The following is a 72,089-nucleotide window of genomic DNA, read 5'->3' on the forward strand; positions in this document are numbered from 1 at the left end:
GTTAGGGAAAATGTCTGGTTTAAAAAATAATATAAATGGCTGCCTTTTTAGTGATATTTTTGCTGCATCAGCGGTTGGAAACTAGAAACAAACCCAAAGCACGGTGAATTCACGGGAAATATGTAGCCTTTTGGAAAACTGCATTCGCTCAGACATGGATCAATCTGATGTTTAGGGTTATAAAATAACAAAGGCATCTGCGGCTCTTCCACTCCTGGGGCGACCAGGACAATCTAAGTGAATGGGACACTTCATTCACATGAGTAACATTAAGCACGTGCAAAGTGTGTCTGGAATCTGGGTCTGATTTAGAATATAATCCCCCTTGAGCCACCCTTTCTCTATGTTCTGCGGGGCAGGGAGTAGGGTAACCAGATGTCCTGATTTTATAGGGATAGTCCCGATATTTGGGGCTTTTTCTTATATAGGCTCCTATTACCCCCCAACCTCTGTCCCGATTTTTCACACTTGCTGTCCGGTCACCCTAGCAGGGAGAAACGATGATGTTGGTCAGGTGTCTAAAGAAGCTGGGGAAGGTATGTTTTCAATAAAAATTCTGATAGGTTTTTCCAGATCGATTGGGTTCAAATGAAGGAGTGACTGAGCAATATTGATTAAGGAAATTAGGCTGTGTGTGACAGTAGAGGGGAAAGGAACAAACTGGAAACATAGCCCTGAGTCTTCTCTCACTCCTGTCCCTGCAAAGCCAGAGACCTCGGTGGAATCGCTCCTGATTAAGACGCTAATTCAGGAAAGCATTTGGGCCTGTGCTTAACTTTAAGCACACACTGAAGGTGAAATCGGGTCCCACTGAAGTCAAAATTCACCCTTGAAGTTAAGCATCTCTGCAGTGCCTTAGCTGGTGTCAGGGAGAGGAGAACCAAGGCCTGTCGTTCACAGAAAATATGAAGGGGTGAGCCTGGGAATCAGGAGTTCTGGGTTGTAGACGTGACTCCACCTCTGACATGCTGCGTGAGCTTGGCAGTGGTGCAAGTCTGGTGGTACGGTACGGTACGGTATGCCGTACCAGGAAGAAATGTATAGCTGATACGGCATACCGGAAAGACAGAGGAGGGGCCTGCCCCCCAGCCGCACCCCCTGCCCTTTCACGGAGCTGCGTCTCCTCCATCGGTACAGCAGCCCTGCCGGAGGGCAGGGCTGCGGGTGTGGGGCTGGGGATGGTACAGCCGCCAGAGTTGCTGCCGCCGTTCTGCTCCTTTCCCCCCCTGCGGTTCCTGGGAGCAGAACATGGGGCCGCTGGGCAGCCCTACACGGGCAGCTCCTCCGGTGCAACTGTACCACCCCTAGCCCGGCCCCGGTCCCAGCCCTCCCATGCAGCTGCATCTCCTGAATCCTCCTGCCTGGGGTCTGTACAGCAGAAGTCTCCCGAGTAGTGGGAGGAGGACAGAGCTCCCCCCAACCCCCGCCATGAAATGTAGGACGTATGTGGATCATGGGGAGGGGACGGGGAAAGCACCGGGGCCCCAGGCTGGGGGCAGGGTGGGGAGGAGTCACATGGGGGGGTCACGTGTGGAGGTCACGCGCCCCCCCTCTTTGTGTCCCTCCCATGAGTGCAGCATACCGGCAAGAAATGATTTCTACTTGCACCACTGGAGCTTGGCTAAATCTTACTCAGTCACTCCGTGCTTCACTTGCCCCCTCTCTAAAATGGGAATAATTGTAGTGTATGGGAAGAGGGCAGCAGCCCTTTACATACTTTGAGAGTCCTCTAGCGGCGCTGGGTTTGAGAAAGCCCCCAGAAACCAGTTGGAGCAGCAGTATTTATGTAGCTACGCCTGGCATGTCCGTGCATATCTAGTACTGTAAATACAGTTATTTGAGACCTAACTCTACCTATGTGCTTTGTTCATATTGTTTTTGTTATGTAAAGCGCAAAAGACACAGGAATGTTACAAAATACTTTGAAGTGGTCAGTTGGAAGGTGCCAAAAGGGGATTACTGTATTCTACAAATATTGCCCGAGTGATTTTTTTTCTCTATCAAATTCTATGCACCTTTTTTGGTTGCACAAAGAAAAGTAATGCTACATTTGCAAAAGAAATTGGTCCTTTGTCCCAATTCATCCCTTATTTTCTCCTTTCATATATACTTTAGCAAGCCTGACATTACCCGGCAATTTAACGTCTCTTTGTTTAGCAAGTGATCTGCATTGATGAATATTCATGATGTGTGAGTTAAACAGGAAAAGTGCACTGTGCCCGTATTTTTTTGTACATTTCATGAAGGTAGGAGGGACACAGGACATGGCCTCTTTTCACCCTTCAACCTTCATTTGCATATATGTGGGTTAGTCTTCACCAGTGGAGCCGGTTTGCTAGCATTTGTTTTGCTCTCACAAAGCACAGGGATCGCAAAGAACTGAGAAGGCAAATGGAGTGGAAAGATTCTAGTTAGAGCACCACCTGGCCCTAAGCATTCCAAAAATCATAAGCCAGTTCCTCAGAAATCTTGAGATTGGCTTAAAAATCACAAAAAAAGTTAAAGATAATAAATGTTGGGTTCCTTTTACATGTCTTCTGGCTTTCGAGTAGAGCGGGCTGGAAAAATTTCATCAGAACATGCCAGTTCTTCGAAACTGAAAAGTTTCATGGGGACGTGTCGATTTTGAAGAAGTTTTGACGGAAAGCAGATTCCTTGGCAGCTTCTCCAGCCTTGGCCATCTGCACTCTGTGCTTCCACTGCGGGTGGCCCTGGGTTAGCCCGGCTATACAGAAGGCTAATTAATAAAACATCTAAACCAAAAGTGTGGGAAACACACATTAGCAGCCGTGATGCTTCCTGGGGTTGAGGCACATTGCTACCACCTGCCCTTAGCGCAGGGGTTCTCAAACTGGGGGTCGGGACCCCTTGGGGGGTCGCGAGGTTATTACATGTGGGTCGCGAGCTGTCAGCCTCCACCCCAAACCCTGCATTGCCTCCAGCATTTATAGTGGTGTTAAATATATAAAAAAGTGTTTTTAATTCATAAGAGGGGTCACACTCAGAAGCTTACTATGTGAAAGGGGTCACCAGTACAAAAGTTTGAGACCCACTGCCTTAGCGTGAGGAAATCTTTTCTCTGCCTCTTGTTGGTCAGTTCCCCAACACCTCCAGTCTCTGGCAACACAAGCACTCCACAGCCCCTGATCTTTCATTACAGGTTAACAATAGGCACACTGTAACCCCCAAGTCCTCCACACATCTCCCTGGAGTGCCCAGCCCCTGATCCACTAGACACTCACAAAATTCCCAGATTGTCCATTCCTGAAGGACCAGAACACCACAACTTACCCATTACACCATAAAACACAGCTCCATACAAAACACCACACTTAGATTTGTTTATAGAGAAAACACTTGTATACATTTATTGAACAAAGGACAGAGATTCAAATGATAGCAAGCAGAAATAGTGGAAACAAAGGATTATATATAAAATAATATCATAACACGCATACTAGAGCCTAAACTCAACTGATAGGACATTATTATGTCATAAGAGCAAAAGATCGCCGCAAAGGCTTCTAGCATATTATAGCCAGACTTGGCTGTGATCTTCTGATCATGTACCAAGCTCACTGTCAGCTCCTGGGTGTTCCTTTGCAACCCTGGACATATCAGAACAGTCCTTTGATCTTTATTCTTAAATCAGGCACCCTCCACTTGTGCGTTCCTTCCTGTAGGTTTTGTGATCTCTTGTTAACTTCTTCATCTTGATTAGCTGGTGATTTAGTATGCAAATAGGTATCCATTGTAGCATATACAATAGTCCGTTTGCATGAAACCAGACAGATAGATCAGTGTCTCCCGCCTGTCTGAAAGGAACAGGTCTCATACCCTGAGACCAACATGGCTACAACAACACTGCAAAGGAATAGTTTTGTCACCTCCTAGTGACCTGCTTTAACTCCGAGACCTTAAGAAGATAATTTCTACTATAGGTACCCAGCTCCTTGAATATTACCCGCCTGTATATTTGGCAATGACTTTGATGACCAGTGTGGTACTGGCTCTCAGTAGAGACCTCACATTCCATCCTTTAGTGAGTTATTATGCATATAAGTGATCCCTGTAAAACTACGCACTTCATGGGCTCTCTGCCAGTCGGCAGCAAGAGGTTCTTGGAGAAAATGTCCAATAAGATTCAGCTGAAAAGGCTGGAAAACTCATGATCAACCAACGTTTGTAGTTGGTTTCTGTTCTTTGGGACCTGAAGATTTTTTTTTCTCCTCTGTCATTGATGGGAAAGCAAAAAAACTTGACAACGGTTGGGCAGATGGTGCGCTGTGACCATCACCCATTGGGCAGGGATGGTGTCCCTAGCCTCTGTTTGCCAGAAGCTGCAAATGGGCAACAGGGGACGGATCACTTGATGATTACCTGTTCTGTTCATTTTCTCTGGGGCACCTGGCATTGGCCACTGTCGGAAGACAGGATACTGGGCTAGATGGACCTTTGGTCTGACCCAGTATGGCTGTTCTTATGTTCTTATCATGCTGATCAGTATTGTCTCCTTGTGCTCCCCCATCTGTCTGTCTCCACCTGTCGTCTCTTAGACTGCAAACTCCCTAGATTGCGGTCCTGGTCCATCATTGAACTCCTATGTGCTACTGCAACACAAATGGTATAATAATAATAATGTCTGGCTGGAGTTTTTTCTAAATGTTGTGTTTAGAGTTGGTCAAAAATGCAAAATTTCTATTTGAAAGTTTTTCAGTGCAAATTTGAAACAGCTCTAATTATGTCATTAGTGTTGTTGATGGCAATAAACATGTATCCTGAAGGCAATTTCAAAGTCCAGTGGGTCAAAGTATTCCAAAATTCATTTGTTCAATTAATTCATTATGTTCAATTTTGATGGGGAAAAGAGGGGTGGAATTTTATGAACGTTTTGTTTAAAATGCAACCTGGTTTTTAATCAGATCTAGTGCTGGTCAAAGTATTTTGATGAAAGAATTTGGATGGGGAAAAAAAGGGAGGAGTTTTTCATGAAAAATGTTCCAGTTTTTTATCCGCCAGAGCATTCGCGTGAGCAGCCGATTGACTGCTCAGCTGTGTAAGGGAGTACTCTGACGGGAGTAAGGATATGCAAATACGGGACCTACAAAAAGGCAACACAGCACCAATAGAGAGAGCTGGTGTAATGGACAGAGGTAAACCAAATGGGTGTGGTTTTGTCTTGACTCCCGAATTTCCATATTCTGGGAGTTCATAGCCAGCCCTGTTCTCCCTTTAAGAAGAGATGTTTGAGGCTGGTAGAGATGATAATCAGACCCAGCTGGGAAAGGACCAGAGCTCAAAGGTATTTAGGCACCCAACTCCCATTCAAATCAATGGGGAGGACTGATCTGGGCCCTGGTGATTTGAGGATCAGGACTCAGTGATTGCCTGATGAGCACCTGATTCCTATAAAGGCTGAGAGTGCTCAGATTGAGAATGTGAAAGTTACTAGTGACCCCCCCTTAACAGAGCAGCCTTTATGTCAACCAGGGCCATTAGGGGGAAGCAGACACTTCAAGTACACAGTAGCCTGAACTTTTCAACTGTCTTCCCTTCAAGGCCTTACGGTAGTTGGAGCTGGTCCCAAGCCGGTTTTCACTGACCAGATAGCAAAAGCATGGGTCTGACAACCACCAATCAAGTGTTAACACTGCAAGGACCTTTGTCTGAATGTGTATAAAGGATCTGTAAAATGTGTGTAAGACAGAGTTTTTGTACTAAGGTGCAAAGCTCTCCTTTCTTCTGCAGAATAAAGCAACTCTTCCTTATCCCTGTCTGGCTGTTATTGGCTCTCAGCTAGGTGGACCCGATATTTCGGTAACAGTTTCTGGCGACTCCGCCGGGACTATCCTAGCTCGGACATTGGACTCCGGACGGCTGCGGCGAATTGGGAACGGCGCCAACGGGGTGTTTCGCCCCCTTTCTCTGCTTCACCGCAGCCCCTGGGGTTCGTGCTCCGATAAGGTGAGTCCTAATAGGATAAGGAGACACTATCTGGTTCTGGTCTGGTTAACCGGTTAATGCAATTTTCTTATACATTTAGGTGTTAGGTGTGTGGACGGAACTGAACCTCTCATTTGTAATTCCTCAGAGTGGAAGCGATCACGTGCAATGAAGCTCTGAGGTTGAATTGGGATCCTTCTGTCCCGTCCCCTGTAGCGGTCAGTATTAGTAGAAATTCCTGTAATAGGATCCTATTAGGCCATAATTCCCTCTGTTCTCTGTGTAATTCTCTGTTAGAGTGTCAGCAGGCAGGTGGGTGGGTCTCTGGTAATTAGGCCATAATTCCCTCTGTTCTCTGTGTAATTCTCTGTTAGAGTGTCAGCAGGCAGATGGGTGGGTCTCTGGTAATTAGGCCATAATTCCCTCTGTTCTCTGTGTAATTCTCTGTTAGAGTGTCAGCAGGCAGATGGGTGGGTCTCTGGTCTCTGGTAAAACCCTCTGAGGATAGCCCTTTAGATTATATGTTAAGTAAATGGTCTTTACCCGGTGTTTAAAAAGAAATAGTTACAACTTGTGTAGAAATTGATGTGGCTAGTGTTGTAGAAATTGAATTGTGGATAGGATGTGCATTTTCCCCAGAACATGTGCAGTGTATATTGTAGCAGAGGTAAAAGAAATGCAAACCTACCAATATAGGTTGTGTTGTCTTTTTCAGATCACTGGGTGTTTGAAAGCAGGAGTTAGAAGTAAAAGGCAATCAAAAGTCTGGGAAAGTTAATTGTGTCCTTTTTTTTTTTTAAGTAAGAATCTTTAAGCTGTGGGTAGCTTTGGATCTGGAAGCAAGCCAGAAAGCATCTGTATTAATGCAATTTTCTAACTAATAAGGTAGAAGCCACTGAAACCTGGGCTGCCTATGAAACAAATAAAGGAAATATGGGGTAATTCCTCTGTTTTGCCTAAAATCAACAAGAGTACGTGTATATAAAAGAAATATTTTAAGCAATGACTGACTGCCCAGAAGGGGTGGACCTCTGTTCTTTTGTCTTTCAGATCATCAGAGAAAACGGATGCCAGCTGAATAGCATTCAACATACCATGCATTCACTGGCACAATAGGAATTATTTTTATGTTCTATGGCCAAAATTGTTGTTAAAATTTGCATACCAACAGTCTTTGGAAGCAAGGACATGGAAGGTTAACCCATTCCCCATATTGCCCATGGGATCCTTCTGGCTACTTCAGATTTCTAGCCAGAGGGCTGGGGAGGGAGGAAAGCTATTGGACACCAGAGGTTGTACCGAGTGGACTCCTCAAAGGTGGGTGTGCTTGTCCTGGTTTGTTGCTCCAAAGCTCTGTAATAAAGTTATTTTACTGGAAGGGTGTACATGGCATACATTGAGTAATAAGACTAATGTACTGTATAATGGCAATTGTGTATGTGTTCATTTTTGGGAGAAGGTGTATGAGTGAAGAGTGGAAGTTTCCTTTGTAGGTTAAAAGAAGCCAAGAAGGGAAGCAGGAAAAAGAACAGAACGAGTTAACTGGAAAAAAAAATAGCCAGCAAGCTCAGTCCAAAGATAAGATGCTGGCCCATCCAAGGACACTGCCCACAGCTAAGACTTGGCTGATAGCCAAGAAAAGGGGGGGCTGAATGTGCCCAAGCAACTATGAGATCTGCAAAACACTGCCAGGCATTAATGAAATGTGTTAGGTTTCTTTTCTCACAGATAAAAGAAGTGCTACCCAAAGACCCTAGCAGCCCTGCCATTGATTGAAACAAGGAGACTGAGTCTATGTAAAGTTCATCAACGAAAGACTGCTTTGGCTCCCCACTGGAAAGGCCCTTTCCAAGTGCTGTTAACCACCAACACCGCTGTGAAGTGCCAAGGACTACCTGCCTGGACCCATGCTTCTCACTGTAAAAAGACCCCTCCACCTCGGGAGGGCTCTCCGACTGATAAGCCTATTTCTCCTTCTAGCTCTGCTGTGCCTTCTGGACAGCAGGAAAAAGGAAAAAAGACAAGGTGAAGTGCTAGTAACCTCTCCCTTGTCCACTGACAGACCTACTGTGCCTCTGGATTTTTCTAGAAGAAGCAAAACCATTACAGGGTGATGTGCTAGTAACCTCTCCCCTGTATGATGCTAAACCACACTGTTTCAGGAAAAGAGAAGAAGGAACACTTGCTTCATTGGAACCACCAAAGTCCAGGGATTCCTGACTACAAGAGACATTAAGAACTGACCCTGGTGAAGAAACAAAGAATTATACACTGGCAGGAAGAAACTTGTGGGACCCATGCTTGGGAATGTGGTATAGTACTACACCAAAAAGAAATGTATTAGGATATCAATGAACTGTGATTAACACTACACTAGGGACTGTTAAATTTTCATTACCCTTATTCAGTTTCCAGATCACCTCTACATACCCAAATTGCTCACAGGGGGCTGCCATTAGATTAGCACAACAGAGGGCTTGGGTTATTTCCTCTAGAAAGAAAAGTGACTTGACCGGATCCCTGTGGGATGGGGCCAATAGTGCAGCAGCAGTGTGGAATATTTTTAAGAACCAAGAACATGATGAGAAATTGGGGCACAGCTAACCCAGGTACAGGCTGGAATTGGTGAGTTACATGTTATCTCCGCCCTTAGTTCTATGACCCAGAAGTTGCTGACAGAGATGGTATTGAATATCACTGAGGCTGGGAAGGCATTGCAGTGGGATCTAGCATGTTCAGAAATTCAGGATTTCCTGAATGACCAGCTAATGGCCATTCGAAATGATCTAGAGCATCAGGCTTGGCCCACTGCCCTTACAGACACATCAGGAGTACCATCTGATCTGTGGCATGAAGACATACTTGGAGACTTTCTGGGTGGAAGTGCGGACGTTCTCAATGCTCCTTCCAAGCATATGGACCGGTTGAGGGGGTGTGGGCTCCCACATACCGAATCCTGCCGGGTCCATGGGGAGGATGCATGTGGGATTGGGTAATTCACCGAGACATCTGGGAAATTAGACCTCCTGGTATGCCCAATCGATTTTTAGTCAGTGCTCCTGGGATTACATCTGACATTTGGATGGGGTTAGGGAGTCAATGGACATTTTGGTCATTAGAATCCCCACAGCTTCAGTGTATCCGTAAACTGAAGCCAGGAGAAGTTGTTACTCTTCATGACTACGTTTGCTGGGAGGGTAGGGGACAAAGAACTACCCTGACAGGACACTTACTCTTTTAAGCTAATGATAGCTGTGTGTATGTTAAAGCCTCCACATTGCAAGACATACATTTTAATCTCATTACCACTGCAGGCAACCATATCATTTACTGGCCTGCAGATAGAGTTTTTCAAGTAGCCCTTAAGTTCCAGATACCCTTTAATTGGACTAGTTTAGTATCTGATAGATTTCAGAATTTGTTTTCACTGTTACCAGAGATTCAGAAAATCTCTGAAGTACAAGGGCAAATTCACATGCTTCAAAATATATATCAAGTTGAAAAGTATGCCTTTCATACTGTTTATAGAGTATCTATTTTATGTACTAAGTATGATGTATTGTGCTTTATGATTAAGATTGTACAACAACCCCATTATAGTATTGCTATGGGAATGTTATTGCTTGTATTGTTATTAGTTAGCTTAGGATTATGTTATTGTTGTAAAAGACGTAATAATAGTAATACCTTTCATGTCCATGCTCATCATGCATTGTCATTACATCCAATCAAAACCCTTTAGGTTGAAGCATCTGAAGTAAAATCTGAATTCCAAGACTTAATGCAAATAGAGATTTGAAAATGTTTGTTGTACTAGTATACAAAAGGGGGGGTTGTGGAAGCAGAGAAAGAACTGACAGGAAGGGGATGCAATGCATGACAGTTCGTTAGTAAGAGTTAGGCTAACTGTAACCCTAATAATGCGAGATTTGTAGAAGCGAGGAATGTGTGAGGCGAGTGGGAAAGAACTGTGTGAGAAGTTGTTGCGACCTTGTGTAGATAATATGGAATGTAGACTAAGAGTCTACCTTAGTGAGCAAAACAAGATATCAGAATGACCTATGTATAAACAGAATGCTGCTGTTGTTTTCCATGCTGTATCTCTTGATCACACCTTTAGTTTTGAGGACCTCCTTCCAGACCTTGGGTCATGGTTTACGGGGCTCTTTCAAACAATTGTTAAATGGATTCTTTTCTTTCTATGTGTTATTTGGACAATGATACAATGTGCCAAATGCCTGTGTAATGCTATGATCAAAAGCTCTGCTGTCCATAAGAAAACCCAGTATCTGTCCCTCCAGCTTGATCGCAAATTGCGTAACGGGCCTGACAAATTTGGGGTTTGTCAGGCCCGAAGGGGGGACTGTGAAAGTTACTAGTGACCCCCCCTTAACAGAGCAGCCTTTATGTCAACCAGGGCCATTAGGGGGAAGCAGACACTTCAAGTACACAGTAGCCTGAACTTTTCAACTGTCTTCCCTTCAAGGCCTTACGGTAGTTGGAGCTGGTCCCAAGCCGGTTTTCACTGACCAGATAGCAAAAGCATGGGTCTGACAACCACCAATCAAGTGTTAACACTGCAAGGACCTTTGTCTGAATGTGTATAAAGGATCTGTAAAATGTGTGTAAGACAGAGTTTTTGTACTAAGGTGCAAAGCTCTCCTTTCTTCTGCAGAATAAAGCAACTCTTCCTTATCCCTGTCTGGCTGTTATTGGCTCTCAGCTAGGTGGACCCGATATTTCGGTAACAAGAAGATGAGCTATTTAAAGCAGGTAGACTCATGTGGCGGGGAACAGATGGTGTGTTGGAGGACTGGGGAAAAGCTCAGAGCAGGGGAGGCTGCATCAGGGGACTGTTGGATTTATGTTATTTGGGGATTTTCTAAAGATTGTGCAGCCAGTAAATGCTGCCCTGAAAAAAGGGCCTGAGCAGACTCTGGGTGTGGTGTTTAATCCTTCCAGGACTGAAGAGCCAGGCTAGCAGCCTACGTGGTATTTTTGTTTACTGTAGAGACTGTCCCTATCCCAAATAGAGCCCCCTCATTATGTTTCCCTACCAGGGAGAACCATTTATTCTGAAATGGAATGCCCTAGACAGCTGTTCGCTCAAAAGGTCATTTTGCTGTCTTCTCGGGTAATTGATGTATTAAAAGCTTTCCTAAACTTGCTAATTAAATATGATACATTACCATAATAACTGTTGAAATGTTAATGCAGAGGCCTGAAACTTGAAATGCGGCCTTAATTTCCTGATAACGAAAGCCCTGATCCTGCAACAGGTAGCGTGTGGCTGGACTGCTGTGCCCAAGTGGGACGGTCTTGCCCTTATATGCAGCAGAACTGGGCCCAAAGGTACCGATTGTTCTACTGATGCCCTTTGCAAATCCTCAGATTTGATGGTGGGAACTAACAGTTCTCCAGTGGCAGAACGGAAAGGAGTTTGGTTCTTCCATTGCTCAAGGTGTGTTACTAATATAACCCAGGAAGGGAAAGCAGAGAGAGGAAGCTAAAGCAGCAAGAGATGGGAGGAAGGTAGAGGACGGGGGGGATAAGAGAAGGCAGAAGTTGAAGAGGAAGAGAGCAGGCATGGAGCAAAGAAAGGGAGAAGGATAGAATGGGGAAATGAGTTTGGAATAGCACTGGATGGAAGCCAGATTTTCTGTTTTAAGGGGATGTAAGTGCCTGTGCTCACATTTAGGTCACCCCCTTGTGCCTGCACCTGGTGTTAAAGGGGACTTCTCCTCTCATCCCCCTCCTCCTGGTAGCCACTTCCTTGGCCATGCAATGGCCAGTTCCAGCCAGCATCTTCTCCTGACTCCCTCTCTGGGTCTCAGCTCTCTGGCCAAGTCACAATAGTTCACAAACGATGTCCAAATGTATAGTTCTTCTGACTCTCTTGGGCTCATCTGAAATCCTCTGCTTCCGAGCCCCAGTAGAGATTCTTTTGAACGGCTTCTTCCCCAGCAGGATTCACCTGCTGCTTCCCTTCACCAGCAGCTTACCTCTGGGGATCTCCCTGATCTTTATGGGTGCTGAGGGCTCTGTGGGTGCCTTAGCCTGATATTCCCTTGTTCCACTCTCCAGGATCTTCCTTCCTCTGCTGAGTTCCCATCTTTATTTAAGTAGTTGTCACAAACCCCATGCGTTGGGTGTCCCTAGCTTCTGACTGCCAGAAGCAGGGACTATACGACAGGGGATGGATCACTCGATGATTGCCTGTTCTGTTCATTCCCTCTGAAACATCTGGCATTGGCCACTGTTGGAAGACAGGACACTGGGCTAGATGGACCATTGGCCTGATGCAATAGGGCTGTTCTTCTGAATCTGAGGAAGAAGAGGGCCAGGCGGGAACAAAAAGGAGCAATTCACAGTCAACCCAACAGTTCCTATCTGCAGAGATGCATCAATCTTGCTCAAATGAGCAAACCCCGTTCCGACCTTTTCTGTAAAGTCAACTGATCGTTACACTTCATTTAAGTGAAGACACTAGCCTGCTAATTTCGGAACTAGAGTTTCCCATTCCAGTCTAAACACTGACAATTAATCTTTCAACTACTAGCTGGGTAACGTCGGCTATAATTACCCAGTAGCTTACACAAGATGTAATGATTCTATTTAAAGTAGATGTTTCTTGCCACGTAACTGCCAAGTGTTTAAATACGTACACCTAACCCCATAAGGATGCCTTTCTCTGTGGGATGATATTGCTGTCTTCAAACTATTACAGCGCTTGGGGTGACCAGATCAAGTGTAAAAAGCAACAGAGGGTCCTGTGGCACCTTTAAGACTAACAGAAGTACTGGGAGCATAAGCTTTCGTGGGTAAGAACCTCACTTCTTCAGATGCAAGTAATGGAAATTTCCAGAGGCAGGTATAAATCAGTATGGAGATAATGAGGTTAGTTCAATCAGGGAGGGTGAGGTGCTCTGCTGGCACCATCAGATCAGGATTAAACAAAGACTGTGAATGGCTATCCAACTACAGAAGCAGTTTCTCCTCCCTTGGAGTTCACACCTCTACTGCTAGCAGAGCACCTCACCCTCCCTGATTGAACTAACCTCATTATCTCCATACTGATTTATACCGGCCTCTGGAAATTTCCATTACTTGCATCTGAAGAAGTGAGGTTCTTACCCACGAAAGCTGATGCTCCCAATACTTCTGTTAGTCTTAAAGGTGCCACAGGACCCTCTGTTGCTTTTTACAGATTCAGACTAACACGGCTACCCCTCTGATACAGATCAAGTGTAGTTTCCTTTCAGAGGCATTCTCTAAGGCCTGGTCTACACTGGCGGGGGGGGGGGGGGTCGATCTAAGTTACACAACTTCAGCTACGTGAATAACGTAGCTGAAGTCGACGTACTTAGACCTACTCACCGCGGTGTCTTCACTGTGGTGAGTCGATGGCTGACGCTCTCCCGTCGATTCCACCTGCGCCTCTCGCCCTGGTGGAGTACAGGAGTCAATGGGAGAGCGCTCGGGGGTCGATTTATCGCGTCTAGACTAGACACGCTAAATCGACCCCCGCTGGATCGATCGCTGCCCGTTGACCCAGCAGGTAATGTAGACAAGCCCTCAGGCTAGGCGTACACTAGAGGGCTTGCGGTGGCGCAGCTGTACCGCTGTACGATCTCTCGTGTAGCCGTTCTGTGCTGACGGGAGAGAGCTCTCTTGCTGACATAATCCATCCCCAACAAGCAGCAGTAGCTATCTCGGCGGGAGAAGCTCTTTTGCCAACATAGCACTGTGCACACTAGCACTTACGCTGGAGTAATTTATGTTGCTCAGAGGGGTGGAATATTCACCCCCCTGAGCGACATACATTGTGCCGACATAAGTGGTAGTGTAGACATAGCCTAAGGCTCTGATCCAGCAAAACTCTTCCGGTGGTTTAAGTGTAACAAAGGTAGTGCATAGCCCCTGTGTTTGCCCTCTGCACAAGAGTGAATTTTACCCACACTGGATGATAAACAATAGAGCTTAGAGATCCTAACTACCAGCCTGCTGATCTAACCAGTTGGCCACAGTCCTGTCTGTACATATGTGCACACATGCTGAGCATTCGTTTGTCTGGAAGTCTGGAGAATGCCACCATTCTCAGCACAGGGGGCTGGACTCGATGACTCCTTGAGGTTCCTTCCAGCCCGACGTTTCTCTGATTCCAAGGATGTTTGAGAGATACGGACGCAGTTCTTTCCTTGCAGAGAATCTCTCAAGTTTCTTCTTTTGATCAGTGCAGCTTCCGCATGCTGCAAAAAATAAAATAAATCAGCCAACCCCATGTAGTAATTTGTCAAGCTGCTTGCAAGACTCCAGAAGACATATTGTGAAGCATTGGGCTGAGTTTCAATTAAGGAGCATGAAAGTCTGTTTAACAAACGCTTAGAGGCTTATTAGCTGAGACATAATTAAGCTCAATGTTAACTGGGGACCCAAGGAAACAGATCTGAAAGTGAATCAGAAACTGCTAGACGGTTTCCACCGTTTAGATAATGGGAGAATAAACTCTCTGAAACAGCTGCTATCGTATCCAATCCTGAAGTGAAATGTGCTGTGCTGGAAAGAAATACATTTTTGCATCTTTCAAAAGGTGAAAATTAAAAGGGACAATAAAAGTTTTCCCTATTCCATGAGAGCAGATGGAACCTCTCTCATCTCTAGTGCAGTGTGGGTTTAACCTCTGCAAACACTTCAGGCCTTTGGAGTGTACTTCAGAGGAAGCCTGAAACCAGCCTCTTGGCAGGTCTTTGAGAACGAGTCTATCATTCCTCCCGACATCTCACTTTCAAACTGAGCATCAGGCGCAATGGTACATACTCGCAGCTTTCGTCTTATAGAAATTGAGAGACTATCCGACGAAGGGGTGCTACCAAAGCCACCCCTGGTGATGGCTGGATCCTCCAGAGAAAAGGATGATCTGGAGGTAGCTTCGGTATACCGGGAGGAGATCCATATTCAGGTCTGGACAGCACAGTCCCCTCCAAAGTTCTGAATATACAACCCACCTGTTAAGCAGGGCTCTTCTTTCTTTCTTTCTTTCTTTCTTTCTTTCTTTCTTTCTTTCTTTCTTTCTTTCTTTCCTGAGCATTGAAGGAGCTTTTAAAGGAACCATTTAGTGGTGCGAGTTTGTTAACTCCCCCGGGAAGGTGGATGAAAATGACCTTTCTAAAAATGAAAACCCGGCTACAATGACTGTTACTTTGCAGAAATCAGCAAATAGCCACCTACGTCATTCATCTTCAGCTTGTGTGTGTGCGCGCGCAAATGTTCAGACACAAAGTGTTCATATCAGAACTATTTAAAGGGAGGCAGATGCACATTGAGGTCAGTGGTTGTACCCAAGGATGGCATGATTCCAATCTGGATAGAGTTTGACTTGGGTTTCTGTCTATTTATAGCATTTATATGGCCCCCATTACCATAGTTCCTGAGCGCTTCTAAATCCTTCCATGTATTTCTCCTGACAACCCTCTAATGAGGCAGGGCAGTGCTATTATCCCTATTGTATAGATGGGAAACTGAGGCCCAGAGAGGTTAAGTGACTTGCCCACGGTCATATAGAAAGTCTATGGCAGAGCAGGGACTTGAATCCAAGTCTCCCAAGTTCCAGGCTAGTACATTAAATGCTGCCTCCCACAATCAGGTTTAAGGCTGAAGCAGGGCTAGATTTCAGGCTTGGGTTGGATGATGCAAAAGTTTTGTGAGATTTCAACCCAAAATTGCTGTAAACTCATCAGAACAGTTGATCGTGAAGCCTGCCATCTGGAATAGAGACGATGCTAACCAGTTCAGCTGTTCTCCTAACATTACCTCCATTCAGAGCCAGGATCTCCTGAGAAAAACCTTTGTCAGAAGATTTCATCTGCCTCTGAACTCTAGCACCACAAATGTAAGTGTTAACTTGTATAATTCCATAGGAGTAACACAATGGTGAATAAGGCCCTAGAACTGGAAAGGTTTTGGATCTGACACAGAACTAGAGCTGGTAAAAAAAAAATCAAAATGTGCAACTTCAGTCAAAATTTTAATTGAAATTACAAATGTTGATTAAAAAAGCAGGTGGAGATGTTAGCTAAACTGAATCCAGTTTTCCAAACAGCCAGGTCAGCTTGGACCTAGAGCAGTAGGAATAGATTTGTACCTGGGGATTCAAATCCAACAAGGTTTGAATTTCTTCTTCTATTTGCCTTTCTCTAGTTATAACAGCGCTTCAATGTTACTTGAACATAATTCCAGCATCAGTATTCTTCTGATTCATATAGATTGTTGTTGTCTAGCTATATAGCAATATTTATTCTCATTACTAATACTACTTTCCACTTCTGTCATGCCTCTTATCCAACCATCTCAGAGCATTTTACAACGATTAATCAGAGTTCATAATGTTTAGTTTACTTGCCAGTAAAATAAACCCATAGAAATCATTTGGTAATACAGCATGATAAAGTCTTGATTTTTTTACAGTATAGAAAAATTAAAATTAACAGAATAAATTCAAAGCATCAGAACACCTGGTGTGATAAGCAACAACTATTATTATGCTCATTTAACAGAGTGAGAAACTATGGGACAGTCTGGACAATTCCCAACTCTGCCACAGATTTTCACTGTCACCTTGGGAAACTCACTTAGGACTTGTCTATGCTGCCCCACATTTTGGACTACAGGGGTCTGAATAGCAGTGTGCACCAAAGTGCCACACTGTAACTCCCCCTGTGTGGACACTGTGGGCGTGAACTAAAAGGTTCCTAGATTGCATTAACATAGTCCTCTTCAAACAGGACTACAGTACACTCCCATAGTCCAAACTGCGGGGCAGTGCAGTAGCTCTCTCTCCACTTCATCTCCCCATCTGTAATATAAGGACAGCAGTGCTTTCTTTCTCCTGTATGCGGTGCCTAGCACACTGGAGTCCAGACCTTAGCAGAATCTGCTAGGTGCTCTTATAATACAGATAATTAATAATAAGTAACGCTAGTGGGAATGCTGCATAAGGCAAACAGATAACAGGATGTGAAAGAAAATAATGCAAACACTACCAAGGTCAGACTGACCTAGAGGCAAGCACGACATACGCAGAGAAATGACCGGGCGAGGCTTAGTGGAGAAACAAGCTATAGGCAGGAATGAATGGTGACGCTGCTGGCACCTATGTGTGCAAAGATGCTCGGGGATGAAAAGAAGAGCTGAGTGAAATTTTTTGGCCAAAACACTTTTTTCAGCAAAAATGCAGATTCGGCAACACCAAAACATTTCCTGAAGTTGTGTCTGTTTTGCCAACTTGGGGGAGGGGGGCGCGAAGGGGGGAAATCCACAAATGTTTTTATTTCAAAATTCCCTTCAACTTTATTAAAAATGCTCCAAATCGAAATGAAAGGTTTTCAATTTTTTGATTCGCTGAAAATTTGCAAACCTTTCGTTCTCAGGATGACCCCAAATTATTCTAATTTAGGATGCTGGCCTTACCAGCGAGCTGAAAAATCTCATTGGTCTCACCGCTTTAATAAGAAGGTAGAATAAGACAGTGGGAGACTTGAGAATAAAGCCGAAGAGTTCCAATTCCCAGTCTTCTTCTCTAACGAGCAGGCTTTTTAGCCGATATTTTCTAATGGTTACCTGATTGCTGTGATTGCTAGGGGAGTTATGCACACAATAAGGCATTTGTTTTTCAGTTTCCTTCTCTGCTTTTCAGCTTATGAAGGATAGATTTTTTTCTTATTGGGCAGTGACTGGTACTGTTGAATTAGTCATCATCTTCTTTTATACGGCTTGGGTGGGTAGCAACAACTACAGCTAGATTAGTAAAAACATAAGTCAAGGTAGGGAGGCATTGAAACCTATAATCAATCTACTTATCCACAGCATCCCCAAAACAGCTCCACCACTTACTACCAGCTATGCTTCTGGGTTTCGGTCAAGCCCTAATATCTATAAAACAATCATTTGAGTTTCCCTTTAACTTTTCATCATGGCACATCTGCTTTAGAAAGCAAACAGGGAATCTTTAATAACCTCACAATAGAGCTGCTCGCCATTTGGGGGAATTTTGAAATTTCAAAACTAGAAATGTTGAGATTAATATTTTTTTGGTAAATGTCAGCGCCACACTTTCAGTATTCGCCCCCATTTTACAATCAATGATAGGGCTGCTCAAAGCTATTCCCGTTCCTAAATTTCAGAATAAATAAAGAAAATACAACGGAGGGGGAAAAAATCAGAGGTTTGAATTCTCCCCCCTCCTCCCCCCCCGGAGATCATTTACACTTAAAAGGAAACAGCCCATTTCTTATACATGTCTATTGCGATCAGAATGGATAGTTTATTGAGCCCTGATTTTGTGGCCTGGAAGAGCAAGGCATTACTTATCATAAACTATGCACATGTGGAATGTGCTGGTGGTAGGTGATTGACGTTAATCAATAGCTGCGTTGAGATGAGAGCAGAAACAGGTGAAAGATGAAAAGTGTGCAAACTGTAGAATTCCTCAAAGCTTGGCTTTTTTGTCTCCTTCCCCCCCCCCCCCCATCATTTCTTTTATTTATTTGTTTGTTGATTTATTTATATTTAAGTTTCTTCTGCATATGCATGACAGGGTCAAGTACAGCTTTAAGGTACACAAGTATAAATCCAGAAAAAAGAACAGGAGTACTTGTGGCACCTTAGAGACTAACAAATTTATTAGAGCATAAGCTTTCGTGGACTACAGCCCACTTCTTCGGATGCATCCGAAGAAGTGGGCTGTAGTCCACGAAAGCTTATGCTCTAATAAATTTGTTAGTCTCTAAGGTGCCACAAGTACTCCTGTTCTTCTTTTTGCGGATACAGACTAACACGGCTGCTACTCTGAAACCTATAAATCCAGAGTAACTCCACTGGGCATAATACTGAACTCTTGGTTTATCAGGAGTAAGTCCAATATAGGAGTAAAAATGGAGGGACTGAGACCAGACCCACTGAAGTTCATCTGGATTGACACCTCTATATGAGAGCTAGATTTGCCCTGATATTTTTAGTCTAGATGTAAATAGGGGCTTAATTCAATCAGTTACTTGATTTGGAAGTTTTGCCTGAGTAAGGAGAAATGGAGTTAGAGAAATGCTTTTTTCCCCTCACCTAATCTCACACAGCAAGGTAAATCAGGAATAGCCCCACTGAAGTGATTGTCATTAATTACCCTTATGTAAGACGGATCTTGGCACCAAGTTCTGCTCTCTGCCACTTTGGTGAAAATCCAGAGTAACTACCGATTTCAATGGCGCTACTCTTGATTTGCCTGGGTGCAAACTGAGAGCCGACTATATCCGTACATGATTACCACACACTGAATAGAACACCTACAATCACAGAGCCAAGCTGAAATGTAACTGATAAAAAGGACAGGGGAAAAGATAACAAGAAAGGTGAAAAAAATGGAAAAAGAAATGAAAGGGGGTGCCTACCTACCACCTAAATGCATCATGGAAATGCACGGGATTGCATTTCTTATTGACTACTAAATATTCAGTACTAAGCATAGCGAAAGAAGAGCAAACAAGTCATTAACATTACAATATTAACTACACTGAGAGCGCTTAATCATACATTTCAGAGTTATAAACCCAGTTTTTAAACCTAGCCGAGTTGAGGGCTTCATCAGAAGGAACATTTGGGCGTCTGGCCATCACTCCAGGCATGTAACTGTAACTTGTTGTCTTTATAATTCATGCTAAGCAGAAGCCAACTTCCTCCACAAATACACAGAAGTGGAGAGGCAATAAAATTGTTGGTGGAACAGACCGAATCCATGAAAAGGCTCAGGATTTGTCTGCTCATAAAGGAGATTGGTTCTTGGCTTCGTTGCACTTGACTCTTCATTTGATACTGATCTGAACTGGTCAAGACACCTGTCCCTGAGCTTAGGCATCTGGTGCAGGTAACAAAGCCCTAGTCCTGTAATCCCCAGCTAGCAGTTAGGGGGCTTTCACTATAATATTACTACACTTTACTGGGGCTAAACTGTAACAATACAAGTTGCCCTGCGTAAGGGCCAGCGTGTAATTGCACTGCCCCAGGAATAGATCAGTGAGTGAGTTACGGCTCAGTCTCACAATTCTGTCTCTGCTTCCCTCTTGCTCCGTGGGGAAAGGCAGCTATGACAGCTGCTGGTGGGCTGCTGCTTGCTTCCCTTTCCCGTGCTGGTTCAGCTGTGCTGGTTGCGTGCCCCTATGCTCACTTCCTGATACATCACATGGGGGGAAGTAGTGGCCCCAAAGAGGTTGCTCCCCTCTCTGTGACCCATGATGCAGGTGCATAAGGGGCTGACGTATGGCTCATTATTTCCTTGCATGTGGGGCAAGGTACGCTCCTACCCTTCAAAAATACCCAGAGCAGCCAAAGAACCTGCAATCACTTGATTTCCCTTTGAGTCCAGTAATGTTATAATATAGGGAAAGTAGGGTCTATGGCTCACAGAGCTGCTATATCTCAGGGCAAAGTCAGAATCAAACCCAGTTCATTTGGGCTCTTTGCCCAAAATACAGTAGCAAGATTAGTACTGGTCGTGGGCTGGAGACAGAGAGGAATCCTGAAGCAAACAGAGAAGGCAATATGGGAAAGGCAGATAGCTACTTCTGGGAGCAGCATAATAACACACTGATGCCCAGATAGTCAACATAACAGAAGGACAAGAACCCAGATATTAGAGCAGGTGTCTGCAAGCAGGGAAACAAGTTGGATAATTCAGTTTTAGCTTTTTTTCTATAGGGCATATGTAGTCAGCAAATCTAGGCAGTTATCCCTTCTTCACTGCGACGCACAGCAAAGCGGGACTGCATAGAGGTCTGAGGGACGCCTCATGAATTGGCGAGAACGGCGTTTGCATCTTTTCCGTCAGGTTCCCGTTAGAGGTGATGGGGTTTAGGCTGTAACAATACCCCTCTTCTCCTCCTTCAGCATGTAAATCCAGCTTTCACATGGAGCCCGGGGCTGAATGGAACGACTATGGTGCTTACGGATACATGGCACAAACTGGATGGGCCAGTCTGGCCACAGCTGCTCAGACTGAAATGGTTAATATTTAACAAAAGGAAAACTCCTCTTTCCTTCTAGACTCTTTATTCATATTCTAATTAGTTAACTTAATTTTACCCCCCAAAAGTTTCCCAACTCCTCGTGTATCGTTCTGTTTGGATGGGCAAATCTCAGAACCTTTGCTTCAGATAAAAGACCCCAAAGCCTCAATGTTTGTCCAAGCCTGATCTGAACAACCCAAGCCCTTGGACTTTTCTAAACTGGGCTGGCTATCTCCCATGAACAGGGTACCGCGTGAAGCCAGAAATCCAAGGAGAGCAGCCTGTTTTGTAATATTGGGGCACTTCTGTTCCCAGCCAATAACAGGCCGCCCAGAAGCAACACGGCAGTGAAAAATTACAGGTGTCGGGGCAGGATTAGAAGGAGTAGACAGGCTGCTTGATGTCTTCAGCATCTCTAATCCAAGGAGCCCATTCTCAGCTAAAGTAAATGGGCACAATCCCACTGAAATCAATGGCCCAATCCTCCGCTGGCAGTTTGAATGGAGCGATGCCTGTTCCCGTGAGCTGTAAATCTCTACCCAAGCCTTCTCCTTGTCCCAGTGAAATGTCTTCTTGTTCATCCATCTGTACCCACTCATCCCTGCTGTACCAGCTCCTTCATCCCCCACGGAGCTACCACCTAATTGCTTCCATGTGACGTGTCAGCAGGACGAAGCCTGCCCTATTTAAACGGCTTTCCCAATCTCGGCCAGCTTTGTGGGTTACACCCCCCCCCGAACCAAGACTCCCTCTCTTCATTATTTCCTTAATGGTTTCATTTATTAATGAAATCGCCTAATTGCACTTAGCCTTATTCCCTGTCACCACTACGTCAGAAAGGACAGGAGAGTCATTAATCATGCTCAGTGCCTTTGTCCCTTGCAGAGACAGAATCTGATAGAAAGCTATGAAGAGGTCACAGGCTGCAAGGAAAATCACATAATAAAGATATATCTGAAGCATGTCCCCTTCCCTTTCTTTCCCCCCCCCTCCCAGCAGTTGAAATCCATGTGTTACACTATAATGCCAGCAGCAGGATAATTAAAGGGCTTCTGTTTTGCTGTATGACTTGCTTTATATTTTCGCTCAGTTGCACAGTTGCCACGTAAAGAATAGTAATTAGGTGTCAGTTTCTATTTTCCTGATTTCATCTCAGCTACCACACGTGGGGCCAAGTTTGCAGCTGGCAAAAGTCCAGAAAAAAAAAGACAACAGCTGAGCACTGGACCCAGGCGATCTTTCCCTCAGATGCACACCTGCTCTCTTCCCCTCTGAAAGATAAGAGGTGCTGTGTTTAACTTGTCCCAAGACAAATAATCCTCTCTGTGGCAGCCTGGCAACATAGAGTAGATCTCCCTCTTTGATAAATGTTGGTGTGCAATTGAAGAAGTCTTTGTAGGACCAATCCTTCTCTCATAGGAAAAACTCCAGCTGAAAGGTTGCAATGTGACTTTATTTCTTAGGATCCAGAATGATTATACAGAGAGAGAGAAAACAGGCTGCTCCTTAAGGTAAAGAGAGACAACTCATCCCACCTTGCTTTAAAATGGCTATTCAGACTGACTGTAGGTACATCGGCATTTACGGTGATGTGTAGAGTACAGACACTATACACCCAGCTAGTATGGGTATACGTAGTAGTGTAGACAGTGAAGCACTACTTCGATGAATAGCCTGAATCTCCTCGGCATATATCCTACAGGGACTCTCTACACAGCCAAACAGTGCCTCCTACGTCTACATTTTTAGCAATGTAGAGGCCCGCTGCTGGAGCCTTTCATTGTGGAGTGTAGCTACACACCGCAATGACAAGTTTGGACACAGCCTGTCTTTCACTGCTGCACGTGTAGGGACTGTACTCTGCAGGCCACCATAAGTGTAGACATAGTCTCTGATGCTGTGCTTTGCTTACAGAGCCCCCTAGCCTGCAAACAGGACCAAGAACTGCACCCCCCGCCCCCAAAAGCGATAGCTTTACAATCCCATCGCAGCCCTCAATACACCACAGAGCAGTAGCTGGCCTTTCCATCAAAAACACTTTTCCCCTTAATCCGTGTCCTGAGCTGGAGAAAATTAAAAGCCAATCCAGCAGAAATCTCTGCGAAAGCACGTGTGCAAAACTGAATCGATGTTCTCCCAGCCTGGCAGTCGGGTTGAGTTTGATTGAGACTCATCAGATCATCACTAGATGAGCCACAGATAAGTTGTGCATTTGTTGAAATGCCACCGGGCTCGCTCCATTGATCGAGCACCCTCAACCTCCATTGATTTCAGCCAGTAATCAAGCCCTTGGGTTTCATAAACTCAAAATCTAAGGGTGCCCTGAGCTCGTCCAGATGAAAAAGAAAAAGGAACCCGAAACTTCACCTACAGCTTGGACTCTCTTTGCTGTTTTGGAAGCTGTCTCTTACACACGTTATCTGCACTCCATCTTTGTAGCCTTATTTATAAACAGAAGTGCTGAAAGGCTATGGAAATGACTGATCTTGCCATCTATTCAGCCAGCCAGCTGGAAGCATGGAACCCTTCAAGACAACATGTGGTGAGATTTCCAGTTAAGCCCACGGCTCCATCAGGCTCAGATAAACTTCCAAACACTTGGAGGCTCAGTGCGTATCCAAGAGGAACCTTTGATTTTGGAGCTTCTCACATTACTATTATTTATCTGCCCTTTGAACGACTGACATCAGCTTCCTGTTTCATCCTCCAGGACTCTCTTTTGACGACTTCCCCCTTGGGGGATGGGGGAGGGGGAAGAAGAAGAAGAAGCAGCCCTGCGCTACACAGAAGACTGGAACTGTTCTTGTGAATGGCCTTTGAGCCGTCGTGCAAGCGAGAAGAAGTTTTCCGCACCTTCCCGTGTGATTATGTAAGGGCCTTCACAGTCTGGCCCTAGTATTATTATTTTCCAGTGCCCACAAGTGTTCTAGGAGCCTCCCAATGCTGATAAAAAGACAAGGCACTTCCAAAAGTATTTCACAGGTAACACAGAAGAGGGTCAGTGGGTACAAAAAACAGTTGTGAGGGACTGACGGAAGGCAACTCATGGTGACTTCAATGGATTAGGGGTTTCCTCAGCACTCGCTCGTGTGACCCACATGTCCTCCTCTGTGCCCAGTCCACACCGGATAGGCGTCTGTTACTGCCTTTAGCTTCAGCATACCTGTCTTTAGTTCAAGCTGTAGAATCTCATGTTTATAACTCCAGAGATCCCCACTGCTGGCCAAGATAGAGACCGTCACCCTATCTACAACATGCTGTAGCACATGGTTTATAAATAAATATTTGTCAGCTGTAGGGGGCTTGGGCCGTAGGCAGTGGTTTGCCAGACTTTCTTTCCCGCTAATCCGCAGCTGTTGTAAATTGACTTTTGTGGAGCTATACCGATTTGCACAAATTAAAGATCTGGCTCAACGGCCATACAGGAAATCTCTTGACAAGATCTGGTGCTCTGAGATAGGTGGGTGGCTATCCTTTTGAATCCATTGAATTGCTAATAAATCAGAGAGAAGCACAATTTCAGCAAGGCAGATTGCATTTCTAATCGACTAGAAGGGTTCATAACGATCCCTCAACCAGAGCCAAGCAGCAAAAAACTTTGGCTGGTGAATAGGCCACAATCTGTTTTCAGTTACATGGGAATAACCATTGACTTGAGTGGAGTTACTCTGGATTTGAGCTGGTGTAACTGGGAGCAGAATTTGACTCTTAATCTTTTGTTAGCCTCAGACGATCAAGTTCCAGATATAAAATAGCATAAGCAGAGTATTTTAAAATTCTCCCTAACAGTGATTGCAAATTAGTTCTGGGTGCATTTTAATATTAAGGAATCAGTTTAACTGAAACCCTAATGCATGCTCTGTCCATCTCATTTACAAGAGACTCTGTCCCAGTGCTAAATAGAATAATTTTTTAAAACATATATAAAAAGAATTTGGCAAAAACATTCTCCTGGCTATTTTCTCTTATTTTAGCAACCCAGAAGAAGCTTATGTCACATAGATCACACTTCCACTGTATAATCCTTTCTGCATTTTCAAAGCATGGTCCTTTATTTGCCAATCATTAGCAGCTGGCAACCAATAACATCACTCAGCGCTATTTAGATAAGAAGTGGTTGGTTATAAAGCACTGGCAGAACACTCTCACTCGCTGTGCTTTGACGTTAGTCATGAAGATAATCCAGCATCCGCTGTTTTATATCTCATCCATTGAAAGTCTTCAGCTGTTGGTGCAAAGAGTTACCTTAGTCCTCCAGCACCGACTCCAGTGACAACACAGAATACACCATTCAAGGGCAGGAATTGTATTTACACTTGACACAAAATGGGGCTCTATAGGCTGTGTTGACAATGGGAAAAAAAGATTCATTTCCCCCCCCAGTTTAAAAAAAAACCTAACAGGTTTGCAACGCTTCTAATTAGGGCTGTTCTTTAATCGCAGTTAACTCATGCAATTAACTAAAAAAAATTAATTGCAATTAAAAAAATGAATCATGATTAATCGCAGTTTTAATCACACTGTTAAACAATAGACTACCAACTGAAATTTATTAAATTAAGGGACATATGAATGTTTAGCATATTTGGCATGTAAATACCTTGCAACGCTGGCTACAAAAGTCCCATGTGAACTGTGTTAACTTGCTGGTGACATTGTAAATTAGAAGCAGGCAGCAGTATCTCCTGTAAATGTAAACACACTTGTTTGTCTGAACGATTGGCTGAACAAGAAGTAGGACTGAATGGACGTGTAGGCTTTAAAGTTTTACGTTGTTTTATTTTTAAATGCAGTTATTTTTTGTACATAATTCTACATTTGTAAGTTCAACTTTCATGATAAAGAGATTGCACTACAGCACTTGTATGAGGTGAATTGAAAAATACCATTTCTTTTGTTTTTTACAGTGCACATATTTGTAATAAAAATTAAGTGAGCACGGGAGACTTTGTATTCTGTGTTGTAACTGAAATCAATATATTTGAAAATGTAGAAAACATCCAAAATATTTAAATAAATGGTATTCTATTAACAGTGAGATTAATCACAATTAATATTTTTATTCACTTGACAGCCCTGCTTCTAATATTTTCTGAGTGATTTGTGTTAAAATCAGAAGCAAAATGGCTTTCTAGTCATACATCTCTTCTGAGCAAAGCTGAAGGGTAGGAAATCCATTGGTGACACACAGACAGGAAGCAACAGAGAGTCCTGTTGCTTTTTACAGATTCAGACTAACATGGCTACCCCTCAGATACTTGACAGACAGGAAGGAAATATAAAAGTAAGGGCAAATCTCATCCAATTTCCCCTCTCTGTAAAATGAGGATAATAATACTTCCTTTCTCCACCTTTTGACTGGGTTGTCTACTTAGTCCTTTCCCCACAAAGTTTACAATCTATCTCTAATTATGTGTTTGTACAGCACCTAGGGCCTTGATCTCAGTGCTGTTGTAACACAAATAACCATGATGCCAGTTTGATTATTTTAAAAAGGGTATTTAGAATCCAGAAGGTATAAAAAAATGATGGCTTGTTTCATTTGATGGGCAAACTACTTGACAAGATCTACTCTTCCACCATGTGTTTAACAGAGAGACTAAAGGAATTTCTTTAAAATATGTCTGAAGAAAAATGCACATGCTGGAGATTTATCCTGAGATAATAGTCTATCAGTACATGTTGGCCCAATTTTATGTCTCAGAGAGGACTGGAATGTTGTAATAAACATTCTTGATATGCAGTAAGCATATTCCTTGCTCTAAAACCCGAGTTTTTCTTTTCCTCTAGGGTAAAAGCCGGTGGTTTGTGTTAGAACAGGAAAAATATTAATGTTTGTAAAGCATGTTAGCATCAAGCATCACTTGCTTTTCTTTTCGGGGTGTTATAAAATGATCACGGAAAGAAAAGCAGATAATGCCTAAGCACATGGCACTATTGTAACAGTGATATCTCCGGGTACAGCACTATATCTGTGTGTGCAAAGCAATAAAATTCTGGATCTTCATTTACAGCACCTCATTAGCTCCCTACGCTGCTCAAAGTGGTCAAAATGTTAGACATTGGCTTCTCACAAAAAGAAAAAAAATGCCCTTACTGCTACAGAGAGGTTGGCATTTGAAGTCAGCACTTCCCAGCTGTTCTCACCCAGTAGAGTGATAGTTCCATTCTTCCCCAGCTGCTGGTCCTTATGAAAGTTCTTGGCTGCTTTCCTGGTGAAACGCTGCTTTGCACAGGATGTGTCTCTCCCTCTCTTTCACTCACTCACAGACACACAACTCACTCATTCTTCCATCCATTGTATCCATGTTTCTTCACATGTCCCCAGTCATTAGGGCCCAGATCCTCAAAGGTACAGAGGCACTTAACTCCAATGGGTTAGGTGCTTCAATACCTTTGAGGATCCGCGTCTCAGTGCTTGATTTGAACTGCAAAAAGTTCTATGGTCTCTTTTTTTTCTTTTAAAACAACAGTTCCAAAGTGCTCCTGGAAACACTAGGCTTCTACCTGAAAATGCATCTCAATTACATTGAGGTCAGATCCGAAGAGCTCTGAACTTTGTGGAGTTGGGTTTTAAATCTAGATCTGATTCTGAATTGTGTGACTGGCCCCTTTCGCTCTATAATGAGCCAAACCAACCAGCCCAGGGCCAAATTTGGGATAGTTTGAAGTCTGGATCCAGTTCGGGAACTGAAAATTGTAGAATGGTCTTATCTCTAATCCAAGTAGGCCTGTGTATCAAACTAGCTTCTCATTTGTAATTACTCCAACCCTTATAATGGCCCTGTCCAATTATAAATATTTTCTTAAGCTATAAAAGGACAGATATAACACTTTAAATGCTCGCTTTCCTAGTTGTGTAGAACAATCTCATATGTAACCAGAATTGCCATCCCCAAGCATTTAAAAATGATGACCCAGGCTTCAAAAATCATGAGAGTGGCTTAAAAATCAGGACATTTTTTAAGATAATGAAAGTTGAGGTTCATTTTCTTTGCCTTCTGGTTTCTTGACTTTTAGGATTTACTTGCTTCACATTCTTCAAAACCATGAGGGCTAGAAACTTACCTTTTGTTTTAAATGAAAGCTGACATTCTCAAGCAATCTCTTGGTTCCAGCAGTTGGAGTTTTAAGAAAAACTTTGCAAGACTCATGAGAAAATCACAAGAGTTGGCAACACTGTATTGGCAACACCTTTCATTCCCTGGTTACCTGGGATACTGGATGTTGTCTTGGCCTCCTAAACTGTAAGGTCCCAAAGGCAGGGATTTTGGCTTCTCTGTGTTCTGTACAGCACCATGCATATTGGTGGCACTCAATAAATTATACCTACCACTTGTTTAGCACTTTTCATCCATAGATCTCAAAGCACTTTACCAAGGAGATGAGTGTCATTTGTAAAATGGGGAAACTGAGGCAAAGTGATTTTTCCAAGGTCACTCAGCAGGCCATGGCAGAGCTGGGAATAACACCCACCAACTCCCTGCCCAGTTATTATGACCATTTTCGTATTTGGCTTCACAGAGACAAGTCACTGATCACTAGAGCCAGCCAGTTTTACCAGTCTTGTGGACCCAACTCTGTTTCTTTCCTGCATGTCATGGTGGCCCCAGCTGTTACCCAGTAGATGCTGATGTTCCAGACCACTTAGTAGTGCACATTGAATAGCATTGCATAGCTGTGCATGTTTGCAGAGCATTTGACAGACACTAAGCCCCACACTATCCCTGTGTGGCGTAATTCATTATTACTGCCACTTATAAACATATTTGTAGACTTAAAGGGGTTTTCTCAGTACGACAGCTAATCAACTGGTGGCAGCAGATGGAAATGGTGGAATGGGAACAAAATGTGTGCGCTCATTGGTCCATGTAGCTAAGGGAGGGTTGCCACGTGCCTGCAATGTGCCGATAACTCAGGAAATAGATATGCATTGCATGAATAAATCAACCAGTTGACACAGGGCTGCATTGTGGTTTCAAGCTACTGCCTAAGAGAGGCGCGAGGGAGGTTTACACAATGGTAGCAACTCCTGGAGGACCCATGGCTGACGGGATGCAGCCAAAGAGTCAGTAGGAACAAGCCCCACTTACGTACATATGTGTATGCACCTGTTTTTACAGGGCCTCCTAAAAGGGAAAAGTCGTGCCCCGGGAAGGTGGCCTTTCAGCCATTAACATAAAGGAAACGTTCGTACCTAATTCTGCATCTGCAGTGCATTTACCTACCCATCTTGGTGGGTTAGACTTATATTACATGGCAGATTTTTGCCCCGTATTTGTAGAGCCATGATATTGTCATGGAATACTGAAGGGGGAGGGAGGGGAGCAACTTTATTCTCAATTTTGACCTCACAGGTAGTCCCTTTCCCTAGTATCTCTGTCTTTGTTGAAGTGGTGGTGGAACCGTGCTCTGATGTGATTTAGTGACCTGGTATATTGCTGCAAAGGCATTTCTGGAAGACCTCTCCGTCATATACTGACAATATTTGCTTTTTTGTGAAGAAAGCCAAGTGTGCGCTAGGTTGGTATATGATACACACCACAGGACTGCAGGGGCAGGCCAGCTGCCGTCTGCGTGCCCAGGGTAAGCGCTTTGATCACCCAGCATTTTCTGAGCTTAGTTAACAATTAATATTTGGGTTTTATTTACACTGGAAGCCTAGTATATGCGTTACTCTGATTGATATGAAACACATCAAGGTGAGCTCCTCACAGCTTGACCCAAAATCCACTCTCAGTGTCTTGGACATAACATCAGATGGAAACCAAACTTGCTTATTATTAATTTTTTTTGGGCCAGCGCTTAAGCTGGTATAGTTCCATTGTCAAATTACAGGGGCTGATCTCATCCAACCTGCATTGTGGCCCAACGGTTAGAGGACTGGGCTGTAGGAGGCCACGGTTCCATTTCCAGCTCTGCCAATGGCCACCTGGGTGATTTTGGGCAAGTCACGCTGCCGCTCTGTGCCTCAGTTTCCCCATCTGTAAAATGTGGATAATGATAGTGACCTGCTTTGTAAAGTGCTTTGAGATCTACAATAAAAGCACTGTATGCTTTATATCCCATACAAATAATACAGCATACGGATATCTGAACGGAACACAGCATGTGAGATGAATTTGGATAAGCAGCAGGGTTCAGATAACAACGTGTAGATAGACGAAATTCTGGCCCCATTGAAATCAATGGCAAAACTCCCATTGACTTCACTGCAGCCTGGATTTCACCCAGTACATCCAGGGATCAGTGGCTAATGCTGCTCCGAGCCCATTCAATCTTGGCTTCTCTCTGCTGAAATAAGAAGCTTTTCGATAAGGGCCTGACCCAAAGTCTCCTAAAATCAATTAACTTCAGTAGCTTTGGATCAGATCTTTAATGCTAGATGTGGTCATGGTCTTATATGTACCCTAAATATATAAGAACGGCCACACTGGATCAAACCAATGCTCCAGCTAGCCCAATGTCCTGTCTTCCGACAGCGGCCAATGCCAGATGCTTCAGAAGGAATTAACAGAACAGGCAATCATCGAGTGACACGGGTCCACTTGGAACTGGACTGACACCTACCGATTCATTCCACATAGAAGTGGCATCATCTTCGCCCCATTAAGGATCCCAAAGTAAAAGACTGTGAAAATAATCTCGGGGCGCATGTTCAGCTGACATAACTCAAGATTGCTCATTTCATGTCCATGGAGCGATGCCTCTTTATGCCAGCAGGGAATCTGGTCCATTGGCTCCATTTTTCTCAAGAGCTCTCTTAGCTTGATACAAAAATTCATAGTTTTACGTATGGACTTAGTTTTTCTCCCAATGGTTTAAAACCCTGGAAAACCCTACACTAACAACCTGGTGTTTACATTTTAGTAAGGAAAAACGTGTGCATCTCAAGCTGCCAACGTAATTTTTCAAAATCATACGCATATGTGTAAAACTTAACGAGAACCTCCGAATAAGCCCTCCTACTCGACAATAACTCTTTTAATATTGTTCCTTGCAATATAAATAGGACCAAGTTATCATGTTCTGTTTACAGCTATTTGAATAGACTGTCTCGTTGCTTGTACAAATATCACGCTGACATTTATTTGGTATATTAGGGCTCAGCAAAGCTTCCCAAGATAAGCTGTAAAAGGCCCATGTACTGCAGGGAGCAATCCAGTAAAGGTTGAAGGGCTAGCTTAGAAGGCCTGTTGGAATAGGTCTTTTCTATCTCTTACTTCCATGCTTCCAGGTCCTTTCTTTCATACAAATAAACATACTTATTGGAGGGCTACAGTTATTTGAACAGCAGTAGTGACAAGAAGCAACCTCTAGGCAAAATAAATAGCTTGTTTCAGGATTAGAAAACCAAGGCGCTAGTTTGGCAAGAGGAAAACAGCATACCAGTATTCCTTTCTCGTTTTCGGCTGAGGAGTAGATTGGTCCATTGGATGGGGCACTGGGCTGGAACTCAGGAGATTGAGGTGCCCTTCCTGGATCTGTCACTGACCTCTCTTTTCCTGTCTGTCTTGTCTACTTCAACTGTAAGCTCGTCAAGGTATAAGGTCTCTCATTAGGTGTTAGTACTGTGCCTAGCACAATGGGCCCCTGATTTGGACTGTAGCACGTAGGCCCTACTGTCATACAAATAATAAATAATAACAATAGTTGGATCTATGATAAGTTAAGCATCAAGGACAAAGCTGTATCAGTTTCAGCATGTGGTGACTTACAATGGTAGGAAAAGATACGAGCCTGCTAGCCAAGAGGGAATTCAACTTGTTTTAATTTCTGAAAATACAATTTAAATTCAGATCCATACTTACATTCAGAACCAATAAATAGACACAAAACAGCTTTTCAGGACTTCACAATCACTGTCATTTACATAGTAATAAAGTGACGACGTTACAATTCATAAGCAGCTTGGATTAGACTGTTATACGCACTATGGATGAATTTTCCATTTCACATTCATTTAATAATTCTTTTTCAAGGTATTTTTATTTCTGGGCTGGGTTTTCTTTCAATTGACTTGAAACGCTTCTGGGCATTTGGAGTCTCTTATGTGGGATAATTACAGTAAAACAATGCAAATGGTTAAGCAGCACTTCCAAACTATGGCATATGCCTACTTCCAAGATCAGTAAATTAGTGCTGTGAGCTATGTTACTTTGAAAACTGCCCCTTAACAAATAGTGCTTTTTCCTTTTTTAATATAAAACATTCACTTACCCAACTATTGAGAATACTTTGGGGCAAATGAACCAATACACTCTCTGCTTTTTGCTGATCCAGCAATGCAAAGCAAATAGGATGGTTAAAACAGGCTCACAGCTGCTTTGCATCACCAGAACGGCACACAGCAGCCAGAACGTACCACTAAATCTGTCCCCTGCATATAGAAAGAGAAAGTGATAACACGTCCGATTGCTTTAGCTACATGCCTTAGGCATTCCACAGAATCCAATATAATCCATAATTCTGTCATGGGGAGGGGGAATCTATGTACATTTGTCTGAGCTTGTGGGTCTCAGGATTTCAGTTTCATCTGATTTTCATCCCCCCCCCAGTTTTTCAGCTCTGCAGTTTATTTACAGTTTTTCAAGCCAGGACCTCACACCTTACTTGTTTGCATATGTCCATTGAATTCCATGTTTCTCTGGGTTAGCATTGCTTCTTGCAAGCGGCTGCTGTTTTCCTGCCTGTGCTTGGTTGGATCGCCGTCTTCAACACCATTCCCCTTCCGGAGACATAAAACTTTCTGAAAACTCTGCTTGAAGTTGTCAGAGAGAAATCCATAAAGTATGGGGTTGGCACAGCTGTTTGCATAGGACAGAACCACCACAAAGAAGTAAACCCCAAGTAACCCAGGCTCTTCTGGCAAGGTGGATATCAAATTGACAATGTTCAGTATATAAAACGGGAGCCAGCAAAACACAAAGACGACCACAATGATGACCACCATCCTGGTCACTTTCCTCTCTGACCGCCTGCGCCTTGTGGACCCAACTCGGACCCCAGAAGATTTGACCTTAATCACAATCAGCAGGTAGCAGAGGCAGATCACCAGCAAGGGTCCAAAAAATCCTAAAACCGATGTGTAAATGATGAAGACTGCTGACCATATGTTTACTGGCTCTGGCCAGTTCATGTTGCAGGTGTGAAGGTGTTCCTGAACATCTGAAAATATAATGACTGGAAGAACCACCAAGAACGAGAAAGTCCAGACTGTTATACTGATCAGTTTGGCCACCCTTGGACGCCGCCATTTGGTGGACTTGATGGGATGAACTACTGCAAGGTAGCGATCCATACTCATGACAGTCAAGCAAAAGATACTGGTGAATTGATTAATGCCGTCTACGGTCATAACAAGCCGACACCAAAAGGAGCCGAAGGGCCAGTAAGAGATGGCGTTCTGAGTAGCCAGGAATGGCAAGCCAAGCATGAAGAGTACATCGGCTACGGCTAAATTCAAGATGTAAATGTTGGTGACTGTTTTCATCTTGGCATAACGCAAAACCACATAAATGACCAAGGTGTTCCCACTGAGTCCGATTGCACATACAAGGAAGTATATGATAGAGATAAGAACTGTGTGAACATCTTTGGATACAGGAAGTCCTGCTATAGTCCTATTGTCCGTCATGTTCGTCAGTGAGGAGGAATTTACATCTTGGGCACTGACCTCCATGCCAAAAGCATTGGAAAAATATAAAGGATCCATTTTTCCTTTCCCAATTTTTTTAAGGCTGAGAGAGATTAACATTCACAAACATCTTGTTCCTGAAATAAGAAAAGGAAAGAAGAAAGAGAAGAAAAAAGAATTTTTAAAAGCCATGCATTTGATGGGCAACATCCAGAACTGGATTTTACATTAAGCATCTGTTGTAGGCATTGCTCAGTGTACCATAAATGTAATTACAAGTGTAATCAACAATCGTTTTTGTATCAAGCAGGTGTTGCACTGCTATACAGCATCCCCAATAAATAATAATATAAGAATCTATGATTCTATTCTATGATTAATCACCAACCTGGAACAGACCAATAGCTCATCACAATAGGGGCACATAAGTCTAGGTTTCATTCTCAGGAGCTGTTTGGAAAGGAATACGTCTGAAAAGCAGAGATGGAACATTCAAATACAGATGCAGATTTTGAACGCTCCAAAGTTCAGTTTAGATCCAGAGTTCTAGGTCAAGCCCATCATGACTTTGAAACCAAAAAGTGAGTTTTATATATTGTTTTTTTGCCCATCATTGTTTATAACATTGTGCTGGCAGGTGGGTAGCATGAGCAATCTTTTCCCAAGAAAGCACTGCCGATCACGGTTGTTAATTTCTGTTCATCATCTCATGCCACCTCGAAGACAATGTGTTATTTGAATGATTCTACAACCCATCTGCCTTATGGCTCACCTCTTTCCAGGGCTCCTCAAAAAGGTGAAATTTTCTGCTTTCGAGTGTGGAAAAACCACCTGAGCTCCTATGGAAAGAGATTAGCCATTAATTTAGGGCCAGTTTTTTGCAACCAAAGTGTCACAATAGAACCTGCTGGGCTAAGGCCTTTTGAAAATCTCGACTCAGTTATAGCTGCTGACTTGGTTTAAAATCTACCCATCTTTTGGTATAATCTGGTCCATAATGGCTATGCATTAATCCATTGTGAGTAGCAACAGGCGTGACCTGAAATTCCAAATCTAAATGCCTGAGGGGAGAAGGGTGTTTTTAAAATCCAGACCAAAATCTGGGTCTCATATTTGCAGCTGAGGCTCGTTCCACTGAAATATTTCCCAGATCTGCCTGCTCACATAGAAGCAATCTGAACTGATAGATTCAGATGCCACTTACAGTCTGGCTAAACCAATTGAAAACCCACGGGAAACATCAACATCTGTGTAGGTGTGGAAAAATAAAACCATCCATTACAGCAAACAAAGCCCGAGTATACATTCCCTGATATCTATGACGGGAAGTCCTACATTTTGGAACATTTAAGAATAGACAAAGCACTAGATATAGCACTCACGAATGCAAAGAAAACTGCATTAGAAAGGAACAGATCAGCTCATTTCCAGCTGTAAATTCTAAGTCCATTAACTTTTCCCGTATGCCCTTTCTGCATGACCCCAAATTATGATTTGAGCTTTGTGTCAAGGAAATGCCTTTCGTGAGCCTTGACTTCAGTGGGTGTCCTGACAGTCAGTAGTAATAATTCCCAGCTCTTATAGCAGGGGCGGGCAAACTTTTCGGCCTGAGGGCCGCATTGTGTTTCAGAAATTGTATGGCTGGCCGGTTAGGGGAGGCTGTGCCTCCTCAAACAGCTAGGCATGGCCCATCCCCTATCCGCCCCCCCATCCGCCCCCCCTTCTCACCCCCTGACAGCCCCCCCTCTGGACTCCTGCCCCATACAACTTCACCCTACCCCTGTTCCCTGACGGCCCCCCCTGGAACCCCTGTCCCATCCACCCCACACTGCTCCCTGTCCCCTGACCGCCCCTGGAACCCCCACACGACTGCCCCCTGCTGCCCATCCAACCCCTCCTCTCATTCCTGACTACCCCCCCGGGACCCCTGCCCCATCCAACCACCCCTTCTCCCTGTCCCCTGACCGCCCCTGGAACCCCTGCCCTGACTGCCCCCCGCCACCCATCCAGCATCATTATCAAACCTTTTGCAGGTGGGGAAAGCACAGCCCAGAGGTGAAACCACTTGCCCAAGGTCACCCAGCAGTTGAGCTAGGAGCAAAACCCAGGTCTCCTGTGTCTCAACCCAGTGCACTATCTACTAGGCCACACACATTTGAGGAGGAGTTACGGTTTATTAGTCAAGCTAAGTAGGCAGGGCCGGCTCTAACTTTTTTGCCGCCCCAGGCAAAAAAAAAAAAGCACCCCCCCCCCCCCCAGCGCTGCACTGCTAAAACCCCTCCCCCTCCGCCCCCCCAGCATCGCGCTGCGCCAGGCCGCCCAAATCCCCGGCCTCCCTGAGCGCCGCACCAGGCCGCACAACCCCCCCGAGCGCCGCGCCACCCAAACCCCCGCCCCCCTGAGTGAAACGCCGCGCCGCCCAAACCCCGAGCGCTGCGCAGGGCCGGTCCGGGCCGCCCAACCCCCCCGAGCGCCACGCCGCGCCGCCCAAACCCCGAGCACTGCGCAGGGCTGGTCCGGGCCGCCCAACCCCCCCGAGCGCCACGCCGCGCTGCCCAAACCACTGCCCCCCCGAGAACAGCGCCACGCCACGCCGCACCGCCCAAACCCCGAAGGCCGCGCCGCTGAAACAAAAAAAAAAAAAAAAAAACCCCAAGCACCCCCCCGCTACCCCAAGATTGGCCGCCCCTTCCAAGGTGCCGCCCCAAGCACGTGTTTGGTCGGCTGGTGCCTGGAGCCGGCCCTGTGAGTAGGGGGAACTTTTCCAAGCTTCTGCCTCCACTGTGCCTGACTCATACTGATGTTATTTATTACTTTATCTCTTGCTAGTTTATGAAGCTGCCACTACAAGGGTAATGAGGTGCAAAGCAGACAGTGTAGAACTGCAGAAGAATTTACATTAAGAGCCTTGCGGTCAACTCAGCAGGTTACTTCTCTCTCTTTCGTCCCCTACAGTCACAGTGGGCCATAGCATAAGTTCCTCCCGCTCTCAGTAATAGTAGGAAATAGTTTGTTCTGATTTTGAAATTCGCAGGTGGGAAGTCACTGTCTGAAGAAAACAGTCTGCTTTATAATTTGCAACTGGGGAAGATGTGCCAGTGAAGACAATAAATGCACGAAGATTAGGACAGAAAACCTAAGGAGACTGTGGTACATGCTGTAGTTAGTCTTCATCCTTTGATGTCTTCCAGTCAAGACTGGATGCTCTTTCTGGAAGATATGCTTTAGCCAAATACAAGTTACTGGGCTCCATACAGGGTTAAATGGGTGAAATTTAAGGACATAGGTGTGCGCACAGGGTGTGCCGGGTGTGCCCAGGCACACCCTAATGCAGGGGTGGGCAAATGGCCCCCGTCTTCCGGCGCGGCAAGCCACGGGGTCTGGCTCCCGGGCCGGAGCGCCCGGCCAAACACAGCAAGCCGCTGGCCCGTCCCCTGCCTTTCCCCCTTCCCTGGAGCCATGCCGCCACGCACGCAGCGCTTTGGGGGCCAGGGCTGCGCGCTCCCACGGGGCAGTGTTTGGCTCCATGGGGAGGCTAGGAGTCTCATCTCATGGTAAGGGGTCCGGGGCCAGGGGGGTTGGATAAGGGGTGGAGGCAGACAGGGAGCAGGGTGAGTTGGATAGGGGGTGGGATCCCGGGGGGGTGGTTAGGGGTGGGGGGTCTCTGGAGGGGGCAGTCAGGGAGCAGGGGGGTTGGATGGGGCCTGGGAGTCCCGGGGTCTGTCAGGGGGCGGGGGGTGGATAGGGGTCAGGGCAGTCAGGGGACAGGGAGCAAGGAGGGTCCTGGGGGGGCAGCTAGGGTGGGGGGGGTCTCTGGACAAGGTTGGTCAAGGGACAAGGAGCTGGGAGGGGTGGATGAGTCAGGAGTTCTGGGGGTCCTGTCAGGGTGTGGGGAGTGGTTGGATAGGCGTGGGAGTCCCAGGGGTCTGTCTGGGGGCAGGGGTGTGGATAAGGGTTGGGGCAGTCAGGGGACAGGTAGGAGTTAAGGTCCTAAGTGGGCAGTCAGGGGACAAGGAGCAGGGAGGCTTAGATAGGGGGTGGGGTCCTGGGGGCAGTTGGGGCAGGGGTCCCAGGAGGGGGTAGTCAGGGGACAAGGAGCAGGGGGGGTTGGGAGTTCTGAGGGGGGAAGTCAGGGGGCGGGAAGTAGGAGGGAGTGGATGGGAGCGGGGTGGGGACGGGGCTAGGGCAGAGCTCCCTGGGTGCACACCCTAATGAAATGGGCTGTGCACGCCTATGTTTAAGGACCTGTGATTTACAGAAGGTCAGACTACATGATCTAATGGGCCTGTCTGCCATTAAACTCTATGAAACGATAGCAAATATGGGAGAAAAGAAATTGGAGGGGAATTTGCAGGTTCTGTACCTGATGAACTCCCCCTCTACCTTATGTTTTTGACAGTGTAGTGATGGGCCTGATAAAAGAGCCTTGATAGAGACAGTAGGTAAGTAGCTCCTGAGATTGTACAGCTCACAAGCTAAAGAGGAGTGGGCTAAGTTAATATTTAGCTGAGGAACCTCAAAATACATTACCACCCACGTTCTGCAGAAAGTGGGGGTGGTGCTTCTGTGAATGGTACTCTTCCCTGCAGAATGCCAGTTCTGACCGTGTCCCAGCATGGTTGGGAAAGGAATTGTGCTGCTGGAAGGAACGTCTCTCAGTGGAGATGCAAAGACAAGGCCCTAATGCCTTTTTTCTTTAGAGATTCCTCAACAGATTTTTATTTTATTTTATTTTGCAAAAGCAGGAGTTTTAGCCCTGGTACTCTTATTAAATTCTATCTGGTGCATTTTGTATTTTCGGTTCCATGGAAACCACGTAGCTGTTGCTTACATGATAAAATGCTACTGCTAAACTCATCATGTTGAAATTTTTATCACAAAATCTTTCACAGGTTTCCATCAATCCATGATACCCTGAGTGCTGGCTAAATTCACAAGGAACTACCGTCATCCCTACATTTCACATCTGGATGCCTTACTGGGGGAGAAGTAAAAAGACAGCTATCTTGGCACAAGTTCTGAGGTCCTCTCTGCTTTCTGATATCAAGGACGAGGCAAGAGACGAGGTTGGAGAAAGGCTTGAGTCGATACATCTGCACTTTGCCAGGAACAGTTCTCCGCCCCTGGCTTGTTCTGATGTGACCAGCCTCCCTTCCTTATTGGATCCAAATTGCTCACTCTGTCCGAGAACTATCTGGGGGAGGAAGAAGCAGGCCACATAAAATCATAGAATATCAGGGTTGGAAAGGACCTCAGGAGGTCATCTAGTCCAGTGGTTCTCAAAGCCAGTCCCTAGTCTGTAGTAGTGCATGGGATTCTTCTGTCCTAAGTGCAGGACTTGTTGAACATCAGATTTCTTTTGGCCCAATCCTCTAATTTGTCTAGGTCCCTCTGTATCCTATCGCTACCTTCCAGCATATCTACCATACCTCCCAGTTTAGTGTCATCTGCAAACTTGCTGAGAGTGCAGTCCACGCCATCCTCCAGATCATTAATGAAACTATTGAACAAAACCGGCCCCAGAACCGACCCTTGGGGCACTCTACTTGATATCGGACGCATCAGGAATGCAAGTTGGGGATGGGGAATATAGACATGCAGTCCAGAATGGCACCACACAGAGACGTGCTGGGTTGGCCGACAAGAGGAAATGGGCAGGGAACATGAGGTTATCGGTTTGTTATGGGACAGGCATATCCCAGTGGGGCATGGGGTAAAGAACCGGGGAAGGATGTTTTCTTCTTTGGGGGAGAAAGCAGGAGCATGAAGGGAAGCATGGATCTTGAGTGCATACCTTTATACAGAAAGAAGAGTTTTGCTGTTGTAGACTCCAGTAGCTCCACTCTTTCCATCTGCTATTTCAGCATCATTAATGAGTCAACAATAATAATACTTAGCTCTTATATAGCACTTGTCCCTCATAGATCTCAAAGCACCTTAGACTGGAGAAGAGTATCATTATCCCCATTTTACAGATGGGAAAACTGAGGCACAGGATGGGGAAGTGATTTGCCCAAGGTAACTCAGCAGGCCAATGGCAGAGGCAGGAATTACACTCTAGTCTCCTGTGCCCCACGCTAATACTCTATCCACTGAGCCAAATAAAGAATCATTTTGCTCTCACCATGTAACGACTGACAATTTGGGCTTCAAACAGCATGACAAAAAAACTGGGCAGCTTTGGATAGGACGGCTAGTGATGTATTGCAAGCATAGATCATTTTGCGCTACATCTAGCTAATAGAATTGTATATTCTATCACTTATATTGTTGCTGCAGTAATTAATTACTGATCAAGCTTCAGCATGGGCTGGCGATAGGTAATTAAGGGATTCTGACTGATTTGTTTTTTACTTGGGTTTTTTGGTTGTTGTTTTTTTTAAATTAATGGAACATGTTCACTGGAAATTATGCACAGCTCCTGGGGAGTATTTATCTTTCAGATTATTTTGTTTTTTTGCTTTAGTTTCTTGGCCTTTCTCTATTTCTGACATCATACTGGGATAAAAACAACAAGGAGTCTGGTGGCACCTTAAAGACTAACAGATTTATTTGGGCATAAGCTTTCGTGAGTAAAAACCTCACTTCTTCACTCTATGCATCCGAAGAAGTGAGGTTTTTACTCACGAAAGCTTATGCCGAAATAAATCTGTTAGTCTTTAAGGTGCCACCAGACTCCTTGTTGTTTTTGTAGATACAGACTAACACGGCTACCCCCTGATACTTGATACTGGGATATTTCACCTAAATGTGTCCAGTGCTTAAATTGCACAGATATAAAAGCATATGAATTTACTTCAGTGGAGTTACACCAAGGATGAATGTGGCCCAATATTTACTCTGACATTTTGCGTAAACGTTAAAGCTTAACAGATGTTTCTTCCCTCATCTCTGCACTCCAGAATGGATGGACCTTCTCTCCCACCTCCTCTCCTGCATAGATAGGTTCTTCTCTTCCTCCCGCTCCTGGGTCTTCCTCTTATGTGAGACAAACACCTCACCCTCGCCAGCAGCAGCTACTTCTCTGCTGTACTGTCATTTCCATTTCACCACCCATCTTCAGGCTATGTTTCTGAAGGATTCAAGAAAGCTGCCTCCAAGGGTTTCTTTCAGATCATAGGTGGGTACAACCCCCATTTCAGATTTAGAGACATGTTTCCATTACTAAGAACCTACTACTGCTGCCAGCTAATGGAGTTACACCTGGAGCTGCACCATTATACTCATATGGTTTCAGTGCTGAAGATCTCGGTTTCAACCTCTGAGATGATATATGTGGGGTTGTTATATATATTTGAAACCCAACCATTGCTTCCCTGAGGACCTGAGGATGAAAATGACTACAGGTCTGCCTCATCTTACGCTGGGGTTACGTTCTGTGGTCAGCACGTAAAGCGAAAACCGTCTATAGTCAAAATTACATTGAGTGTAATGGGCAGAATCGCCTGCACTAAAGGAACAGTATTTAAATTGTTGTTTTTCTCTTTTGTTTTGTTTTGTTTTTGCCGACCGCGTAAAGCTGAATTCGTGCATGTTAAATGCGCGTAAGATGCGACAGACCTATATAAGCAAGGCAAAACTGGTTTTATTGCTTTTCATACTCCAAGCTGAGAGAAATGTAGAAGGTAAATAAACAGCTTAAAGAGAAGAGCAGTAAATAGGATTTTAAAAATTCTATCAATTTTAATAAGCTAGGGCTCGATTCTCCAAACTTTACATGTCCAATTGTGTGCATAATCTGGACGTGTAATTACCTTAATTGAATGCATGAAATCCGATATTTGTGCATGCACATGGTCATTCAGACACATAATTGGCATTTGCAAATTCAATGGCGCAGTTTGAATTTGCAGTGTTGGTAACTTCATTCATAAATGAGGTTTGCAATTCGGTGTACTTGCTCCAAATTGTGCTATATACAGGACCATAGTTACAATAACAAAGCTAAGGCTTAACAAGCCTAATACTTCAGGACATAAACTTGTCACCAACAGAGATCAGGAAGAAGTCGCATAAAAACCAGAATCTTTGTGGGTGAGGATTTCATTGACTCTTACGGCTTATTTGCCAACTGGAAGCATAATCTTCTCTGTACAGCATGAAATTTACTTGGTGTGAAGAGTATTAAGATAACAGAAAGTTAGATCATGGCTTTGCAGTGAAGAATAAGCAGCAGGAGCAGATGAAATACGAACCTGCCAGATAGATCCTGTTTTAAAGCGAATGATGGTAGTAGTAATAGAAAAACCACATGGGCAAATAGCCAGGACACATCAGTAGAATTGTACCTCGATTTTGATTGTTTCTCAAAGTTTCCTACAATGTGCCAGTGGAGCTACAGGTTTTGATCGGGAGAAAAATGGCTACACTACTACCTCCTAAGACTGCTTCTTTTGTGAAGCAAGGATACTGCCCCCTTCCTCAAATACTAGAGAATGGGGAGGCAGGTGAGGACACTACATCTCCACCAAAGACTGCAGAGAGGGAAACCCAGCTCTTCATTTAACAGGTGAAGCAAGAGGCAGGGCTTGAAATGGAGGAGCGGACCCTCAGCCGGCTCCATTGAAGTCAAAGGAACTGTGTCAATACACAGTACCGAGGATCTGGCCTTAGGAGGAGTGTGTGTTGAGGTAGGCAGGGAGGTAAAACAATATAATGAATGTGTAACTCTGCTAGACACCAAAAGCCAGGGACTTAACAGGGATACTGATTCATTCAGGGAGAGGGCTTAGTAAACAACATCACGCTGAATGAGGGGGTAAGCCATGCTGCCCACATCCCCAAAGAAAAAAAAGCCCCCCACCCTCCCCCAAAGTGGCCCGTTAATTAAGAGGAAAAAACCCGAGGGCCACGACCTGCCCAAAAAAATCACCGAGCTTTTAACATTTCAAGCCCAAGGTTGCTTGTTTTTAGCTGACTGATTTTACATCTGTATAACTATGTCTCTCAGGAATGTGAAAAACCCCTGAGAGACATAGCTACACTGATCTAAGTCCCAGAGTAGCCAGCAGAATTAGCTACTGCCTCCTGGGAGGTGGATTACCGAGGGCAGTGAACCCTTCTGTTGGCGTAGGTAGAGTCTACACTTTAAGTGTAGACAAGCCCTTAGCACTGCCAGCAACCTTCAAACTCTTTATGCATAACAATCTAACCCCCAGTCTTCCACAGTGACCTCCCACATGTTACCCCTTCTGCTTAACAATCTGTCCTACCTTGTATTTAACTCAGACACTCTGCTTCCTTCCCGGACCTGAGGAGCTCGAAAGCTTGCACATTCTGCCAGAGTTGGTCCAATAAAAGACGATACCTCCCCTACCTTGTCTCTCTCTTAATAAACAGAGCTGGTCAAAGGTTTTGCAATAAAACCTTCTTTTTTTTTTTTTACTAAATGGAAATTTCCATTTTTGTGGAAATTTTTCAATTTTCAATCAAAATTATTTTTAGCAAATTTTAATTTTTTAAAATTCAACTTTCACAGTTTTTGCTTCTTCCCCCTCTCCCCCATGGAAAAAGGGATGGAAAAGTTGGGAAAAAATGAGAGTAATTTTTTCTCACTTTTTAAAACGTCCCTTTTTTCCCATTGGAAAAATACATTTTAAAAAACAAGAGAAATATTTTTTCCTCAGCAGAAATGAAACCAACATTTGCAAAACCTGTCGACAAAATTTTTAAAAAATGAAAAAAATTGTGAAAAATTTTAATGAAACAAAAATTGTTCCATTCTACATTTTTCACAAAATAAAGCCTTTTCTTCTGCTTCTTCTTCTTAAAAAAAAATAGAGCTTTTTTTCACCTGATCTGTTGATAACACAAATACTGACTGACTCTGAGGGCAAATATTGAATATGTTACCATTTTGGCTTTGGGTAATGTATCAAATTTTTAGGAATTATATTTTTCTGCTGATAATTTTACTGTTATTACCCTCATGCCCAGCCATTATTTATTTTATATACATATTAAAGCAGGACAAATAATTCATGGTGATAAATGATCCCATGAACTGTGCCCTTTTCCGTTTATAAAATGTTCATAAAAGTATATTTGCAATTTGCAAGTCTTTGTGGAATAATTCATACAAAATTTTTCAGACTTTGGTATGTTCATAAATTATTCCTTTTGACTAATGGTTCATGGTGTGTGAGTGGCCACGTAAGTCACATGACATTATTTCTGCTCCCTGACTAGTTGTCTAAAATGTTTTAAACAGGAGAATAGTGAATAGTGATTAATGAACAGTGAATCCTTTTCTTTGTACACAAATACACTTGTTCATGTGAGAGTCATTCCAGCAGCCCTACTTTTCTATGATTCAGTGATTCTCTAATTCATGCAAATGAAAGTGCTTTCATGCAAATCTCCATGAAAAGGTGTTAAATGGTACAATCTCATTAGAATGAGCAGTGATGGTTTGGCATTCACACATATACTTGTGGACACTGTATGAATAATATTTGACTAGATCTCACATACAAAGAGTAAATATTTTCAGGCTGGATTGTAACCCTAACTAAACAAAATTCTGTGCATTTGTTTCCCACTAAACAAATGCACTTCATGCAATCCCTGCCTATCTACTGGTGACTCTAGCATTATGCGCCACTTGTACAGCTCCTGTTGCTATAACCTTTCCAGGTCATTGCTCATTACAAAGATCAAACAACGTGGAGCTTGTCTGCTATGACAAGATCTACATACACATCTTCAACAACCACTTCTACAGGCAACTCTCCCTACCTCTAAGTGATCACTTTAAAGCATCCCTAAACAACTCTGTGCTGCCTTTAAAAACTAACCTCTATTAGGCAAACACTCCATTTTTTGCTGTATGCAAAATGATTGCTTAGGACTGCATGGGTCACTTGTCATTGTATTATATATGCATGTATGCATTTATATGTACATGGGCATGAACACATATGTAATGTGCATGTCCAGGTAGGCTCAGATTCCTTGATGTAACTCCCCTGCAGTCACTGTTGTATTTGAGAGCAACTTTTAGCCATTCATAGCTGTTGATCACACATGAACACACACACCACACATTGTCCTTTAGGAAAGATAAACTTTCTAACTATTTTAAGCACGTACATTCTCAGTAGGTTTGATCAGTAGCTTTAGTGGGGACTCGAGAACTCTAGTTACATTGTCTGCTTGAACTTCCATGCCTTTAATATAAACATCCCATAAAAACGACCAACACAGCCCTGGTCAAGGACCCCACAAAGAGACAGATGCATAAATCCCCCTTGGGAAAAAAAAAAGAGAAGCAACATTGTATTTGTCCTTCACCAAGAAGGCCCTTTTCACCTGGCTTTGCAAACAATTCCTCCGTTATTTCCAATCTTCCCTAAGAAGGAAAGTTTTTAAGGAAATGGGAACTCCGGAGTATGTTTGGTTCAAATATTTGCATTATTAATACAAACTTGACACCACTCTGATCTCAGCCTCTATTTACTTTACCCCTCAGGCAAAATCAGTTCAGATGCACTTTGCCACCCGCTCCCTGATCAGTTATTAAAGTCTTTTCTCTTACTAATAGGTTGCAAGAAGCAGAGGGAAAGTCGATGCAAATGTGGCCATCAATCTGCTAGGATTTCAAAGGAGCCTAAGGGAGTTAGATGCCCAGCTCAGATGGAATAGGTGCCTAACTCTTTTAGGAGACAAAGGCAGGATCCCTTATGACAAACTGGAGATGAAAAGGGATAGCAAAAGAAGAAAGATCATTCCAATGCCCACTCCTTGTGCCCCAGGACTGACCTGGCAATAAACACTAGCCGATGCCACAAACCCCAGCCCTACACATATCTCTACATGCCTCTCTTCCTTTGGCAAATGGGAAAACAAAGGGGGCAGGGTTACCTGCATGTCCGTGGGTTCTTCTTTGTAAGATCAAGGTATGAAATAAACTGCCCCCGCTTCCCAGCTGATTCTCCAGCTCAAAGGAGCCCAAGCGGATGCCACACATCCCCGGGCTACAGCTCCGAGCCGACTCTTCTCCCTCCGAAGCCAGCTAAACGGGGATCAGATCTTCGCCTCTCTTCCCCCCACCTCTTTTGACGGGCTTTAAAGCGGGTGTGAAAGGGCAGCAGCTGGTAGCCCAGCCCCCTCCAGCCCTGCGGCAATCCATGCAGCTAGGGGGCAGGCCAGGGGGAGCAGCTACCTACCTGCTGGAGCGGCGGGGATGGAGGCGGACAACACGCTGCAAAACAAAAAACAAGAACAAGACCATGAGCTGTGCCAGGATCGCTTGGGAAAAGTCCCGTGTGAACGGGAGGTCGCTGCAAAGCGCTCGTCGCCTGGGTCCCTCACAGGGGCTTGGGGGCTGGGAAACCCCAGGGGGAGGAAGAGTCAGCCAAAGGGGGGCGGGGGCTGAAATCCCAATGCCCGCTTCCCCCCAGCGAGCAGCTGGATTCTCCCAGGCTCCGGGTGCTTCGTGCGAAGGGGAGGAAGTTACAGGTGCCGCCTTGCGCGGCCGCAGCTGGCTGCAAAGTTATCCGAGGAGCAGAGAGAGAAACCCCCGGGCTGGGATCTGAAAAGCCCGGCTCCTTCCCTAGTAAGGGGGGGGGGCTCGCTCCAGGCCCTTTAGTGGCAGGCATGGGGGGGGGTTGTAGAGGAATGGGTGAAGGAGAGGCGCTTACCTGCGCTCCCTTTGCTCGGGATCCCTTTGCTGCCTTGTCTTTAACCCCCCCCCCTCCGCTCCCTGCTTTTAAAGATCTGGGGGTGGGGGAGAGGGGTTGGCTGCTTCTGGGATCCCCACGGCGGGTGGGTGTCCTCCGCCTGCTGCTTCAGAAATGCCTCCCTGTCTCTGGTTGCCTTCTGGGGCTTGCGGGCTGTTCAGAGTAAATCCCCCCTCTCTCCGAGCCCTCCCCAGGGGAATCTCTCCTCCCTTCTCCAAGCCCTGCTCTCCCCAGCCCTCTGGGTCACTAGGCAAAACTCACCCTGCTGATACAGAGAGAGCAGCGACCTCTGGTCTTTGCATCTCCAGCCCAAGTCCGGTGGGTCGCTCAGTTGTGCAGGGATCTGAAGGGAGGCTTGGTTCCCCCTCTCTCCTTCATGATGCTGTGTCTGTTTCCAGGAGATCCTTCTTTCACACACATACACCCCCCCCCCCCCAGCCCAATTCATCACCATGGCATCTGTCACAGCTTAATAGCCTTCAGCCAGTCACTTGGCGTCTATCTTTCTCTTTTCCTCCTGGATAAATGAGCAGATCATTTTGAAGACCCGGGTGCAAAAGGATCAGCTGGGTCCATCTCCCTACCAGGTCAGGAAAGTCCCTAAGGATTGACTCCTTGAGAGTCTGTCCACTGACTGCAATGGGTTGTGGATCAGGCCCCTAAAACAGAACATCTGAAAAATATTAGACTATAGGGCCATATTTTGCACAGATTTGCTCCCCTGTTGCCATCCCATTGACTTCCCCAGGGTTTGCACTAGGTATTAGGTGGCTGAAGTATTTGGCTCTTTGAATGCAGCAAGGGAACAAACGAGACACATACGTCTTCTCTCCCATTCCCCCCCCCGACCCTTCTCCCCCACACCAGTGCCGCCCCTAGTCAATTATTTTTTGTCAAGGTCCAAATTTCTTGGTCAAGGTATAATCAAGGATAGGCTCCAGAGAACATAACAATAGAGCAACCATAGTTATAATAGTGATAATAAGAAAGAAATAAAAAGATGTCATGGTCCATTCAAAAATGTCTGGAGGGGGTCCAGATTTGGCCCAGTGTCTGCGGTCGACCCCTGCCCTACACCATCCTTGCCCACTGAAATACCAGAATCAACCATCCACTGCAGTCCTGTGCACTCACATTGCTCACACGGCCCTCTTCACAATGCCACTGCATGCTGCAGACGTGACCTTGTGCGGCGAGGAAGCTGTGAATGTTGACATGCATTAGCCTGTGTGTGGTGTGGGAGAACACTGTCCCTGTTCAGAGCTAGTCGGGCCCCTCCAGGCACTCCGTTATTCATCGACATGCACGGAATGTCCTTCGGAACAACTTATATGATCTCAATCCCCTGCCCCGGCTTTTCAATTAGACAGCTGCCATTGAGTCAGATGCATAAATGCAAAACACAAAGGAGAAAAAGGCTGTTTTCGGCATGTCTCTTTCTAATGGAGTCTGCTGATGTATTTATGATCATGTATCGCTAAATTAAACTAAGGCTCCAGCCCGCTCTGGCCATGACAATGGGGGCAATCGTCTGATAACAATAGCGTTGGGTTGATAACCCGAAAGGAAGCAGAGGTTTTGATTGCCCTCTTTGAAAACAGGTCAAATAAAATGTGACACACTTGCCACATTGTGAATATCAACATGAATAAAAATAGGATTCATTTCAAGTGAACTTTTCTCATAGACTAATTTACTCTAAAAAAAAAAAAAAAGAGAGAGAGCCGCTGAAAACACACTGAATTCATTAAGGTTCCCCCAAAGAAACGACACATATTCTGAATAAAGAGTTGGATCGTGCAAATACTTGTTGTTGTTGTTGTTATTGGGTGGGATTTTGGGGGTGCAGGAACAATTTGTATAGTGGGGGTGTTGAAAGCCATTGAACCAAACTATAAACCCTGGATATAATATAAACCACTTCAAGCTGCTGCACCCACAGCTCCAGCACCTATGAGGAATTTTCTAAAGCACCTAGTATTGGTCTAATTCTGCTCCCATTGACTTCAATGGCCAAACTCCCAATGGGAGCGGAGTTAGGCCAACACTCAGCACCACCCATTATTATTATATATATTCTTATAATGTCTAAAGACCCCAGTAAGAGACCAGGGGCTGATTGTTATAAGTGGGGGAAAAGACAATTCCTGCCTCACAAAAATTACCATCTAATAGCCCAATTCTGCAAGGCATTCTGTGCCAGGGACCCAGGGCCGGCTCCAGGCACCACCTTGTCAAGCAGGTGCTTGGGGCGGCTGCTCCAGAGAGGGGCGGCACGTCCAGGTATTCGGCGGCAATTCGGCGGCAGGTTCCTCACTCCTAGGGTGACCAGATGTCCCAATTTTATAGGGACAGTCCCGATTTTTGGGTCTTTTCCTTATATAGGCTCCAATTACCCCTCACCCCATGTCCCGATTTTTCACATTTGCTATCTGGTCACCCTACTCACTCTGCCTAGGACCTCCCGCCGAATTGCCACCGCAGATCGCGATCGCGGCTTTTTTTTTTTTTTTTTGGCTGCTTGGGGCGGCCAAAACCCTGGAGCCGGCCCTGCAGGGACCCCACTGAAATCCACAGGGCAGTGTATGAACGCAGGCATCTGGCCACGGGAAGGAGCTTGAAGGATCAAGTCTCCTAAATTCGAAGGCCAGAAAGGACCACAGTGATCATCTAGTCTGACCTCCTGTATAACACAGGCCAGAGAATGTCCCCAAAATAATTCCTAGCACCAAGGCTGCCGGAACAATTTATATAGTGGGAGTGCTGGCCCTTGAACCAAATTGTGAACCCTGTATATAATGGAAACCACTTCAAGCCCAAGGTTGTGGTATTGCTAGTTCTAGTGCCTATGCTTAGAGCATACCTTTTTGAAAAACATCTGATCTTATCCCATTTGTAACATTATGTAGCAGGTGGATGGATGATGTAGCTGGTGTGTGTGTGTGTGTGTCTGTGTGTGTTGATGGGTAACAGTAAAACAAGCACATTTTTAAATAAGAGAAGTCTCATATTCATGGCCCTGATTTTTTACTCTAATGGGCTCATCTCTTTTGCCGACAGTATTTATGGTATTTGACATCGTTATAACTTAGGGTGGTTTTTTTAGTGTGTTTTTGTTCAGTGTTGTGCTGATAAAGATCAGGCTACATATTGCAGTTTTGTGATTTTTTTTCAAAAATGTAACTACCCACCCAGGAGACATAATTCTGAGAGGTGGTTCTATTCATTGTGCCATTGCTCACACAGAAATGTAGTGTCATAATATAGTCTGTTAACAATGCATTTCCTAGCAAAATCTTGAATGATGATGACAGTGGTGATAATTATATTGGTTAGCAATAAAATTTAAGTGTAGTGGGGGGTAAAGTTGGCTGCGATGAGGGAGCTATAAAAACAGGTTGCGGGTGAAGCACCTTTTGTGCTTTAGAAATTGACTTGTCAAAACGCAGCTGAAAAATAGAGGATGTTTTGGGATTGCTTTAAAAGAAAAACGCTCAGGAAACCTGTGTCAGCTGTTTTCCCTGTTGAATTAATTGATGAGCAGCAGAGGAAGGAAGCTAGACTGGTTGCTTGAATGGGAAAGAAATATTATTCCAGAATAATGAGGATAAGTCTTTTGTTTTGGTTCAGCCTATTTCAAAGAGGGGGATTCTGATTCGGATCCTGCTCCTGAGTTTATACATTTTGGAGGTGTTGCGATCGGGGGCTTGGGGCTAGGACGCTCTGTAATTAGAACAGCTAGGTGGGTTTAGCTCGACCCAAGTACACCTCAGAGGGGTGTGCAGACCAGTAGGAAACACAGGACAAATTTGTGCCCCTCTGAGCCAGTTGCTGCCACAGCCACCATGAGAACAGTATTTAGTGCTTTTAGACCACAATTCGGTTTGTTCTTTAAGGACACGAGAAGACTCAATGGAGCCAATCACTGAAGTCAATGGAATTAGTAATTTGCTTAAAATTAGACACACACTGAACTTGATGAATGGGAGCCATAATCCATAGCTCTTGAAGTGCTTCATAAAAGTGGGTGAGCAGGATTGGTTTACAAAAAATGGGAAACTGAGGCACAGAGCCGGTACGTGGCTTGCCCAAGGTCATGTAGCCAGTCAGAGCTGGGAAATGAAGGCAGGTTCCTGAATCCCAGTCTGGGGCCTTATTCATTCAACCACGTTGCCTTGTTGTACCAGACCTGCTGGCCTTGAGACACAGTGAACTCCCCTGGTCTGGAGCTCCTAGTAGTAGATCTGATACTTGGGGGCTGTGGAAGCTGTGAGCCTCCTGGCTTATATCTGAGGGAAGAAAATGCCAAGTACTGTAAAACAAGACATCTCACCGAAATGAAAAAACATGTCCATTTGACAAAACATATTTGATTTTGTCTACAAATACTTGGACAAACCTAAGAAATGTTTGGATGCTCATTTGAACCTAATCCGAGTAATCTCAGCCTTCTAGGTCTGTACTATTCATTTGAAATCTGTCCAGAACAGATTTTTCATGATAGCTTATTGACTAGAAGGTTAGGGGGCTTCTTGATCATGGTCTATACATTCCTATTCAGGGGTAGATACCGAAGGGTCTGCTACTGGAAGACTCTTTAGTCTACCAGACAAAGGTATAACAAAATCCAACAAATGGAAGATGGAGTCAGAAATCATGAAAGTGGAAATCAGACATGACTTTTAACAGTGAGGGAAATTAATCACAGGGACAGAGTCCCAATCATGAATTCTCCATCAGCTGGAGCCATTGACTGGGGTGTGAATGGCAGCTCCTGTAGACATACTCACACTCGTGTTAATCTAACTAAAACCGGAAGAAAGGACCCCATGTTGTGGTTGCACAAGCTTGCCTGACCCCTGCTGTATTAATTCAGATGGGATATATGGGCCCTAAGAGTCAAAGCATTAACTTGACCCTGAAACTGTCCAACAGTAAACAGTGTTCAGCAAGGTTCGGGGTTTGGTATACAGAGACCTCAGGTTGTTTATATCCATGGCAAACCCACCATCAGACAGCCTTTTAACCTTCTATTAAAGCTATAGAAAAAAGAAGGAAAAAACAATGATGGCATTTAAAATGTAAAGTATTAAGACTTTTATCTGAACAGCATGCGGTATTCCCTGTCCCTTTTGCTGGACAGCGCTTTTAGGAGGAACATTCCCTCCCCCCCTCCCCCATTTGACAGTTTTTAGATGGTGTCAAAGATGGTAATAATTGTTCCTTTTTGTGGGGGGAGGGAGAGAAGTTAGTTGAGATGGGCCAAAGCTGTTGTTATTACTGTTGTTGTTAAAGTCCAATCCCATTGCCGAGAGGACAAAACAAGAGAAACACACCCAAAAGGGAAGAGAACAAAATAGCAGCATTAGAAAGTGCGGCTTCGGTCTCTGGTGTTGACTCACTTGCAACCTCACGGCTTTTTAAGAATCTTCTACCTTCCCGTTCTAGAGCCCAATGCAACACCTGCTGAAGTAGTCAACAGGAGTCGGGTTGGGCCCCCTCCCATGCTTCTACTAGGAAATTCAGAGGCAGACAGGAATTAAAAAATAATGACTCACAAGACGTTAACTAAGCTTTTTTGAACCTCAGAGAAGATCTGGTTCAGTTCATATTCTGTGTGAAAATTTAAGGCGGGGGTGATTATTTTATCTAATCCTACTCCCACATTGACTGTTTCTCTTTCATGAAGTGTACTGTGAAGAGTGGAGCAGCAGAATCCATGAATAGTTTTTGGATTTTCTTTGTGGTTTTACTGATGGGGGCAGAAAAATCAATGGCTTTCAAATTAGTCCATTAGGGACCCCTCCAATCGACATTAATAGGCCCATCTGTTGCTGAATTGCTGGATCACCTGCTGAGTAGTGCCTATGGCAAAGGAGTCTAAAGTTCTAGTTAGTTGTTCATTACCTTAGTATCCAGTTACTATGCACTGTGACAATGCGCTCAATGAGCCATAGAGGTCCCTGTGCTCAAAGCCCTCTTTAGAAGAAGAAGAAGAATGCAGAGTTCAAATAGTTGCTTAGATTTTATGACGCAATACCACCCTGGATGCAGGTTGTTGGGTTATTAGCAACTGACTTGAAAAGAAAATCCTGTGTAAACAAAAAAGAGTGTTTCAGATCAACTGCCTTCAGTGGATAGAGAAGAGAAACCTCTTTTATTAATATTAGGTTCAGTAGCTAGGCTGTCAAGGGACTAAGCACTTGCAGTTCCCCACCCATCCTCCTGTTAGAAATTTATTTCCCTTGAGCTAGTCCTGTATCAAGATAAACCTATTTAAAAACTTGTAGAGCTATGCTGGGGATTTTTTTTCTGTTAGCAAATGAGTATTATTCCTATTCGTTAATTGCTGCTGTGTTCAAAATGCACTACCCACTTTCCAAACATAGAAGACACAATCCATGCCAATCCATGCCCTTCAGTGCTTTGACTGGAGTTGGTCAGAAAATAGAGTTTTGCTTCGATGGAAAATTGGAACAATTTTTTTTTTTTTTACCAAATTTTGTCTAAATTTTCCCTGGAAAATTCTGACCTTCTGTTGCAATGTCAAAAAAGTGAAATATTTTGTGGTTTGGTTACAATAGTTCTGTCTTCAGCTGAAGTATTTTGATTTTGGGGCACGGAGTTTTTTGATGAAAGTTTTCCGTTAAAAAAGAGTTTTTTACCAGCTCTACTTGTGTCAACAGCCACCAACATTGTGAGCTTCCATCCTCCTTTAACCACTAGTTACTAGCTGTTCACGTTCAAGTGGTTTCAGCCACTTAAGGCTCCTTTTAGCTCCAAGAGCGACACAAATGACCAGCACAGGGAGAGGGTAAGACGCTGTTCCATATTTCCCTCCCTCTTCCCTTTCCTCCTCCTTCTTCCCCCCTTTCTGGTAACTCAGTAGCAGCCACCGAGTGCAGAGGCTGTGATTCCGGATGATCCACATGGACTGTGTTTTTGAAAAAAGTCAACCACTATCATTTAAGAAAACAATTCTTTGCTTTCCCACCCCCTACTTCTCTCTCACTTCTATTTTGCATTTTATAGAAGTCCATTGACTAGACTCCTAATGCTGTCGTGGCGAATTTCACCATCATAGTAAAATCAAGAGAGAAGCCCAGAATTTTCTTCTTGGCAGTATAGTTGCTGCCATGTTGGTCCTAGGATAGTAGAGAGACAAGGTGGGGGAGGGAATATCTTTTATTGGCCTAATTTCTGTTGGTGAGCAAGACCAGCTTTTGAGCTTACACAGAGCTCTTCTTCAGGGTTTCTTCTCTAAATTGGCAGGCAAATTACTAGCACTCCATCGGACCAAGCCTAAAGGGATGAAATGAATGTGTGTGAGATGATCAATTGTCAATTACAGAATATTTAATAGGCAGAATTTTAATATATCGCTTTGCTCTTGTTTCAAATCAACATACTTCCCTTCATTGCATTCAAAAATGGTTGAATAGGTTTCTTCTTACAGAATATAATAAAATATAATTGTCGGCATTTTCAGTTATTAAAAGTCTGTTTTATGAGACAGAACTTCCAAGCAGTATATTGTTTTCACACTGTATTTTTATCTGACTAACCTTATGACTACTACTAATAGGGGAAGTGTGAGAGCTGATATTTAAAAACCAGCTATTGCATAGGGGTAGTACTATACCGTTGTATAGGAATAGTACTATAGCTATATGAAGCTGTCAGAACCACATAATTTTTCATCGGCAGCATTTCCAGCTGGTTAGCACAAAGGAGTAGGAGGCAGGAATCCTGGTCCAGGCCACTGACTGACTCCATCAATTTGGACAAATCACATGACTTATCTGTGGCTCAGTTTACCCAGCTGTAAAATGAGTGTACTGTTACTTTATGAATTTACAGGAATAGTGTCAGACTCGAGCCATAGTTCTACAGCAAGTAAGTGAATGCAGACTAGACAGAGCTGCATAATAAAACCACTTCTGCAAAAGGCAGTAGCTCTCCTGCCAACATAGTGCTGTTCACACTGGTGCTTAGGTCGGTGTAACTTATATCGCTCTGGGGGTGGTGGCTTATTAACACCCCTGAGTGGCATAAGTTATAACCTGTAGTATAGACAAGCCTGAATCATACGTGTGTCCCTGTTAGCACTACAATGAAGAGAGAGCTATTATGAATAAATTGGTGGGAAATGCTTAACTCTTTTGAGATTGCTCTATAGAAAGCTGAAGCAGGTGCTTCAGAGTGCCTCTGAGATTCTCATATGGGGTAAAATTCACCCCTGAGCAAAAGGTTAGCAGGTGGAAGATTCATAGATTCATAGATTCTAGGATTGGAAGGGACCTCGAGAGGTCATCGAGTCCAGTCCCCTGCCCGCATGGCAGGACCAAATACTGTCTAGACCATCCCCGATAGACATTTATCTAACCTACTCTTAAATATCTCCAGAGCTGGAGATTCCACAACCTCCCTAGGCAAAGCTGCGTCACATAAGCCCCCCAAATAAGATTTAGAGCAGGGGTTCTCAAACGGGGGGTTGGGATCCCTCAGGGGGTCGCGAGGTTATTCCATGGGGGGTCACGAGCTGTCAACCTCCACCCCAAACCCTGCTTTGCCTCCAGCATTTATAATGGTGTTAAATATATAAAAAAGTATTTTTAATTTATAAGGGGGGGGTCGCACTTAGAGGCTTGCTATGTGAAAGGGGTCACCAGTAAATAATGTGAAAGCCACTGATTTAGAGGGATTTAAATGGTTAATATAGTTGATGCAGGCTCACTGCACAGAGAGGGAATATCATCCATAGGTTGGAGACTGCCTACAGATCTGTCAACAGCCTCCCTGAGACCTCCTGGGGTGACTTTTTGTTGCATTGTAATTGCTGGAGTTGAGTCGAGTGGAGTGAAGTGATTCATTGTTCATTTTGTAACTACTGATGTGAGCAGCAGTTCAGCATTCCCAGTCTCCAACCTTCTTTGGTTTTCTGCCAGACTCCTCATTATGCTCATGTAAACACGTGCAAACCATTTAACAGAACAGTCTTTATTAAATGAAGAGAGTGGCTTTATTAAATTGAAAGTTTCAAAGCTCTGATGCCAAATATTTATAGGTTTGAAGCCTTTTAGCAGAATTGTCAGGGACGCTGGCATCAAATGAAGTGTTTTGAAAAATAAGGAGGCATCATTTAGTAGCAGAGATTAAAAAGTTCTGCCATCTCCAATGGGAAAGTTATGAGGTCAAACAGCATGTACAAGCTTTAGCCAGACATGACACATTGGGTGGTTGTCATACCACTCCATTGGATACAAGACATGCTTGAAAAGATTTTTCTTTAGTGTAAACTGTTTTGTTCACAGAAGGAAGCATGCTCCTGTTGTTAAGGCACTGGACTGTGACTCAGTGGTTTTTTTAATCTCATCTAATTCCTAGTCTGGACACAGACACACTGTACGAACACAGGCAAGTCATTCATCTGTCTTTGCCTTGGTTGCCCAGGTGTAAAATGTGTTAATAACACTTCCCCATCTCACAGAGAGGATACATCCATTAATATTTGAGAGGTGCTATGAGACAGGGAAGACTAGGCCCTGATGCCCTCTGTTGGAGGCCTCAGGATTCTGCCACATTCCGTCCCAGGAAGGAGCAGAAGAGATGTCTTCCAAGCAGCCTAGAGTGGTTTCAGGGAGCGGCCAATGAGAGAGGCTGCAGGAAGCAGCCAATCAGGGCCTAGCAGGGCAATATAAAAGATGCTGCAGAACAGAGCAGCAGTCAGTTGTTGCCTGGAGCTGGAGAAGACAGTACTGTGATTCAGGCAGGCAGGCAGGCAGGCAGGCAGGCAGGCAGAGCAGCAGAACCATGGACAGCTCACTGGGGGTGTGGGAGCTAAGAAGGATCTCCTGGCTGCCTTCTGAGGCTAGGTCTATACTACCCGCCTGAATCGGCAGGTAGAAATCGACCTCTCGGGGATCGATTTATCGCGTCCCGTCGGGACGCGACAATCAATCCCCGAATCGGCGCTCTTACTCCACCAGCGGAGGTGGTAGTAAACGCCGCCGACAGAAAGCCGCAGAAGTCGATTTTGCCGCCGTCCTCACAACGGGGTAAGTCGGCTGCGATACGTCGAATTCAGCTACGCTATTCACGTAGCTGAATTTGCGTATCTTAAATCGACTCCCCCCTGTAGTGTAGATGTACCCTGAGACAGGGTAAGAACTGAGCCCAGGGAGGGCCACAGGAAGATAGTGTCTCCAGGGAGGAAGCCTGGGTGGTAGAGCCCCATACCAGGGCTGTGACTACTTAAAGACTGAGCCCAGGGAAGGCTAGAGAGACACCAACTGAGGTGTACTGAGAGAGGCCCCTGGTGGACTGTATATCCAGGGATTAGTCCTGCTTTGAGCAGGGGGTTGGACTAGATGACCTCCTGAGGTCCCTTCCAACTCTGATATTCTATGATTCTATGAAGTGATCTGTTGTGATTCACATACAGACAGTGTGTGTGAGTGTGCAGAAGGGCTGAGTCACTGAAAAAACACCTGAGAAACCTCTGAGAGGGGTCATCATAAACTGAAAGACTGCAGATGCACCTGACCAGAAGGGGGTGCTCGCAAGAGGTGGGGCAGATGCCATTACAGGTGCTTATACAATAGGCTGTTGGAGTCCATATATGTGAATGGACAGTCCTACCCTGCTTGCCTTCTTGAGGCTCTTTCCCTTTAATCCACTCAGTCCTTGTCCATTCAGCCCAATTAGGTGTCAGTTACTGCTGGATGGGATGTGGACACCCATCTATTAGGATCTAGACTGAGATAACTAACTTATTTAACACAACAGCTGCCATCATCTGACAGAGTTAAATGATATAGTCTTTTTAACAAAACTCCTCTTACTCCCCTGGTGGTTATCATCAGTAGTGACGTTAAATCACGTGAGTTATTTCATCTAATTTCCTTAATTAGGGCACTGAGAGGTGCAGAACTGGACATCTCAATGGCTCCAAAAGGGTATAGGCCTGAAAAAGATCTGACTCATTTTCATACTTGTTAACCATGGGTTTGATTATTTTATTTAGAAGATGTCGATAGCTCAGTTCAATCAGTGTTTATCAGTCAAAGATAGATCAGCACTATACAGAAAGAATTAATACCATTACCCAATCCAGGGAGCAGGCCTGCACCTTTACATTTTCACTGCTCCAAACAATAAGAGCTAACTTCAGGGTACACACACACACACACACACACACACATGCTACAACAAAATGGAAAATTTTCCAATGAGCACAAACCATTTTTTTGTTTATCTATCTTGTACCTCTTGTTTTTTCAGGATACAATGATACTTATCCCAGTTATGTATAGCACCTGCACCAATCATTCCTAGCATGTTATCCAGTTTTTAATTATTGTGAAGGTCACCGAGACTTTGTACTAATTATCCTGTTTATATTTGGTGTCACTTCTGAAAGGTTCTGCATACGCAAATAACAGAACTTGCATCCAGTTCACCCTTAGCATGGAATAAGTGGAGCGCATGCTGGGATTTTGATATATAGTTAGCATAAGCACAAAAGCCTTTTAGAAATATATGATATTAGCTAACACACTGGTGTAACTCTGTTAACTAAAGATAGCTAAGTCCCAGGCAGACTGAGAAGAGCTACAAAAGGATCTCTCAAAACTGGGTATCTGGGCAACAAAATGGCAGATGAAATTTAATGTTGATAAATGCAAAGTAATGCACATTGGAAAGCATAATCCCAACTATACATATAAAATGATGGGGTCTAAACTAGCTGTTACCACTCAAGAAAAAGATCTTGGAGTCATTGTGGAGAGTTCTCTAAAAACATCCACTCAATGTGCAGCAGCAGTCAAAAAAGCGAACAGAATGTTAGGAATAATTAAGAAAGGGATAGAAAATAGGACAGAAAATATCATGTTGCCTCTATATAAATCCATGGTATGCCCACATCTTGAATATTGTGTGCAGATGTGGTCACCACATCTCAAAAAAGATATATTGGAATTGGAAAAGGTTCAGAAAAGGGCAACAAAAATGATTAGGGGTATGGAACGATTTCCGTCTGAGGAGAAATTAATAAGACTGGGACTTTTCAGCTTGGAAAAGAGATGGCTAAGGGGAGATATGATTGAGGTATATAAAATCATGACTGGTGTAGGGCAAGTAGATAAGGAAGTGTTGTTTACTACTTCTCATAACACAAGAACAAAGGGTCACCAAATGAAATTAATAGGCAGCAGGTTTAAAACAAATAAAAGGAAGTATTTCTTCACACAACGCACAGTCAACCTGTGGAACTCCTTGCCAGAGGATGTTGTGAAGGCCAAGACCATAATGGGGTTCAAAAAAGAACTAGATAAATGCATGGAGGATGGGTCCATCAATGTCTATTAGCTAGGTTGGGCAATGATGGTGTCCCTAGCCTCTGTTTGCCAGAAGCTGGGAATGAGTGACAGGGGATGGATCACTTGATGATTACCTGTTCTGTTCATTCGCTCTGGGGCACCTGGCACTGTCCACTGTCGGAAGACAGAATACTGGGCTAGATGGACCCTTGGTCTGACCCAGTAGGGCCGTTCTTATGTATTCATAGATTTTTAAGCCCAGAAGGGACCATACTGTAGTTTGACCTCATACATGACACAGACCAGAACTTCATAGGACTTACCTCTGACTTAAACTGGTGTAACGGTGAGAAGAATCAAGCCCTGGGCCATGATTTTTAAGTGATTAATGATTTTGGGGACCTCAATATTTGGTTGCCCAAAGGAGCCTGATTTTTAGAAAGTAATGAATACCCACATCCTGAAAAATCTTGCCCGTCACTTTTTAAACTCTTGGCCCTAATCCAAACCCTAACCCATATGCGATGTTCCCCTGGTGTTATCTGGACCAGTGATCTGCTAGGTCACTCCAATCCTCGACTCTGGGGGCCAGCCTTACCCTGCTCTGCTGTGAGAACCCCCACTCCTGGGCTGTTCACGCACAGCCTCTAACATGTAAGCTGCTCCCAGCTATGAGAGTGAGCCCTTTTGGCCAGCCACTGCTTGGATTGTGCAACCGAATGACACTAGCCAATATCTCCGGTCCTAGACACAACCCTAGGAACCTCGGTCTTGCAGTGTCCAGTTATAAGCTTGCAGCATCCAGAGGGCATGAGTTTGTCAATTTAACAAAGAAATTGATATGTACCAGGCTTGTTATCTCAAGGGGAATCTCTGACACGCTTCAAACCAAACACACTGCTTGGGGTAGAATAAACAAACAAATGTATTAACTACAAAAGATTTTAAGTGACTATAAGCCAAAGCACAGCAAGTCAGATTTGGTCAAATGAAATAAAAGCCAAATGCGTTCTAAACTGATCTTAACACTTTCAGTGCCCTTACAAACTTAAAAAAGAACAGGAGTACTTGTGGCACCTTAGAAACTAACAAATTTATTTCAGCATAAGCTTTCGTGGGCTACAGCCCTCTTCTTCAGATGCATAGAGTGAAACACACAGACAGAAGATATTTATACATAGAGAACATGAAAAGGTGGAAGTACACACACCAATTGTAAGAGGCCAATCAATTGAGATGAGCTATCAGTAGCAGCAGAAGAAAAAACTTTGAAGTGATAATCGAGATGACCCATAGAAGGTGTGAGGAGAACTTAACATGAGGGGGGGATCAATTAGTGTAATGACCCAACCATTCCCAGTCTCTGTTTAGACCTAAGTTAATTGTGTCTAATTGAATTAAGGTGCCACAAGTACTCCTGTTCTTTTTGCGAATACAGACTAACATGGCTGCTACTTTGAAACCTTACAAACTTAGATGCTTCTCACTACAGGCTGGCTGGTTGCCCTTCAGCCAGGCTCTCCCCTTTGATCAGCGCTTTATGGTGGTGTCTGTAGATGGAGGTGGAAAAGAGAGAGCCTGGCAAATGTCTCTCCCTTTTATCATGTTCCCTCTTCCCCCTTGTCTTTGCCCCCCCCTTCAGAGTCAGGTGAGCATTACCTCATCGTAGTCCCAAACTGACCAAGGGAAGAAGGGGTGACTCACTTGAGAGTCCAACAGATCCTTTGTTGCTGCCTAGGCTAGTGTCCTTTGTTCCTGTGAGGCTGGGCTGGGCTTGTCCCATACATGCCCTGATGAGGTGTGAACTGCCCCTGTGCTCCTGGAGAGTTTTGCCTGGGTTTGTTTTAAGCCATGAGGACACATTTTCAGCCTCATAACTATATACATGAAATTACAACCTATAACATCACTGTAACAACAATGCTCAGTGCACCATGAGCCTTCCGAAGACATCCAAAATGACAAACTTTGCATTGGATACCACACAATCATATTATAAGGATGAACATGGGGGTGCAGGGTGTTCCCCCAAAGTACAGAGTGTCACACCATAATCCTTACATAAATCAAGATGTGGGTCCACAGCAAAGATCCACTGAAGTGCAAGGACTTAATCCAGATTTACTGGAGCAGAATTTTGCCCAAACACCCCAGAACTTTGAAGCATTTGATTTAGATCTAGATTCAAATGCAGTGGTTTAGCTTAGGTCTACTTTTAATCTAACTTGAAAACACTAAACTGGTGTTTCATCAATGACTTCAAAAATGATGCATAATCAAGAGAAATAATTCCAAGCAAAGAACTGAGATTGCCTTTCAGAGTGTTTTCAGATCTTTTTTTTCACAAGGGGAAATTTTCGTCTCTCCATACTCTTGGAAATGTCACCACTCCTGCCTTGAGTAGATCATAAATACATCTCAAAGGCAAAAAGGTCATAGGTTAGTCACAATGACACAGGGTAGCCTGGTAGCTGTCAAGGATATTTACGAGAGACAAGGTGGATGAGGTAGTGGCTTTTATTGAACCAACTTCTGTTAGTGAGAAAGACAAGCTTTGGAGCAAGACACAGCTTTTCTTCAGTTTCTATCTAATATCTGTCTCTCTAATGTCCTGGGACCAACATAGTTGTAACAACACTGCATGCAACAATATTTACAAAATCACAGGCAAATAGAAAGCCGCCTCAAATTCTTTTAAGCCTCAGAACAGTGTTAGAGAAGTTTGCTATGGCTACATGGAACTAAATTAAAAATACATAATTATATGTCTACAAGGAGACCAACACAAGCTGTGATCTTGTCAGATCTCATAAGGTAACTGGGGACAGTACTTCGATGGGAGATTAGTAGGGAAACCCTGGTGCTGAAGGAAGAGGTGTTAGTGATTCAACAGGAGATTCTCTCTTTTCTCTGGGTCCCCAATTCAGTAAAGCACTTCAACATGTACTTAACCACTTTGCTGAATAAGGAGGGCCTAAAGTAGGTACTTAAGTATTTTGCCGAATCAGCGTCCGAACCAGTGCCTCAGCATGGTTCTATGAGACATTGTTGGTTTTGAACCAGACATAGAAGTGAGATCCTGACCACTTGTGATAATTAAAAGTCCCAGGAACTTTTTGCAAGAGCAAGAGAATTCACCCTGGTGTCTTGGCCCACTGGATATTGCTGCATGCTGTTTAAAAGCTACTCCACTTTTCCCTCTAGATATTTTCCTATCAAAGTGTAAAGTGCACTATAAATATAGATTATTATAGGCATGGCTGGTCACTCTACCTTTTATTAAGGTTGCCCCATGCACCCCATTATAAGACCCTGTTTTCAGTTGCTTATAACTTGGCCACACTTTAACCATTTGGACGGAATGAGGCAGGGGTCTTGTGAAGAAACTAGTACATGTTCATGTAATGAAAGACTGTTTTGTAATGCAGTTACACCAGGGGGCCGAAATAAGGTTGTCAGAGTCTCTTTTGCTTTTTACAGTGCCAAGAACACAGTCCCTGCTCAACAATTAACAATAATAATGTCAACCTTCCAGCAGTGGATGGGGATCAGCTGAGGTGCTAGCAGAGCAGGTGTTTCCAGCATCAACTAGCCTGTATACGCCTCCCCAGGGATCAGCGTCAGAAATCTGAACTGATTGTTTCATTGGTGCGACAGTTTGATTTTTAAGGATGAGCTCCTCTGAGAAAACGCTGGTTTCATTTTTCAAAGGTGACAGGAAAGGCAGGTTTGTGCTGGCATCATAGTTCTCACGTGTTAGAAAAACATAGTTCATTGGGCCAGCGGCTGGTCTCTAGTTCTTCGCCCCCCCCCTTGGATGCCATGCTTCTGAGATGGGGCTAGATTCTGCATTGCCCTTACTCAGGTGCATTGTACTGACTGAGGATATGGTGAGGAAGTATAACCTACCTCACTGGGGGACTTTAGCTCCGGACCTACAAAGCAAGAGGAATGAGACTCAGCTGTTTGAGCTAAAGGAGTGTCTCCATTAGCTAGTAACTGTAGTAGACTCCTAAAGGCCCAGATCCTCAAAAAAAAAAAGAAGACCTGAAGAAGAGCTTTGTGGAACTCAAAAGCTTGTTTCTTTCACCAACAGAAGTTGGTCCAATAAAAGATATGACCTCACCCACCTCGTCTCTCTAATATCCTGGGACCAACATGGCTACAACCACCCTGCAAACATATCATGAAGGGCATTTAGGCTCATAACTTCCACTGAAATCCATGGGATTTAGGAGTCTAAATACCGTTGAGGATCTGGGTCTTATTCTCTTACGTGCCTGCAGAGAGTGCTTCCTGATGCCCCCACGCCTGGAGGCAAGTTGCATTTTCTACACTTATTCCTTTACATGGTGTTAACTGATGGACAGTTAACAATGTGCTAATGTAAAATACTTTGCCCTGTGTCTGTGCTTATTAAAAATTAAGGCAGCTGACAAACTCACTGAGTTTTATAGCTTTGCATTTAACGAGAAGCGGATGCAAAAAATGACATTTTAAAAGCAATCCGTAAATGCTTGTGATGTTTGTGGAATATCATAGCAACATTATTAAATCATGCAGTCAAATTTGCTTGCACACTGGAGTGAGCCTGTCTCATTAGCGGGTGATCTATTCAGAGCTAGAATGATTATCTAATCAGTGGAATATATTTTCTTGTATCGTTACTGGCATTTCATATGTCTTCCTTTGGGAAGAGCAGACATTTTATGGTTTTTAAACATGTTGTTTTACCATTTATTCCTTTTTAATTCATGATTTTTTTTTTTGAACAGCTATGATGCTTTGCACTGAAACCTTTCATCCAGGCATCTCAAAGGGCTTTACCAATAGGGATTAATTAAAGTCACTGAGGATTATGATGCTTCTCTGAAGCATAAAGAATGCGACTCACCCAGTGCCACTTGGAGTATGTCCGCACTGTAATAAAATGTCTGGGTCAGCTGACTCGGCCACGTGGGGCTTGGGCTGCAAGCTGTTCAGTTGCAGTGTAGCCGGTCTATACTGCAATCTTATAGCCCCACAGCCTCGGTTAGTGACCTGGGCCAGCCAGGGGTGTTTTACTGCAGTGTAGGTATATCCTGGCGGTACTTTTACACAGCCCTTGGCAGCAACTCTCAGAGCTCAGGCGCACGGAGTTGGACTCGCACCACAGCATTAAAAACATTATGTAGCTGTTGCAGCAGGAGCCGGCGCTCGGGCTGTGAAGCCTTGGAATGGGGGTGAACTTCAGAGCCTGAGCGCCCACACCAACCACAGCTTAAAATCTCTGTTTACACAGCTACTTTTAGCGTGAGCTCTGTGAGCCTGACCTGTGTGGATGTAGCCGTGGTGAATCAGCGGCAAAGCGAACAATTTATTCCCCAAGTCCTGACTCTCAGGCTGTGTCTACACTTAAAATGCTACAGCCACACAGCGGGGCGACTGTCGCGCTTCAGTGAAGAGACTGGCTGCCATGCTGGGAGGGGTTCTCCCATCGCCGTTGTTACACCACCTCCCGAAGAGGCGGTAGCGAGATCGACTGAAGAATCTTGCCATTGCCCTAGCACTGTCTACACAGGGACTCAGGGCTGGTCTACACTAAAAAGTTCGGTCGACCCAGCGACCTCTTTCAGGGGTGTGAAAAATCCACCCAATACCCCATGGAGACGGCTGACCTAACACCCCATGAAAACCTAAGCTGACCTAATGCCCCATGTGGACAGTGTTACGTCAATGGAATAATTCTTCCATTGACCAAGGTACCGTCTCTTGGGGAGGTGGGTTAACTACACAGATAGAAGAACCCCTCGAGTGGGTGTCGCGCTACACTGAAGCGCTACAATGACACAGCAGCTGGGCCGTGGTCGTGTTTCGAGTGTAGACAAGCCCTCATTTGTAAAGGCTGAGACATTTCCTGGCTGACTCCCTGATCTTAGGCTTCCGGCTGCAAAGCGACAAGCAGGGGAAGTGAAGGATATTTATTTCCCCAGTGTTGTGGTAGATCTGGAGAACTCTGTACAGTTGTATTCATGACGGTCTTCTGGCACTGCCAGAGGGTTTACCTACTCTGGGCTAGATTTTTTCTCTTGGTTCCACCAGAATGCTTTAGAGGGGGTGGGCATGGGGACAGGCTGATCTGAAGTCTTCAGGAGGAATAAGGACTAACTCAGCCAGAATTCATCCTGGGATCTCCAGGGAAGTATACACTGATATCCCTGCTGCACCAGCCTGCAAAAGGATGCGGTTTACTCCCTGTCTCCCTGCCAGTTAGCTGGGCTGGCACCACCCCAGCTATCTGTGCTAGCCAATGCAGATGATAGAGCCATTATTATTATTATTGTAATACCTAGTCCTGGACCAGGACCCCATTGTGCCAGGCGTTGCACAAACACCGAACAAAGAGATGGTCCTTGCCCCAAAGAGCTTCTAATCTGAACACAAGACAAGAGACAACAGATGGATACAGACAGACAGGGGAGCACAAGAAAATGATGACACAATATCAGTCAGAATGTTAGGCAGTGGTCTCCGCTCACCACCAGCTCTCTCTCTCTCTCTCACACACACACACACACACACACTCCTTCGTTCACTATGCTTCATCGGCTCTTCGTTATTTTCATGTTTACAATGCGTCACTCATCCAGAACCTGATCCCAAACTGGATCCAGTGGCTGGAAGTTGAAGTCAGACAAATTCAGACCGGAAATAAGGCTACATTTTTAACCCTGGAAGTAATTAACCGTTGGAACAGCTTACCAAAGGTCGCAGTGGATTCTCCATCACTGACCATTTTAAAATCAAGATCGGATGTTTTTCTGAAAGCTCTGCTCTAGGAATTATTTGGGGGAACTTCTCTGGCTTGTGTTATACAGGAGGTCAGACTAGATGACCACCGGGGTCCCTTCTGGCCTTGGAACCTGAGTCAAAGCTCCTTTGAAGATAATGGAAAGACTCCCATTGGCTTCTATGGGCTTTGGAGCAGGCCCCCAATCAGGAGGCAGAAACAATAACATGTGACCTGTCACACAATCCCTGTCAGGCTACCTGTTGCACACCACCATACCAAACAGCTACAATGAACTGAGCTGCTGTGAGCTGTTCACCTAAATGATTTGCCTTTGCCACATATATGCAAATTAGGATTGTGTTAGCTGGAGTTGGTCATGAATGGTTCATTATATCAACCTTTCCAGACTACTGGACCCCTTTCAGGAGTCTGATTTGTCTTCTGTACCCCAAGTTTCACCTCACTTAAAAAACAACTTGCTTCCAAAATCAGACATAGAAATACAAAAGTGTCACAGCACCATTACTGAAAACAATTGCTGACTTTCCCATTTTTACCATCGAATTATCAAATAAATCGCTTGAAATACAAATATTGTGCGTACATTTCAGTGTGACACTTGAGTCTGTTTTTCACTTGTGAGCCTTGTCGGAAGCCCGAGCTCCGGGCAGTGGGGCTGAAGTATGTAACTTAGCTTTGCGGGGGCCCCTGTGGCATGGGGCCCTGGGCAATTGCCCTGCTCATCACCCCCTAATGCCAGCCCTGCACTTGCATCCCCCCAAAACCTGTTCTGTGACCCCTTTGGAGGCTGTCAACCCCAGATTGAGAAACACTGATCTAGATGAGTTAAGTACTCCCTGGAAGACCTCTTAGTACCCCCAGGCATACACATGCCCCTGATTGAGAACCACGCCAATAGGTAACTCATTTGCAATGAATAATCTAACTAGCTAACTGTAATGATAACACTGCATATATCTCTTTGTTACCCTTTCTTTTTTGTATGAGTTTTATGGAGTATTGGTCTTTGTATATGAAATCCATTAGATAAATGTAAACCATCACTCCTATTGCCCTTGCCTTGAAGAGAGAGTCACGGTACAAACATGAAAAGCCATGACATGGAACCAAATCAGCTAAGCAACTGCGCTAGAGAGGTAACATTCACAGAGAGATTCCTCAGGCATGAGCTAATTCCAAACATGAGTGTCACTATTGTTGCTTCACATGGCAAAGAATGAACAAGCCATTGCCAGACTGCTACTCATCTTGACACTTCCGTGAGCACTAAATGCTATTTTGAACAGTGGTTTGCTCCTTTTGTGGGTTGGGTTTGTATTGTGTCTCAGATGCTACTGGATACACTTCAGGGAATTGCTTGGGTTTTAAGTCATGCAACATCCACTGAGTCACGTGGCTACAACCCTGGATAAATTTCTGAAACGACACCTCTTTCTATCAGGCATTGAGAATCAGAAGGAGAAAATACAGCAGACAAAGAGGAATGTGGTGTTTCAGCTTCCTGGGAGGGAGAGGGAAAGAGGGTACAGAAAAGTAAATAAAAGGAATGTTTGCTGCTGATTTCTAACAAAGATCATGTGCAATTACTGACAAAGAAATGTGATGCTTAGAACTTTCACTTACTTTGATCCACCTAATACGTCCCAGGCTTTCTGGTGCCATGAAGAAATCAAATGTGGCAATCCCTTGATCTTATATTAGCTCACTGCCATACAGAGCATCTCATGTGACATGCCAGTGTATATTACTTGCAGGAAACCAGCACTTGTAGTACTGACTAGAGCTTGGTAAAACATGCATTTTTCAGTTCCTTGGCAATTTCAAGAGTTAAAAAAAAATGGAGTCCTGAAGTTTTATCAATACATTTAGAACATTGTCTGCTTTTTTTCCTGATAAACGGAAATACTTTTTTGCATAATGTGGAGGTCATTGAGGCCAAGAAATTAGCAAGATTCAGAAAGGGACTGGTCATTTCTAAGGATAGCAATATCCACCTTTAGCATAATTAATGTTTTGCAAGGGATATTAAACCTCGTGCTTCAGGGCTTAACCCTATTTCGAGCTAGTAGAGTGCATCTGCACAGCAAGCAGCGACGTGCAGCTGGGCATCTCAGAGCCCAGTCACCAGAAACAGGCTCGCACTACGGTGCTCAAAATAGCTGTGCTGGACATTTGGGCTTGGACTGTGAAGCCCACCCCTCTCCCTTGGCTTCAGGGCCCAAGTTCAAATGCCTACACAACTATTTTTAGCACCATAGCAGGAGCCCAAGTCTATAAACCTGGGCTCTGCTCCTTGCTGTGTAGACGCACCCTCAAAGATGAGGCTGAGACCTAAAGCTGGGGGCAGATCATCCCACATCTGTATACGGTAGGGTTCTAATGCCTTCCTGTGAAGCACCTGGTGATGGCCAATGTAGGAGACAAAAATACTAAACTAGAGGGCCCTTGGGTACTGACCCAGGTTCACAATTCCTATGCCCTTTTCTTGTGGGGAATGCTGAGGGAGCTTCATGGCTAAGTGGTTAGGACCATATTACAGGTCTGGGTGCTAGATGTGTACCCCTGAGTTTGTGTGCCACATTCCAGTCCATTTACAGAACATGCCACTGACTTTAATAAAGATGGCTTGAAAGGCCAATCCACGCTAAAATCCTTAGGATAATAAAGATTTTGACTCCAACTCATTGGTATGCTCCAGACACTCGGGTGACGCAACGGCAGCAGTAAACCTCTTGTAACCGGCCAGTTGTAGTGGGTTTATGGTGGCATTAAGTCACTTGAATTTGCAAAACAGTTGGAGAGTATCTGCACATCTGGCGCACATTATTTTTCATGGTAAACTATTGTCCTATTCTTGCCTTTAACTTTATTTACTCCAATGAGGGTAGGAAAGTGAGTTTTCTTTTTATGAAAAGGACTGTTCCTTGCCAAAGAGGATTTCCCAGTAGATTCACTCAGATGCTATAACATACTATACAAGCACTCTGAGGTCCATAACTTGCTCTAAATAGTCTTTTTTGGTTCAGTGGTAGTTGCTGAACAGTCCCAAGTGTGTAATTTCCCCAGTGTTTATCTCCCTGCATTTGTAACTTTATTTTTTTCTTCCATCGTCAGAATAAACGTCCTATACAAGTACCTTTCCCAGACCTGAAGCAGAGTTCGGTCAAAGATGTCACCTCACCCACCTTGTCTTTTTAATATCCTGGGCTGGACACGGCTCCAACAACTCTGCGTAGACACACAAGATGACGCAGATTTCCAGACAAGATTCTCATACAGTCAAGACAACAACAGTTCTTGTCCAACAGCTTCTTTTGAATACTGCAGCAGCGGATGCAATCTGCAGCCCCTGCGATAATGGAGGAGTTACCGTAGTAATTTTGCTTCCAAAACATAAGACAACTTTGCTTTTATGACAATAATCTTCGCCAGCTTTATTTGAGAACACGCAGTGATGCTGAAACACACCATGTGCTGTCACTTTTATAAGTAACCACTTTCTATTACTTAAGGCTCAGAAGATGAATGAGTCAGTGTATTAACTTTCATATTTCCCCCTAGACTTTGCATTTAACCTGCTCTCAGACATTGGCTCCTTAGTTGTTTTCAGGAAGCTAGGACACAATATGTTATCAGTTTTTCCACGTACTCTGTCTAGGTCCATATATGACCCTCAGTACTGTTCCATCCGAGCACCTCAAATCATTAGTTCCTTTTATCCTCACAATACTTGTAGGAGTCAGCAAAGTATTATCCCCACTTTGCAGATGGGGAACTGAGACTAAGGCCTGGTCTACACGAGAGGGGGGAATTGATCTAAGTTACGCAACTTCAGCTACGTGAATAACGTAGCTGAAATTGACGTACTTAGATCGCCTTATCGTGATGTCTTGACTGCAGTGAGTCAACTCTGCCTGCGCTCTCGCCGAGCTGGAGTACAGGAGTCGACGGGAGCACGCTCGGGGATCGCTTTGTCACGTCTAGACTAGATGTGATAAATCAATCCCGCTGGATCGATAGCTGCCCGCCAATCCGGCTGGCAGTGTAGATTAATTGATTTGCCCAAGGTCACTCCGTGACTTAGGAACTGTGGTTTACCCTCTTTTCTTGGTACCTCTTGGTCCAAGAGACAGGGCAGGGAAAATCCTGCTGATGATATTTGCAAAACATTCCAAAAATTTTCAATGAATTCTCACTCCACAGGTTTCGGAAGGGGAATGATTGTTTGAAAAAATGTTGTGAAATTTTATTACTGAAAATATTCATTTTTTTCAAGGCTTCTAAAGACTTTTTTTATTTCTCCCTCCCCGTCTTCTCTCTTTTCTTCCTTCTCCATTTTGCAACTGAAAAGGAGGGGCGGGGGGGAGGAGGCCTCGTTAGAAGGAAACAGGAGAGACGCCTCCGCATTAATTGGAATTGAAATACAAAATTTTAGGGAGGAATCTCTAAGGGCCAGATCCTAGGGTGCAGGACGGCTGCTTTGCACCACACTGCCAGCAGATTCTGGCCAAAAAGCAGTTTAACCAGCTACAGGTGGATCACCCGATCTTCCAAGGGCATAGCATGGTATCTGGGATTGTGCCCTCAAGGCCTGAGTTTCCCAGAGAGTCTGGATGGGGTGCTGGGAAGCTCTTGTTGTTATGCACAGCTAGTTGGAACCGGACACAGAATAAAACAGATCTCTTTCAAGCTCCTTAAGCACCAAGACCCCGATCCCCAAATGTCTTTAGGCACTTAAGTCCCATTGAACTTAATTGGTGGTTCAATCTGTCAATCAACCTTCCTGGATCTGGGGTCAAGTGATCACTGAGCAGCACGCAGAGCTGGGGTTGCAGTGCCCACACCACACCTTGGTGCATGGTTGGAGCAAAGGGGAAATGACATGGGCTCCCTTATACCCACCAATCCCCAGCTGCTGTTTCAGCCCTTTGGGACCATTAGCAGGCTATGGACCCTACCTAGAGCATCCCTCAGGCCATCCTCAATTATTCCTGGAGACCAGTCCAGCAAAAAATCATGTTTGCTCCTTCCAAAGAGTAGAAAAATCAATAATAACAAGAAGAAATTCCTGTGTGCACCAGAGGACTTTGATATTTCCCTTCAAATTGTTTCTGTGGCTGTGTAGCCACCTGCATATTCTACTCTTCAGGTAGTTTGACTGATTCCTCTTCTGGATTTCCCTGTGAGAAAACACGTCCAGCCATCGGGATTGATAACCATGTTCAAGCAAAGCCTGTGAAATCCATCCAAGACGATGTTTGCATAGGGATTTCAAACAGAGCCAAAGCAGTTTTTAGCTCACAGTTATTTTGTTTTGCATTCCACTTGGGTTTTAGTCACCAGAATTAGGTAATTTATTTATTTATTTTGAGGACACACTGCCCAGTGGCTTATCTCCAACGAGCAGCTGCCGAGAAAGAAAAGCAGGAAACGGCCAAGCAAACGCCTGCAAGAATGAAAAATCATCATTCCTCCCACCTCAAGCCTCCAGAGAGAGAAGTGAAGGACGAGTCAGGGAAAAACCTTTCAAGCATTCTAGCTTCGTTGGGCTGTTTGCATCTCCCATCCGTCATCTTACAAACACTTCCACTTGCCTTGAGGTGATGTGAAAAACCCTGTGACAAGACAGATTGGAGGTGGTTCTGAAGTTCTTTCTATACCAGGAAAAGCAAGTCAGTTTCTTGTGCCAGGGAACACTGACATTCTACACAACTCAGACTTTCTTCTTTTGCGTCTGATGTCTTCAGAGATTTTAAAACTGGCATACAAAACTACACATACAAACCCACCCTTGAAGTATTTAAAACAAGACAGGTTGGATTCTCTGGTCTAGCAAATTCACTTTGCACATTTACACTTATGTGCTGCAAAGTGAAGCCAAAGCTGCCCGAGGTACCTGCTGGGGAATTTTATGGAAGAAGAAATGTATGTAGAATAAAATGTTATTTTATGTAGCTGTCCCTTAAAGAGGAGGGGGCACGGTGGGGTAACACAACCACTGTACATCTGAAGCTCGTCTGTTAGGGACCCCCGTCCCTGCCCCTCCCCTGCAGCCTGGTTCTGTCCTTAAAAGCCACACGAGAGCCCAAAATAATCAAAGGGATGGGAAAGTTAGGCAAGAAATGCAGGGAAAACACCAGCCAAGGAACAAATATCAGTTAACCACAAACTCCGTGCTAGAGCTAGCAACGTTTCTTCCACGACACATTTTTTCAGTCAAAAAAAGGAGATTTAATCAAAAAAACCTAAATTTCTTGTGAAAAAAATTCATTTTTGACCATTTGTCTTGTTTGTCCAAAAAAACCAAATTGAAACAAAAAACCGGAAAAAATAAAAATGTTTCATATTTTTAAAAAATGTTTAAAAATTCCAACCTTCTCTTCTTTTTCCCCCTTCTTTCCATGGTGACGCTGGGTGCCACCTCTGGAATGGCTGGCCGTCATGGAGGGCTTACATGGGAATTAAATGGTATCACCGGGCCTATGGTGGTCCTCTACATGGGATGAATTTCACCAGCAATTAGTAATATTGGCTTCAGGGAAATAGCTTCTGTGAGTAAATGTTCCTCAGCCATGACTAAAAGCTGCAGAATATGTCACCCTTTGGATTTTCAGCCTTGAAATATTTGTAGAGCTGTGTGTCCCCTATTATAGAGGATTAGCT

General features: G+C 44.4%; 1 protein-coding gene and 1 long non-coding RNA gene across 8 annotated transcripts; one reads left to right on the forward strand and one right to left on the reverse strand.

The window, feature by feature from the left end:
- Nucleotides 1-5,431: 5,431 nt before the first annotated feature.
- LOC135974083 (uncharacterized) lies at nucleotides 5,432-10,638 on the forward strand. Its single transcript, XR_010591216.1, has 2 exons — nucleotides 5,432-6,255; nucleotides 6,410-10,638. It is a non-coding gene; the product is annotated as an uncharacterized LOC135974083 (long non-coding RNA).
- A 21,108-nt stretch (nucleotides 10,639-31,746) lies between these two features.
- SSTR5 (somatostatin receptor 5) lies at nucleotides 31,747-47,447 on the reverse strand. Of its 7 annotated transcripts, none has more exons than XM_042853064.2 (4): nucleotides 46,572-46,708; nucleotides 45,493-45,832; nucleotides 34,403-34,469; nucleotides 31,747-33,767 (listed from the first exon to the last, which is right to left on the reverse strand). In XM_042853064.2, the coding sequence occupies exon 4, from the start codon at nucleotides 33,748-33,750 to the stop codon at nucleotides 32,596-32,598; it is 1,155 nt and encodes a 384-aa protein (XP_042708998.1). In that variant the 5' UTR covers nucleotides 33,751-33,767; nucleotides 34,403-34,469; nucleotides 45,493-45,832; nucleotides 46,572-46,708; the 3' UTR covers nucleotides 31,747-32,595. The 7 variants fall into 7 exon arrangements, with proteins under 7 accessions (XP_042708998.1, XP_005289039.1, XP_008162985.1 ...); XM_042853066.2 differs by having other exon boundaries at nucleotides 31,979-33,767; nucleotides 45,798-45,832; XM_065560222.1 differs by lacking the exon at nucleotides 46,572-46,708 and adding an exon at nucleotides 46,272-46,398 and having other exon boundaries at nucleotides 31,979-33,767; nucleotides 45,798-45,832.
- Between the last annotated feature and the right edge of the window lie 24,642 nt (nucleotides 47,448-72,089).

The sequence above is a fragment of the Chrysemys picta genome, chromosome 10 (genome assembly GCF_011386835.1).
Source record: "Chrysemys picta bellii isolate R12L10 chromosome 10, ASM1138683v2, whole genome shotgun sequence".
NCBI lineage: Eukaryota > Metazoa > Chordata > Testudines > Emydidae > Chrysemys > Chrysemys picta.

What these genes read in the sequence shown, in the direction of transcription:
- SSTR5 (XM_005288982.4), bottom strand. Translation starts at nt 33,750, where the DNA reads ATGTTAATCTCTCTCAGCCTTAAAAAAATTGGGAAAGGAAAAATGGAT.